This window comes from Somniosus microcephalus, chromosome 6 (genome assembly GCF_052327205.1).
Source record: "Somniosus microcephalus isolate GS21.2 chromosome 6, FLI_Smic_1.0, whole genome shotgun sequence".
Taxonomy (NCBI): domain Eukaryota; kingdom Metazoa; phylum Chordata; class Chondrichthyes; order Squaliformes; family Somniosidae; genus Somniosus; species Somniosus microcephalus.
The window spans coordinates 279,289,225-279,360,927 of record NC_140992.1 but is presented as its reverse complement, the minus strand read 5'-3'; the positions used below and the strand labels follow the sequence as shown (position 1 = coordinate 279,360,927).

At 52.0% G+C, this 71,703-nt stretch overlaps 1 protein-coding gene across 3 annotated transcripts; it reads left to right on the top strand.

Moving 5' to 3' along the window:
• Positions 1–23,637: 23,637 nt before the first annotated feature.
• Positions 23,638–67,512, top strand: cebpg (CCAAT enhancer binding protein gamma). 3 transcript variants are annotated; one of them, XM_085991903.1, is made up of 2 exons: positions 23,638–23,765; positions 64,133–67,512. In XM_085991903.1, the coding sequence occupies exon 2, from the start codon at positions 64,259–64,261 to the stop codon at positions 64,742–64,744; it is 486 nt and encodes a 161-aa protein (XP_085848029.1). In that variant the 5' UTR covers positions 23,638–23,765; positions 64,133–64,258; the 3' UTR covers positions 64,745–67,512. The 3 variants fall into 3 exon arrangements, with proteins under 3 accessions (XP_085848029.1, XP_085848028.1, XP_085848030.1); XM_085991902.1 differs by having other exon boundaries at positions 23,638–23,769; XM_085991904.1 differs by having other exon boundaries at positions 23,641–23,751.
• Positions 67,513–71,703: the final 4,191 nt, after the last annotated feature.

Below are 71,703 nucleotides of genomic sequence, written 5' to 3'. Positions count from 1 at the left end.
GTGATGGGTTGTAATGAGCCAAAATTTTCTCGGATGTGATTAAGTCTTTACATTTATGGAAGGCACGTTTACAGTCTTCGTTCCATTTCCAAATCACTCCTGTCTGTAGAAGATCATTAAGAGGGTGTAGAATAGTTGATAAGTTCGGTAAAATTTTATGATAGTAATTTATTAATCCCAGGAATGACCTTAATTGTGAAACATTTTCAGGTGCTGGGGCTTTTATAACTGCTTCAATTTTTTCAGGTGACTTATGCAACCCTTCCTTATTAATTATGTGGCCACAATATGATATCTGATTTTGGAAAAATTCGCACTTGGGGCGATTTGCTCATAGGCCCCGTTCTTTCAGCCTAGTGAGCACCTGCTCCAAATTGGCAAGGTGCTCGTTGTCGTTTTCTCCTGTTATAAGGATGTTGTCTAGGTAGCATTGAGTCCCCGGAATTCCTTGCAGGACTTGCTCCATAGCTCTTTGCCAGATAGCTGGAGCTGATGCTATTCCAAAAACCAGTCGATTGTACTGGTACAGGCCTTTGTGTGTGTTTATTGTGAGATACTTTTTAGAGGTCTCCTCAACCTCCATCTGTAGATATGCCTGTGCCAAGTCGATTTTTGTGAAACGTTTCCCTCCGGATAGTGAGGCGAAAATATCTTCTATCCTCGGAAGAGGATACTGTACCGTGTGAAGGACCGGGTTTACAGTCACCTTGAAGTCCCCACAGATGCGAATTTTTTTCTGTTCCTCAGAGTTATTTTTCAATGTTTTTTTCATGACTGGAACGATGGGTGTTGCCCATTCGCTCCAATCTATTTTGGATAATACTCCTGCCTTTTCCAAATTCTTCAGCTCTGCCTCGACTGCTGGACGTATTGCGTATGGCACCGGTCTTGCCTTAAAAAATTTTGGAATTGCTGTATCTTCCACTTTTATTGAGGCGGTGATGCCTTTCAAGGTTCCTAGTTTCTCTTGAAACACTTCTTTGGCGTTGGCCAAGATGTCTTTTAATCGTTCAGGTATGATGTCATCATTGTTTTTTTCCTTACTGGTCACCGTCAGTGCCTGAATGGAGTGCCAGTCTAAACGTATCTTCCTTATCCATTCACGTCCCAACAACGGTGGACCACCATCTTGTAGAATGTATAAATACAACTTTTGTATTTCTTTGCCGTTGTATACCACAGGCACCCTTATTTTACCTTTGGGGTAGTCTTTCTGCCCCGTATATGTTTTTAAGATAATGGATGTGTCTTTTAGAGGTATATGCGAAAATAGCCTCTCGTAATCTCGTCGATTTATTACGGTTAGAGCTGATCCTGTATCTAGCTCCATTTTAACTGGGGACCCTGCTATTGTGAGGGTAACCCAAATGGTTTGGTAATCCTCTTTGGCAAGTACATTATGTAACTTGAGACAGCTTAGTCTCTTGTTTCCGGAGTCGCTATCGCTATTCTGGTCTTCGGAGCTATTGTCCGTCATCATTTGTACCTTCCTGTACTTTTCTTTATTGATTTTTTGTTTTCTGTCAGTGGATTTATTTTGTCCAGATTGGCATACCCGTGCAATGTGTCCAATCTTACCACATTGCCTGCATGCTTTGCCCTTGAACCAGCAGTCCCTCTGGTTATGGGTGGATCTGCTGCAGCGATAACATCTTCCGAAATCCTGTGTCATTTTATGGGTGCTGAAGTCCTGTGTCTCTTGTTGTATCTCTGCAGCTCCTTTTGCTGCTGCTTCGTATGATACAGCCATACTGAAAGCTTTGTCCAATGTTAAATCTTTTTCAGAAAGCAGTCTTTTTTGTGTTCCTTCACTTAAGAGACCGCAAACAAATTTGTCTCGAAGATAATCCGATAGTCCTGCTCCGAATTGGCAGTACTTTGATAGCTTTCTTAATTCGGTTAGGTAATCAGCGTTACTTTCATTCTTGTGTTGATTTCTCTTGAAGAACTTGAATCGTTCCGCTATCAGCAGCGGTGTTGGGTTTAAATGCTCCGGCAGGGTATCAACAATTTCTTTAAAAGTCTTGTCCTTTGGTTTGGCTGGAGTGATTAAATTTCGTAACAGCCCGTATGTCTTCACGCCCATTAAGTTCAGAAGTACTGAAGCTTTTTTTTCATCTGTTATTCCATTCGCAGTGCAATAAACCTCTACTCTTTCCACGTATGTGGTCCAATCTTCTATTTCGCCATCAAAAGCCTCAATATTACCAGATTTAGGCATTTCAGAAAAGATATGGCGCTTCCCGCGCTTTCCCGCCGCTGCTACCGATAGCAACGCTGTTTTACTGTGGTTTCCGTTTATTCACTGTTGGAGACTCATTCCCGACGGAGGTCTAAACGCTGACCTACTTGCCGCGCTGGCCGTCTCTCGAGTGCACCCTCCCAGTCCGTTATTGCTTGCCTCCGATTTCGCTGCCTGTCTCAGCTGTAGAGCCCGCCGCTGGAGCTCCAGCCTGACGCCCAGGAAGGATTAGCGCAGTACCTGTCACCAGCTTGGCCAGCTGGTGAGACCACAGTTTCTCTTGCTTCCTTGAGTCTTCTGGACGCTGGAGGAATCGATGTCCTTGAGGTGCTGCCGAATTGCAGGTAAGTCCGTTTCCACTTCGTCGCCACTGTAGTGTCCGTGTGTAGATAAAGACACTGAAGACAGGAGTTGGTTCAGAGGTATTTACTAAGCAAGTCTGGGGGGGGTTTCTAAAGGATATACACAATACACAGGCTTATATAGCCCAAGTGGCAATTACCGGCATTACGCACACCTGGGGCTCTTAAAGGCACATACACCATAATTGCTCTTAAAGGCACATACACCACACTCTTCTTCTAAAAGTGTCACGGGATCTTATACGTCTCATCCGAAAGACGGCACCTCCGACAGTGCAGCACTCCCTCAGTACTGCCCCTCCGACAGTGCAGCGCTCCCTCAGTACTGTCCCTCCGACAGTGCGGCGCTCCCTCAGTACTGCCCCTCCGACAGTGCGGCGCTCCCTCAGTACTGTCCCTCCGACAGTGCGGCGCTCCCTCAGTACTGCCCCTCCGACAGTGCGGCACTCCCTCAGTACTGCCCCTCCGACAGTGCGGCACTCCCTCAGTACTGCCCCTCCGACAGTGCCGTGCTCCCTCAGTACTGACCCACCGACAGTGCGGCACTCCCTCAGTACTGCCCCTCCGACAGTGCAGCACTCCCTCATAGAATATAGTAGCAGTAGTAGGTCATTCGGCCCCTCTAGCCTGCTCCGCCATTCAATGCGATCATGGTTGATCATCCAAGTTCAGTACGCGGTCCCTGCTTTCTCCCCATACCCCTTGATCCCTTTAGCCTTAAGAAATATATCCAACTCCTTCTCGAATATATTCAATGAATTGGCCTCTACTGCCTTCTGTGGTAGAGAATTCCACAGGTTCACCACTCTCTGGGTAAAGAAATTCCTCCTCATTTCTGTCCTAAAAGGCCTACCCCTTATCCTTAGATTGTGACCCCTGGTTCTGGACTCCCCGACCATTGGGAACATCCTCCCTGCATCTAGTCTGTCCAGTCCTGCCAGAATTTTATAGGTTTCGATGAGATCCCCTCTCATTCTTCTAAACTCCAGCGAGTACAAGCCCAATCACCCCAATCTCTCCTCATACGTCATTCCTGCCATCCCAGGTATCAGCCTGGTGAATCTTCGCTGAACTCCTTCCATGGCAAGAATATCCTTCCTCAGATAAGGTGACCAAAACTGCACACAATACTCAAGATGTGGTCTCACCAAGGCCCTGTACAACTGCAGCAAGACATCCTTGTTCTTGTACTCAAACCCTCTTGCTATGAAGGCCAACATACCATTTGCCTTCTTAACCGCCTGCTGCACCTGCATGCTTACCTTCAGCGACTGGTGCACAAGGACACCCAGGTCTCGTTGCACTTCCCCTTCTCCCAATCTATTGCCATTCAGATAATAATCTGCCTTCCTGTTTTTGATACCAAAGTGGATAACCTCACATTTATCCACGTTATATTGCATCTGCCCAATCACCCAACCTGTCCAAATCATCCTGGAGTTTCTCGGCATCCTCCTCACAGCACACATGCCCACGCAGCTTTGTGTCGTCTGCAAATTTGCCCTCAGTACTGCCCCTCCGACAGTGCGGCGCTCCCTCAGTACTGCCCCTCCGACAGTGCGGCGCTCCCTCAGTACTGCCCCTCCGACAGTGCGGCGCTCCCTCAGTACTGCCCCTCCGACAGTGCGGCGCTCCCTCAGTACTGCCTCTCCGACAGTGCGGTGCTCCCTCAGTACTGCCCCTCCGACAGTGCGGTGCTCCCTCAGTACTGACCCTCCGACAGTGCGGCGCTCCCTCAGTACTGCCCCTCCGACAGTGCAGCGCTCTCTCAGTACTGACCCTCCGACAGTGCAGCGCTCCCTCAGTACTGACCCTCCGACAGTGCGGCGCTCCCTCAGTACTGCCCCTCCGACAGTGCAGCGCTCTCTCAGTACTGACCCTCCGACAGTGCAGCGCTCCCTCAGTACTGCCCCTCCGACAGTGCAGCGCTCCCTCAGTACTGCCCCTCCGACAGTGCGGCGCTCCCTCAGTACTGCCCCTCCCACAGTGCGGCGCTCCCTCAGTACTGCTACTCCGACAGTGCGGCGCTCCCTCAGTACTGCCCCTCCGACAGTGCGGCGCTCCCTCAGTACTGCCTCTCCGACAGTGCGGCGCTCCCTCAGTACTGCCCTTCCAACAGTGCGGCGCTCCCTCAGTACTGCCCCTCCGACAGTGCGGCACTCCCTCAGTACTGCCTCTCCGACAGTGCGGCGCTCCCTCAGTACTGCCCCTCCGACAGTGCAGCGCTCCCTCAGTACTGCCCCTCCGACAGTGCACCGCTCCTTCAGTACTGCCGCTCCGACAGTGCACCGCTCCCTCAGTACTGCCCCTCCGACAGCGCAGCGCTCCCTCAGTACTGCCCCTCCGACAGTGCGGCGCTCCCTCAGTACAGCCCCCCCGACAGTGCGGCGCTCCCTCAGTACAGCCCCCCCGACAGTGCAGCACTCCCTCAGTACCGCCCCTCCGACAGTGCGGCTCTCCCTCAGTACTGCCCCTCCGACAGTGCAGCACTCCCTCAGTACTGCCCCTCCGACAGTGCGGCGTTCCCTCTGTACTGCCCCTCCGACAGTGCGGCGCTCCCTCAGTACTGCCCCTCCGACAGTGCGGCGCTCCCTCAGTACTGACCCTCCGACAGTGCAGCGCTCCCTCAGTACTGCCCCTCCGACAGTGCAGCACTCCCTCAGTACTGCCCCTCCGACAGCGCGGCGCTCCCTCAGTACTGACCCTCCGACAGTGCGGCGCTCCCTCAGTACTGACCCTCCGACAGTGCGGCGCTCCCTCAGTACTGCCCCCCTCCGACAGTGCGGCGCTCCCTCAGTACTGACCCTCCGACAGTGCGGCGCTCCCTCAGTACTGACCCTCCGACAGTGCGGCGCTCCCTCAGTACTGACCCTCCGACAGCGCGGCGCTCCCTCAGTACTGACCCTCCGACAGTGCGGCGCTCCCTCAGTACTGACCCTCCGACAGTGCGGCGCTCCCTCAGTACTGCCCCCTCCGACAGTGCGGTGCTCCCTCAGTACTGACCCTCCGACAGTGCGGCGCTCCCTCAGTACTGACCCTCCGACAGTGCGGCGCTCCCTCAGTACTGCCCCCTCCGACAGTGCAGCGCTCCCTCAGTACTGACCCTCCGACAGTGCGGCGCTCCCTCAGTACTGCCCCTCCGACAGTGCGGCGCTCCCTCAGTACTGACCCTCCGACAGTGCGGCGCTCCCTCAGTACTGCCCCTCCGACAGTGCGGCGCTCCCTCAGTACTGCCCCCTCCGACAGTGCAGCGCTCCCTCAGTACTGACCCTCCGACAGTGCGGCGCTCCCTCAGTACTGCCCCTCCGACAGTGCGGCGCTCCCTCTGTACTGCCCCTCCGACAGTGCGGCGCTCCCTCAGTACTGCCCCTCCGACAGTGCGGCGCTCCCTCAGTACTGACCCTCCGACAGTGCGGCGCTCCCTCAGTACTGCCCCTCCGACAGTGCGGCGCTCCCTCAGTACTGCCCCCTCCGACAGTGCAGCGCTCCCTCAGTACTGACCCTCCGACAGTGCGGCGCTCCCTCAGTACTGCCCCTCCGACAGTGCGGCGCTCCCTCAGTACTGCCCCTCCGACAGTGCGGCGCTCCCTCAGTACTGACCCTCCGACAGTGCGGCGCTCCCTCAGTACTGACCCTCCGACAGTGCGGCGCTCCCTCAGTACTGCACTGGATTTTTGTGCTCAAGTCTCTGGAGTGGGACTTGAACCCACAACCTTCTGACTCAGAGGCGAGGGTGCTGCTCACTGAGTCACGGCTGACAGTGAAATTTGAGGAGCTTACGGAGATTGGCCGGGTCAGGAAGTGCAACAAAGTCTGAAATGCAGTGAGGTTCTCGTGCGTTCAGTACATTGAAGGAATTATAATTTCACAGAAGCAAAGGAAATATAATTACATCAGTGAATCTTGATACAGCACAGAGTGATGCCATTCGGCCCATCGTGCCTGTGCCGGCTCTTTGAAAGATTCTCTCCAATTAGTCCCACTCCCCCTGCTCTTTCCACAAAGCCCTGCAAATTTCTCCCTTTCAAGTATTTATCCAAGTCCCTATTGAAAGTTACTATTGAATTGGCTTCCACCGCCCTTTCAGCCAGCGTAAAAAAAATTCTCCTCATCTCCCTCTGGTTCTTTTGCCAATCACCTTAAATCTGTGTCCTCTGGTTACCAACCCTTCTACCACTGAAAACAGTTTCTCCTTATTTACTCTGTCAAAACCCCTCAAAATTTTAAACACCTCTATTAAATCGCCTCTTAACCTTCTCTGCTCTAAAGAGAATAGCCCCAGCCTCTCCAGTCTATCCACATAACGGAAGTCCCTCATCCCTGGAATCATTCCAGTAAATCTCCTCCGCACCCTCTTCAAGGCCTTGACATCCTTCCCAAAGTGCGGTGCCCAGAATTGGACACAATATCCAGCTGGGGCCGAACAGGGAACAGTGCAGAGAGGAGGGGGTGGACCCAGCAAGGAGGGGGCTGAGAGAGAGAGAGAGAGAGAGAGAGAGAGAGAGAGAGAGAGCGCGCAGTGCCCCTTGAACCCGACTCCCAGTGAGGGGGGGCAGAGAGAGAGAGCGCCCGGAGCCCCTTGAACCCGACTCCCAGCGAGGAGGGGGGGCAGAGAGAGAGAGAGAGAGAGCGCGCAGTGCCCCTTGAACCCGACTCCCAGTGAGGGGGGGCAGAGAGAGAGAGCGCCCGGAGCCCCTTGAACCCGACTCCCAGCGAGGAGGGGGGGGCAGAGAGAGAGAGAGAGAGAGCGCGCAGTGCCCCTTGAACCCAACTCCCAGTGAGGAGAGGGGGCAGAGAGAGAGAGAGAGAGAGCGCGCAGTGCCCCTTGAACCCAACTCCCAGTGAGGTGGGGGGGGCAGAGAGGAGGTTGAAGGGTAACAGTTGCCGCGATGCCCAGAGGCCCCTCGAACAAAGGTCTGTTTGCAACAAATACTCGATTTAATTGTTATCCACTTGTTCTGCTATTACTCTTATCTCTCTTCTGTCTCTAAACGCTCCACTCCTCTCACTCACAGATTTTCCTTTTAGTAAGCTTCTCCTCAGCGCTCTCGATGAATGCTTCATCCGATTCATTTCCTTACAGTGATCAGAACCCATCTGACAATCAGCGAGGCCAAAATAAATCACTCAAGTGAAGGTTTCGTAAATGCAAACATTAAAAAAATGTAAAATAAAACCACAGAGAGGTCTGTATATAAAAAAAGCAATTAGTGAGGAGGTTCTGCCGGTAGATTGGAAGCGGGCAGGTACAGTTACCCAGCAACAGGCTGGTGCCTCCAGCACTCAGCGATAACCATTTAATCAGCTCCTGTCCTGTGCTTTTCTATTGTATGTTTTATATATTATATATATATAACGTTTTTGTTAAGCTTGCAACACTTGGTCCAGTTTGATTGCTACATGTCCCTTTGTGCTCACTTTGACCGCAGAAGCTGAAATGAACAATTTAAGCTGTCGCCCCCAAACATGACCAGAGTTCTAGAATCATACAGGACAGGAGGCCATTTGGCCCATTGTGCCTGTGCCGGCTCTTTGGTCGAGCTCTCCAATCAGTCCCACTCCCCCCTGCTCTTTTCCCACAGCCCTGCACATTTTTCCCCTTCAAGTATTTCTCCAATTCCCTTTTGAAAGTTACTATTTAATCTGCTTCCACCGCCCTTTCAGGCAGCGCGCTCCAGATCACAACAACTCGCTGCGTAAAAGAAGTGTCTCCTCTCTGACACTATTGGCGCACTCGACTAGCCTGTCCATCAGCTTCTGCAACCGCCTGTTACTCCTACCGCAATCCCGGGCTCCCGTCCTGGGGAGAGAGACTTAAGTCGCGCTGGGGGTGGGGGCACTGGGGGGGTGGAGGAGGGGAGGGGGGGAGGGGAGGAGAGGAGGGGCGCGCGGGGGCGCGGGGGGAGGGGAGGAGAGGGGAGAGGGGGAGGGGGGGAGGGGGTGGGGAGGGGGAGGAGGGGGAGGGGAGAGGGGGGAGGGGGGGCATTCTTGTTCCTCCTGCCTTCACGAAACTCGAACCCAGAAATGTTTCTGTGCCGTCTCTGGAGCAGCCCTTTAATGACCGCTGGTTCGGCCACTCAATGCCGGATGCGCCCACGGCACACACTCCGCCCAAGTGTCCCTGAAAACTCGGGTCCGAACTACATCATAGGACCCCAATCGGCACAATCAGGCCTACTGCCTGAAACAGGCGGACGCTCTGGTTACCCCAAGAAAGGCTCCTTTAAAAAAGACCCCTTTGATCTCCCTTTCTAAACTTTTTATATTTCTCATAGTTGTCTTCTGCATTCCCCCCGCCCCCTCCCCACCCCCCCCCACACTATCTGCTCTACAATGTCTACATGGAACGGCGGTGTGATTGTATTTAGCCGTGTGCCTTATCCACTTTGTATTTCAATGACCCCCTTCCCGCCCCCGGGTTCACTCTCTGATCTGCCATTTTCCCTAACCCGATTAAATTGCTTTCATCCCACTGATTTCTCGATCCTAAACCTTTATCTTGGACTCCTCTTTCTCGGAGTCCGTTCTCAATGTGACCCTCATCAAGTCGCTGCCTCTATTTCTCAGGTGTTGTACCTTCAGCTCACTGCGCTTTGTGTGACCTTGATACCCAGGAGCAGATCTGCAGCCTTCCGGGTTGGACATACAATACACTGACTGAGGAAACGGTCCTCAATTATTTTTTTTAAATCATTCATTCCCGGGATGTGGGTGTTGTTGGCAAGGCTGGCATTTATTACCGATGAACTACTTGCCCCGAGGGGGTGACAGTGAGCTTTCTTTCGAACATACGAATTAGGAGCAGGAGTCGGCCACTCGGCCCCTCGAGCCTGCTCCGCCATTCAATAAGATCAGGACTGATCCGATTACTCCACATTCTCACCTACCCCCGATAACCTTTCACCCCCTTGCTTACCAAGAATCTATCTACCTCTGCCTTAAAAATATTCAAAAACTCTGCTTCCACCGCCCTCTGAGGAAGAGAGTTCCAAAGACCCATGACCCTCTGTTAGAAAAAAAGTCTCCTCATCTGTCTTAAATGGGCGACCTGTAAGATCTTAATGATCTCTGAGTTCTGACGAAGGGTCATCGACCTGAAACATTGACTCTGCTTCTCTCTCCACAGTTGCTGCCTGACCTGCTGAGTATTTCCAGCGTTTCCTGTTTTTATTTCAGATTTCCAGCATCCGCAGTGTTTTGCTTTTGTAAGAGTCAACCATGTTGGTGTGGGACTGGAGTCCAGTACAGGCCCAGGCCAGGTGAGGACGGCAGGTTTTCTTCCTTAAAGGACATCAGTGAACCAGTTGGGTTTTTACAAAAATCTGACAGCTTCATGGTCACTTTTACTGAATACTATAAACTGCATTTAAATTGGCCCAGACTGGATTTGGACTCATGTTCAAAGTAACTGGATTACTCGTCCAGTCATAGATCCACCACACCTGCTCCAGGAGCCCAGCCCCAGTCTAAGAACCCCTCCCAATCTGGACCATTTCAGTGATTATCAATCACATTGGAAGAGTTTTAAAGACTCCAAAATACAAGTTAAGGTGGTTTTGCAAAAAAAAAGCAAAGGTTTGAACTGCAGTTGATATTGTGTCACTCGCCAAGGCTTCTTCGGCAGCACCGCCCAAACCCGTGACCTCTTCCACCTAGAAGGACAAGGGCAGCAGGCGCATGGGAACACCACCACCTCCAAGTTCCCCTCCAAGTCACACACCATCCCAACTTGGAAATATATCGGCCGTTCCTTCATCATTGGTGGGGCAAAATCCAGGATCTCCCTCCCTAACAGCACTGTGGGAGCACCTTCACCACACGGACTGCAGCGGTTCAAGAAGGCGGCTCACCATCACCTTCTCGACGGCAACTCGGGATGGGCAATAAATGCTGGCTTTGCCAGTGACTGGATTACATTTAAAAAAAACTGCTCTTTTTCAAATAGTGGGGTCTTTAGCCTGAACTACAGAAGACAGGCACCTCTATCAGTGCAGCACTCCCTCTGTGCTGCAGTGGAGGATCAGTTGAGGTTAAGTCCTGGAGTGACAGTTGAATTTACGATCTCTTGACTCAGATGCAAGGGCTGATGCTCAGTACTCGAGGGTCAGAGGCACTGGGGTGGGGTAAGAGGAATTAAAATTAAAAAGGCATCTCCAATCACACCAGCTTCCCACTGCTGATACACAAGGGCACACAGAATGCTGGACATGGGATTTCCTTGATTCAACGGCAAGTTCTTATTAAACCTGCGGTGATAATGTCCCAATTATAAACCCTTCCCTGAGCGTGTTAGTGTGCTCTGATGACACAGAGTGCTGACAGATCAGTGGCTGTGTGAATAATAGGTGCCAGCTCAGACACTCAACCAGAAAAACAACTGTACAATTGAGCTGTTATATATTATAAATATTAGCAGTACCAGTGGGTGAATGAAAACTGTGATCCAATCTTCATGCAGACAGTGGTTGGAGTCTGGAATGCGTAGCCACAGGGAGTGGTTGGGACCGAGACCACTGTATCTTGCAAGGAAAGTTCATAGAATGATACGGGCACAGGAGGAGGCCATTTGGCCCATCGTGCCTGTGCCGGCTCTTTGAAAGAGCTCTCCAATTAGTCCCACTCTTTCCCCATAGCCCTGTAAATGTTTTCCCTTCAAGTATTTATCCAATTCCCTTTTGAAAGTTACTATTGAATCTGCTTCCCCCGCCCTTTCAGGCAGCGCGTTCCAGATCACAACAACTCGCTGCGTAAAAAAACAATTCTCATCTCCCCTCTGGCCTTTTTTGCCACCTTCCCTCTCCTTCCTTTCCCATTGTCCTCCCCTCCTAATCTCTTTATTGTTTTGCCGTCCATTTTTAAATTACACCTGTGAAGCATCTTGGAATTTTTCTTGTACATTAAAGGCTCTAGAAATGCAAGTTGTTGTTGTCCAACCAACCTCTGGATGTTCTCGTGCTCTGTGCATCTGCCCCAACTTACAGATACACCGCCTGTAACACCAAACCATCTCAATCCCCGTCCTTGCACTCACTCCCCACCCGAGCTCACACTCCCGGCCCTCGCTCACACTCCCCGCCCTCGCTCACACTCCCCGTCCTCGCTCACACTCCCGGCCCTCGCTCACACTCCCCGCCCTCGCTCACACTCCCCGTCCTCGCTCACACTCCCCGCCCTCGCTCTCACTCCCCGCCCTCGCTCACACTCCCCGTCCTCGCTCACACTCCCCGCCCTCGCTCACACTCCCCGCCCTCGCTCACACTCCCCGTTCTCGCTCACACTCCCCGCCCTCGCTCACACTCCCCGCCCTCGCTCACACTCCCCGCCCTCGCTCACACTCCCCGCCCTCGCTCACACTCCCCGCCCTCGCTATCACTCCCCCTCCTCGCTCACACTCCCCGCCCTCGCTCACACTCCCCGCCCTCGCTCACACTCCCCGCCCTCGCTCACACTCCCCGCCCTCGCTCTCACTCCCCCTCCTCGCTCACACTCCCCGCCCTCGCTCACAGTCCCCGCCCTCGCTCACACTCCCCGCCCTCGCTCACACTCCCCGTCGTCGCTCACACTCCCCACCCTCGCTCACACTCCCCGCCCTCGCTCACACTCCCCGCCCTCGCTCACACTCCCCGCCCTCTCTCACACTCCCCGCCCTCGCTCACACTCCCCGCCCTCGCTCACACTCCCCGCCCTCGCTCACACTCCCCGTCCTCGCTCACACTCCCCGCCCTCTCTCACACTCCCCGCCCTCGCTCACACTCCCCGCCCTCGCTCACACTCCCCGCCCTCGCTCACACGCCCCGTCCTCGCTCACACTCCCCGCCCTCGCTCACACTCCCCGCCCTCGCTCAGACTCCCCGCCCTCGCTCACACTCCCCGCCCTCGCTCACACTCCCCGCCCTCGCTCACACTCCCCGCCCTCGCTCGGACTCCCCGCCCTCGCTCACACTCCCCGCCCTCGCTCACACTCCCCGCCCTCGCTCACACTCCCCGCCCTCGCTCACACTCCCCGCCCTCGCTCACACTCCCCGCCCTCGCTCACACTCCCCGCCCTCGCTCACACTCCCCGCCCTCGCTCACACTCCCCGCCCTCGCTCACACTCCCCGCCCTCGCTCTCACTCCCCCTCCTCGCTCACACTCCCCACCCTCGCTCACACTCCCCGCCCTCGCTCACACTCCCCGCCCTCGCTCACACTCCCCGTCGTCGCTCACACTCCCCGCCCTCGCTCACACTCCCCGCCCTCGCTCACACTCCCCGTCCTCGCTCACACTCCCTGCCCTCGTTCACACTCCCCGCCCTCGCTCACACTCTCCGCCCTCGCTCACACTCCCCTCCCTCGCTCACACTCCCCGCCCTCGCTCACACTCCCCGCCCTCGCTCACACTCCCCGCCCTCGCTCACACTCCCCTCCCTCGCTCACACTCCCCGCCCTCGCTCACACTCCCCGCCCTCGCTCACACTCCCCGCCCTCGCTCACACTGCCCGCCCTCGCTCACACTCCCCGCCCCAGTCCTGCCCCCGTGGTTCATCCTGTAATAAAGAATGAAAAGAGAACTAATGGAGAGAAAAACACCCAACTACACTCCCTCTCCTCTGAGCACCACAGACAGAAAGACCAGCAAAAGAGAAAACAAGCAAAGAAACTAATCAACCAGCACACGATTGCGTTTAATTTCATTTATATAATTGTCATTTATATTTATACATAATTACATATAAATTTCTATACTGCAAATAATTATATATAATTACATTGACGTGTAACCCAATACAATTATATATAATTACTGTCACCTGAGCTACCCGTCTAATACCACAGGAACGTGCGTAGTTATGTATCAAATGTGCTGCAGCAATTCCCCCACCCGTCACCCCCCCACCTGTCACACCCCCACCCGTCACACCCCCACCCGTCACACCCCCACCCGTCACACCCCCACCCGTCACACCCCCACCCGTCACACCCCACCCGTCACACCCCCACCCGTCACACCCACACCCGTCACATCCCACCCGTCACACCCCCACCCGTCACACCCCACCCGTCACACCCCCACCCGTCACATCCCACCCGTCACACCCCCACCCGTCACACCCCACCCGTCACACCCCACCCGTCACAACCCCACCCGTCACATCCCACCCGTCACACCCCACGCGTCACCCCCCCACCCGTCACACCCCCACCCGTCACACCCCCACCCGTCACACCCCCACCCGTCACACCCCCACCCGTCACACCCCACCCGTCACACCCCCACCCGTCACACCCCCACCCGTCACACCCCACCCGTCACACCCCCACCCGTCACACCCCCACCCGTCACACCCCCACCCGTCACACCCCCACCCGTCACACCCACACCCGTCACATCCCACCCGTCACACCCCCACCCGTCACACCCCACCCGTCACACCCCCACCCGTCACATCCCACCCGTCACACCCCCACCCGTCACACCCCACCCGTCACACCCCACCCGTCACAACCCCACCCGTCACATCCCACCCGTCACACCCCACGCGTCACACCCCCACCCGTCACACCCCACCCGTCACACCCCCACCCATCACACCCCCACCCGTCACACCCCCACCCGTCACACCCCCACCCGTCACACCCCCACCCGTCACACCCCCACCCGTCACACCCCCACCCGTCACACCCCCACCCGTCACACCCCACCCGTCACACCCCCACCCGTCACACCCCCACCCGTCACACCCCCACCCGTCACACCCCCACCCGTCACACCCCCACCCGTCACACCCCACCCATCACACCCCCACCCGTCACACCCCACCCGTCACACCCCACCCGTCACACCCCCACCCGTCACACCCCACCCGTCACACCCCCACCCGTCACACCCCCACCCGTCACACACCACCCGTCACACCCACACCCGTCACACCCCCACCCGTCACACCCACACCCGTCACCCCCCACCTGTCACACCCCCACCCGTCACAACTCACCCGTCACACCCCCAGCCATCCCGCCTTATCACAGATGCATTGCAATGTTAAAGAGACAAAGCTAGCACCTCAATGTTGCTGTTGCTGACCTCCACCTGAAGTCCGCCAGCACTTTCCAATCTGCAAACATCCCTGACCGATCAACAATTAAACTCTGATTCACTTCAGCCTGTGTTTACTGAACAAGTGGACTTTGTGTCCTTAAACACAGAAACACTGATCGGAACTGACCCCACCATTGATTTGAAGAAAGCAGAGCTCTCTAGATTCAGGAATTGTGCATTTAGATTGGAAAATTGCAAATGTCACTCCATTATTTGAAAAGGGAGAAAGGGAGAAACCAGGAAACTACAGAGCTGTCAGTTTAACATCGGTTGTGGGGAGGTTACTGGAATCTCATCAGGGACTGAGTGGTTGAAGGCTCGGACAAGATCAGAGAGTCAGCATGGATTTGTGAAGGGTGGACCATGTCTGACTAATCTAGTTGAAGTTTTTGAGGAGGTCACTAGCCTGGTGGATAGGGGAGTGTCTACGGATGTTGTCTATATGGACTTCCAGAGACATTTGATCAGGTTCCGCACAAGAGAGTGGGGATAAAGAGTTCTTTTCCTGATTGGCGGGATGTGACTAGAGGGGTTCCCCGGGGATCTGTACTGGAGCCTCAGCTTTTCACCGTATTTATCGATTAATTGAATGAAGGAAGACAGAGTAGTATATGCAAGTTTACACAGTACAGGTGTCTTTTGATTGACAGCGTTACATCATTGGGTCTATTCTGCCCGTCTTATCCTGGATACTTTAGCTTTTGTATTTTAGATTACTCTCACGGGTGAGTTCTTAGCTCCTCACTCAACATCACTAAAACAGATTATCTGGTCATTTATCACATTGCTATTTGTGGGAGCTTGCTGTGTGCAAATGGTCTGCCACGTTTGCTACATTACAACAGTGACTCCACTTCCAAAAGTACTTCAGTGGCTGTAAAGCGCTTTGAGACATCCTGAGGTTGTGAAAGGCGCTGGAGAAATGCAAGTCGTTCTATTATACTAAGCTAGCTCCTCAGAAAGTAAAATATTAAACGTTTACCATCTCACTGCTGAATTATTTTACAATTAACCTATTTTTAGTTATTCTTTTCTTCCACCAGTTACAGGAGCTAAATGATCTTATCCATCGAGAGTTCCAAGCCCATTCTATCCTGTGAACTGTCCTTGCTCGTAAAAAACATAATCAACTTTTATTATTTATTAGGCTTGAATAACTGTCAGCTTCAACAGGGAGCTGCCCGTCATAGTCACAACTGAACCAATGGCTGAGTGCTGTTCATGTTTGAATGATTTGGCTTGGTTCCTTTCTCAAGCTAGTAGCCTTGCAGCCAACCAAACAAATCTTCACAACATTTGTGATCAGTTAAGAAAGACATGCATTTATATCTTCTTCGTAGGCAGTCCCTCGGAACCGAGGATGACTTGCTTCCACATTAAAAATGAGTTCTCAGGTGACTGATGAGTCCAATGCGGGACCTACAGTCTCTGTCACAGGTGGGGCAGACGGTGGTTGAAGGGGCAGGTGGGTGGGGTGCTTGGGTTGACGTGCGCTCCTTGCACCGCCTGCTCCCGGTGAAGAAACTCGAGCTGTTCAGCGCCTTCCCGGATGCTTCTCCTCCACTTTGTGCGGTCTTGGGCCAGGAATTCCCAGGTGTCGGTGGGGATGTTGCACTTTTTCAAGGAGGCTTTTAGGGTGTCCTTGAAGCGTTTCCTCTGCCCACCTGGGGCTCTCTTGCCGTGTCAGAGCTCCGAGTAGAGCGCTTATTTTGGGAATGCGGACGATATGGCCCATCCATCGGAGCTGATCGAGCGTGGTCAAAGCTTCGCTGCTGGGGATGTTGGCCTGAGCAAGAACACTGACGTTGGTGTGCCTATCCTGCCAATGGATTTGCAGGATCTTGCGGAGGCAGCGTTGGTGGTACCTCTCCAATGCTTTGGGGTGCCTGCTGTACATGGTCCATGTCTCTGAGGCATACAGCAGGGCGGGTATCACTGCTGCTCTGTAGACCATGAGCTTGGTGCTCGGTTTGAGGTCCTGGTCTTCAAGCACTCTCTTCCTCAGGCGACCAAAGGCTGCACTGGCACACTGAAGGCGGTGTTGGACTTCGTCGTCGACGTCTGCCCATGTTGACAGTAGGCTCCCGAGGTATGGAAAGTGGTCCACGTTGTCCAAGGCTTTGTCATGGATTTTGATAATCGGGGAGCAGTACTGTGTGGCGGGGGCAGGTTGGTAGAGGACCTGTGTCTTACGGATGTTTAGTGTAAGGCCCATGCTCTTGTATGCTTCGGTGAAGGTGTTGACGATGGTTTGGAGTTCGACCTCCGAGTGAGCGCAGACATCGTCTGCATACTGTAATTCGATGACAGAGGAAGGGATGACCTTGGATCTGGACTGGAGGCGATGGAGGTTGAACAGTTTCCCATTTGTTCTGTAAATTAGCTCCACTCCAGCGGGGAGCTTACTGAGAGTGAGATGGAACATTGCAGCAAGGAAGATCGAGAAGAGCGTTGGTGCGATGACACAGCCTTGCTTGACCCCAGTCTGTACGTGAATTGGGTCTTTACAGCCAATGAAGTACTTCTTGAAGTGTAGTCACTGTTGTAATGTAGGAAACGCAGCAGCCAATTTACGCACAGCAAGCTCCCACAGACAGCAATGTGATAATAACCAGATAACTCCCCTGCTCTTCTTTGAAATAGTACCATGGGATCTTTTATGTCCTCCTGAGAGGACAGACAGGGCCTCGGTTTAACGTCTCATCCGAAAGATAGCACCTCTGACAGTGCAGCACTCTCTCAGTACTAGTGCTGCACTGGGAGCGGCAGCCTGGATTTTTGTGCTCAAGTGTCTGGAGTGGGACTTGAACCCACAACCTTCTGACTCAGAGGCGAGGGTGCTGCCCACTGAGCCAGGGCTGACACTCCGTTAAGCTGGGTTCATGATTTTGAATTCAGCTGCTTTTATCATCAACTCCTTTAGTATTGTGACTGAATTGAAAGGACTAATAGCAAGTTAAAACTAGACAAGAATTCTTCATTTTAGTCAGAGATATATCCATTGTGAACATACCCTTCCTTCTATCTTTCCTTTTGCACCAGTGTGATTTCAGAGGGAGGGAAAGGCTGTTGGGGGCTGGCAGACTAAGATCACGTGTGTTTCCTCACCTCACTGATCTGGTGAGACCGCACCTGGAATACTGCGTACAGTTTTGGTGTCCATACTTAAGAAAGGACATACTTGCTCTCGAGTCAGTGCAAAGAAGGTTCACTCGGTTAATCCCGGGGATGAGGGGATGGACATATGAGGAGAGGTTGAGTAGATTGGGACTCTACTCATTGGAGTTCAGAAGAATGAGAGGCGATCTTATTGAAACATATAAGATTGTGAAGGGGTTGGATCGGGTGGATGCGGGGAGGATGTTCCCGATGATGGGTGAAACTAGAACTAGGGGGTATAGTCTTAGAATAAGGGGCTGCTCTTTCAAAACTGAGATGAGGAGGAACTACTTCACTCAGAGGGTGGTAGGTCCATGGAATATGCTGCCCCAAAAAGCTGTAGAAGCTACATCATTACATAAATTTAAAACAGAAATAGACAGTTTCCTAGAAGTAAAGGGAATTAAGGGTTACGGGGAGCGGGCAGGAATTTGGACATGAGTCTAGGTTCGGATCGGTCATGGCCCTGTGGGTAGCGGAGCGGGCCCAGGGGCCGTGTAGCCTGATCCTGCTCCTATTTCGTGTGTCTAATTCTGTTAGATTCAGGAGATGGTTCTGTGATAGTGGATTGGCGGTTAGGATCAGATCAGCCATGATCTTATTGAATGGCGGAGCAGGCTCGAGGGGCCGATTGGCCTACTCCTGCTCCTATTTCTTATGTTCTTATGTTATACATGCCAGAGGCTGATAGGCATCTGTGAGAGTTCAGCTCCATGTAATCTCTATCATCACAGTCACACGGTCCAAAGTTACTGACCAGAACGGCTAACAAAATAAAAGCAATTGCTGTTGTGAAAATGCATGTTAAGTATTATAATCAATCTGAATCTGCTTTCCCTTCTGCTTAATATCGCTTCCTAATAAGCTTAATTTGAAGTTTTCAGCCCAAGTCATATTGTCTCCCACTGTATTGTTAGTTGGAGATGCGGAATGTAGAGTCTTGTACTATTTCTAGAGAGCACGGCACTCAGGAAGCTCAACACCATCCAGGACCAAGCAGTCCGCTTGATCGGCACTTCAACCACTAGCCTAAACACCCACTCCCTCCACCACCGGTATACCACAACCACTGGATTCATCGCCTGATCTGGCTGGACCATGTAAACCACTATCGGATCCTGATCTCCTCGGCCAAAACCGCTCACTATTCCAGGATCATCCTGGAATATAAAGATAAACCCCGGCTTCACTTCTCCACCACAAACAGTCTTCTCAAACCCCTCTCCCGTCTGCTACACCCTCCCCTCCGACAAGTAAGAGGAGCTCATGGACCTCTTTGTCTCTAAGATTGAGACCATCCGTTCAGCTGCCTCTGCCACTTCCCTTCCTTCCCCTAGCCCACCGGACCAAACTTCCTCTAAGGTTCCCCTGCCCTAGCCCTGAACTCACATCTTTCTCCAGTTTCTCTCTGATCTCCCCTGATGCGCTCTCCGAGCTCATCTTGTCCGTGAGACCTACCTCCTACTCCCTTGACCCTATTCCCACTAAACTGTTGACCACCCAACTTCCTGTTCTGGCTCCCATGTTAGCTGACATTGTTAACGGTTCTCTCTCCTCAGGTACTGTTCCCCTCTCCCTCAAATCTGCCGCCATCACCCCTCTTCTCAAAAAACTCACACTTGACCCCTCCGTCCGTGCAAACTACTGCCCCATCTCAAACCCCCCTTTCCTCTCCAAAGTCCTTGAATGTGTTGTCGTCTCCCAAATCCGTGCCCATCTTTCCTGCAATTCCATATTTGTATCCCTCTAATCGGGTTTCCACCCCGCCACAGTATTGAAACGGCCCTTGAAGTTACAAATGACGTCCTATGTGACTGTGACCATGGTAAACTATTCCTCCTCATCCTTCTTAACCTGTCCGCAGCCTTTGAGACGGTTGACCACTCCATCCTTCTCCAACGCCTCTCTTCTGTCGCCAGCTGGGTGGGACTGCACTCGCCTGGTTCCATTCTTATCTATCCAGTTGTGGCCAGAGAATCACCTGCAACGGCTTCTCTTCCCGCTCCCGCATCGTTACCTCTGGTGTTCCCCAAGGATCTATCCTTGGCCCCCTCCTATTTCTCATCTACATGTTGCCCCTTGGTGACATCATCCGAAAACACAGCGTCAGTTTCCACATGTACGCTGACGGCACCCAGCTCTACCTCACCACCACTTCTCTCGACCCCTCCACGGTCTCTAAATTGTCAGACTGCTTGTCTGACATACAGTCCTGGATCAGCAGAAATTTTCTCCAATTAAATATTGGGAAGTCCAAAGCCATTGTTTTCAGTCCCTGCCACAAACTCCGTTCCCTAGTCACTGACTCCATCCCTCTCCCTAACATCTGTCTGAGGCTGAACCACACTGTTCGCAACCTTGGTGTCATATTTGACCCCAAGATGAGCTTCCGACCACATATCCACTCCATCACCAAGACCGCCTATTTGTACCTCTGTAACATCGCCCGTCTCCGCCCTTGCCTCAGCTCATCTGCTATTGAAACCCTCATCCATGCCTTTGTTACCTCTAGACTTGACTATTCCAACACACTCCTGGCTGGCCTCCCACATTCTACCCTACGTAAACCTGAGTTCATCCAAAACTCGGCTGCCCGTGTCCTAACTCGTACCAAATCCTGTTCACCCATCACCCCTGTGCCCGCTGACCTCTATTGGCTCCTGGTTAAGCAGCGCCTCGATTTCAAAATTCTCATCCTTGTTTTCAAATCTCTCCATGGCCTCTCCCCTCCCTATCTCTGTAATCTCCTTCAGCCCCACAACCCCCCAAGATGTCTACGCTCCTCTAATTCTGCCCTCTTGAGCATCCCTGATTATAATCACTCAACCATTGGCGGCCGTGCCTTCAGCTGACTGGGCCCCAAGCTCTGGAATTCCCTCCCTAAACCTCTCTGCCTCTCTACCCCTCTAGCCTCCTTTAAGACGCTCGTTAAAACCTGCCTCTTTCACCAAGTCTGTCCTACTATCTCCTGTGATTCGGTGTCAAATTATGATTCATAATGCTCCTGATAAGTGCCTTGGGAAGTTTCACTGCATTAAAAGTGCTATATAAATTCATGTTCTTGTTGTTGATGTACTGCAACAACTTGCCACGCCATCTCCCAAACCCCCGACCATTATTCATAATATATTTAACATCTTGCATTTGGTGTGTATCCTCATAGCCTTGTGTAACACTTACTTCCCTTGAACAATTTTCAGTCGCACTTAATCATAGTCAAATATATTCTAAACATGCCATGCTCCCATGGCTGACCGGGTCATTCTTCCTACAAAATTTGACTCCGAGCTTCAACTTCCACAAACCCATAAACTGCTACACTGAAGACTTGAGCCCATAATCCAGGCTGACACTCCAGGTGCAGTACTGAGGGAGCGCCGCACTGTAGGAGGGGCAGTACTGAGGGAGCGCCGCACTGTAGGAGGGGCAGTACTGAGGGAGCACCGCACTGTCGGAGGGACAGTACTGAGGGAGTGCCGTACTGTCGGAGGGGCAGTACTGAGGGAGCATCGCACTGTTGGAGAGTTAGTACTGAGGGAGCGCTCCACTGTTGGAGGGGCAGTACTGAGGGAGTGCCGCACTGTTGGAGGGGCAGTACTGAGGGAGTGCTGCACTGTCGGAGGGGCAGTACTGAGGGAGCGCCGCACTGTCAGAGGGGCAGTACTGAGGGAGCGCCGCACTGTCGGAGGGGCAGTACTGAGGGAGCGCCGCACTGTCGGAGGGGCAGTACTGAGGGAGTGCCGCACTGTCGGAGGGGCAGTACTGAGGGAGCGCCGCACTGTAGGAGGGGCAGTACTGAGGGAGCACCGCACTGTCGGAGGGACAGTACTGAGGGAGTGCCGTACTGTCAGAGGGGCAGTACTGAGGGAGCGTCGCACTGTTGGAGAGTTAGTACTGAGGGAGCGCTCCACTGTTGGAGGGGCAGTACTGAGGGAGTGCTGCACTGTTGGAGGGGCAGTACTGAGGGAGTGCTGCACTGTCGGAGGGGCGGTACTGAGGGAGCGCCGCACTGTCGGAGGGGCAGTACTGAGGGAGTGCCGCACTGTTGGAGGGGCAGTACTGAGGGAGCGCCGCACTGTCAGAGGGGCAGTACTGAGGGAGCGCCGCACTGTCGGAGGGGCAGTACTGAGGGAGCGCCGCACTGTCGGAGGGGCAGTACTGAGGGAGCGCCGCACTGTCGGAGGGGCAGTACTGAGGGAGTGCCGCACTGTCGGAGGGGCAGTACTGAGGGAGCGCCGCACTGTCAGAGGGGCAGTACTGAGGGAGCGCCGCACTGTCGGAGGGGCAGTACTGAGGGAGCGCCGCACTGTCGGAGGGGCAGTACTGAGGGAGCGTCGCACTGTTGGAGGGGCAGTACTGAGGGAGCGCCACACTGTCGGAGGGACAGGACTGAGGGAGCGCCACACTGTCGGAGGGGCAGTACTGAGGGAGTGCTGCACTGTCAGAGGTACTGGCTTTTGGATAAGACGTTAAAGCGAGGCCCTGTCTGCTCTGTCAGGTGGATGTAAAAGATCCCATGGCACTATTTTGAATAAGAGCAGGGGAGTTCTCCCCGGTGTCCTGAGGCCAATATTTATAATCATAATCATAATCAACTATATTGTCATTGTTAGTGCACAAGTGCAGTACAACGAAATGTAGGCTTGTGGCTCCCGAGAGTGTACATTTAGATTAAGACATTTAAAGATTCAACATACATTTGGCTTGTAATACATTAACATAAACATAACCATAATAAAGTGCATTGGCAGATGTGCAGGCTTTAGAGTTTATTTGTGGAGTTCAGTAGGATGACAGCCCTGGGAAAGAAGCTGTTCCTAAATCTGGTCATTCGGGTGCGAATGCATCTGTAGCGCCTCCTAGATGGCAGGAGGGCGAACAGACTGTGGCTGGGGTGGGTAGGGTCTTTGATGATGGACCGTGACCTCCGTAAACAGCGTTTCTGGTATATGTGCTCTATGGCCGGTAGCCGGGTGCCGGTAATGCGTTGGGCAGTTTTGACTACCCGTTGTAGGGCTTTCCGGTCATAGTAGCTACAGCTGCCATACCATACTGTGATACAGTTTGTCAGGATGCTCTCTATTGTGCAGCGATAAAAGTTAGAGAGGATCAGGGGTGACAGGTTACATCCCTTCAGCCTCCTTAGGAAATATAGGCGCTGCTGGGCCTTCTTCACCAGAGAGGAGGTATTGAGGGACCAGGAGAGGTCTCCCGTGATGTGGACTCCGAGGAACTTAAAGCTCAACCACCATCACTAAAACAGATGACCTGGCCATTATCACATTGCTGTTTGTGGGAGCTTGCTGTGCGCAAATTGGCTGCAGCATTTCCTACATTAGAACAGTGACCACACTGCAAAAATCAATGAATTGGCTGTAAAGGGTTTTGGGACTTGTGCAGGTTGTGAAAGGCGCTGTCGAAATGCGAGTCTTTATTTACACAAAGCCTTCACTTTGCGCCACACGTGTGAATTGTGTTACAGCAGGAATCAGGCCTGATCAATGTGACCTTCTGATTGGCTGCAGCAAGTACCCAATCAGCGAGGATGGGAATGGTTTCCATCCAATGAGCGCAGCCGAGGTGCACGTTGATTGGTTATCGCAGTTGTCAATTAGAAGGAAGGCGGGTCCAGCATGCGAGTCCTGCGCTGCAATTGGTGAACAAAGTTCTCAATGGGCGGACGGGCACCCAGGCGAGCGTTCCGATTGGTCAGTCGCCGACCGGATTACGTCACTTTTACGAAGCTGAGTTGTGATTGGCTGGTGTCGACGTCAATCAGCCAGGGGTTGCGTCATGCCTGGAATGGAAGCCTATCATTAGACAGCGGCGCGGGTGATGGACAGGGAGGCGGTGCCTGCGGCTCGCCGTTCGCCGACCGCCGTCTGAGGGAAAAAAAAATCAAAATAAAGGTCGGCGCCGAGAGGCAGGTAGGCCCGGGCCCGGGGAGGAGGGCGGCAGGACAGGCCGAGGCCCGAGGAGGGCGAGAGGCCGCGGAATTGGGCGGTGGGGCTGAGGCCCGGAGAGGGAGGCCGCCCGCCCGCCTGCCCGGGTGCCAGCGGAGGCGTGTCGCTGGGGAAGTTGATATTTGTGGGAGCGGGTCCGGAGCCGCCGTCAGTCTCCACCCCCACACACACACACACACACACACACACACACACACCCTCTCTCCCTCTCTCTCTGTCCCCCACCCCCCCCTCTCTCCCTCTCCCGGCCCAACCAGGGGACAGGCTATTCTGGATCCGGTACTGTGTAATGAGAAAGGGCTAATCAATAATCTTGTGGTAAAGGGGCCTTTAGAGACAAGTTCAGATTCAGATTCGATTTATTTGCCATATGTAACAAGTACAATGGAATGCTTGTTCCCCGTCGGGGCGCGTCAGCTATACATACAGCGCCGCGTTCAGAGTCAATACAATGGCTTCCCGTGGCAGTGGGAGCACGATGTCCCTCCGCCGCTCCGTCCTCCTCTTCACCGCGGCTTCCTCCTCACTGTTGCCGGCTCCACGTGTGGTGGCCTGCTTCTCCCGCTCTGGCCACCATGCCCGGCTCCCCCTCCTCCCATTCGGACTGCGAGTTACCCGAAATGGAGCTGCCGGCCGACGTGCTGCAGCGTGTCGTGAGTCTGCTGCTGCTGCTCGTTGCGCTGCGCTCCTCTGCCCGACTCGCCGAACACATCGTCGGGATGTGAATGCTCCAATTCGGCCTCCTCTTCACCGTCGCCGGCTCCACGGCCAGGGGCCTACTTCTCTCTCTTCACGGGCCGGCCTCTGGCCGCCATGCTCGGCTCCCCTCCTCCCAGTCGGAATTCCTTCCCGCTGAGGAGCTGCAGGCCGATGTGCTCCAGCGGGTCGGCTTGGCTGCTGCTCGCCGCGCTGCCTCTGCCCGACTCGCCGAGCACCTCGCTCCGCTTGCGGGAGCGAGCGGCGAGAGCTGGCCGCCCGAAAACGGGAGAGCGATCTCGGCACCGGCCGCTATCTGTACCATAATATGATTGCATTTTACATTAAGTTTGAGAGTGATGTAGTCCAATCTGAAACTAAGGTCTTCAATCGAAACAGAGGAAACTACAAGGGTATGAGGGACAAGTTGGCCATGGTAGATTGGGAGACTACACTGAAAGGTATGAAGGTGGACATACAATGGCTAACATTCAAGGAATTAATGCATAATTGGCAACAAACATATATTCCTCTAGGGCATACGATGGTATGAGGCGCAAGTTGGGTAGGTTTGATTGGGGAATGCTAAGGTTTGACGGTGGATAGGTAATGGCAAACATTTAAGATCGCATGGATGAACTACAGAATTTGTTCATCCCTGTTTGACATAAAAATAAAACAAAAAGAGTGACTCAACTGTGGCTAACAAGAGAAATTAAGGATAGCATAAGATCCAAGGAGAGGACATATAAATTGGCTAGAAAAAGAAGTAAACCTGAGGATTGGGAACAGTTTAGGATTCAGCAAAGGAGGACAAAGGGATTAATTAAGAGGGGGAAAATAGAGTATGAGAGTAAGCTTGCAGGGAACATTAAAAACTGACTATAAAAGCTTCTATACATGTGAGGAGAAAAAGATTGGTGAAGTCAAGCGAAGGTCCCTTGCCGTCAGAATCAGGGGAATTTATAATGGGGAACAAAGAAATGGAACACCAATTAAATACATACTTTGGTTCTGTCTTCACAAAGGAGGACACAAATAACCTCCCAGAGATGTCAGGGAACATGGGGTCTAATGAGAGGGAGGAACTGAATGAAATCAGTATTTGTAGGGAAATGGTGTTAGGGAAATTGACGGGATTGAAGGCGGATAAATCCCCAGGGCCTGATAATCTACATCCTGGGGTACTTAAGGAAGTGGCCCTAGAAATAGTAGATGCATTGCTGGTCATCTTCCAAAATTCTATAGACTCTGGAACAGTTCCCATGGATTGGAGGGTAGCTAATGTAACCCCACTATTCAAAAAAAGTGGTAGAGAGAAAATGCGGAATTATAGACCGGTAAGCCTGACGTCGGTAGTGGGAAAAATGCTAGAGTCCATTATAAAGGATGTAATAGCAGAGCACTTGGAAAAAAGTGACAGGATCGGACAAAGTCAACATGGATTTACAAAAGGTACATCGTGCTTGACTAATCTACTGGAATTTTTTGAGGATGTAACTGGTAGAATAGATGAGGGAGAACCAGTGGATGTGTATTTGGACTTTCAGAAGGCTTTCGATAAGGTCCCGCATAAGAGATTAGCGTGTAAAGTTAAGGCACATGGGATTGGGGGCAAGGTACTGACTTGGATAGAGAACTGGTTGGCAGACAGGAAGCAAAGAGTTGGAATAAATGGGTCTTTTTCCGAGTGGCAGGCAGTGACTGGTGGGGTACCGCAGGGATCGGTCCTAGGACTCCAGCTACTCACAATATATATTAATGATCTAGACGAGGGAACTAGATGTAATATCTCCAAGTTTGCAGACGACACAAAGCTGGGTGGGCGTGTGTGCTGTGAGGAGGATGACGAGAAACTCCAGTATGATTTGGACAGGTTGGGTGATTGGGCCGATGCATAGCAGATGCAATATAACGTGGATAAATGCGAGGTTATCCACTTTGGTGGCAAAAACAGGAAGGCAGATTATTATCTGAACGGCAATAGATTGGGAGAAGGGGAAGTGCAACGAGACCTGGGTGTCCTTGTGCACCAGTCGCTGAAGGTAAGCATGCAGGTGCAGCAGGCGGTTAAGAAGGCAAATGGTATGTTGGCCTTCATAGCGAGAGAATTCGAGTACAGGACCAAGGATGTCTTGCTGCAGTTGTACAGGGCCGAGGTGAGACCACACCTTGAGTATTGTGTGCAGCTTTGGTCGCCTTATCTGAGGAAGGATGTTCTTGCCATGGAGGGAGTGTGGTAAACCACTGTTTGTATTCCTGTTTGTATTCCACTGTGTACATGCCTGGACATGCCTCGGCTGACTCCTCCCACAGGTCCTAGTATAAAGGTGACTGCTCCCCAGCCCTTAGTATCCTGGACCGGTCGACCACTCGAGGCAGACCTCCATTCTGTTGTTAATAAAAGCCTTTAGTTACTCTTCTAACTCTCAGTCTTTTATGAGTAATTGATAGCGCATCAATTTTATTAACAACATTTTTATAATGGAGAAGATCCTCACACCAGCATGCCTGGACTTAGATCATCGGGAGGCGAACTCATCCACCAAGTTTACTCACTGGCTTAAGTGTTTCGAAAAATTCCTGACCGCCTCCGAAGCAATCAAATCGGACGAGGACAAACTGGATGTCCTGACCTCCAAAGTGAACCACCGAGTGTACTCGGTCATCCAAGACGCGACCTCGTACGCGGATGCTATCAAGCTCCTCAAGGACCAGTACACGCGCCCAGTGAACGAAGTGTACGCCAGGCACCTCCTGGGGAGTCGTAAACAACAACCTGGGGAATCGACCGTGGAATACCTTCAGGCACTGTCTGTGCTTGGCCGGGCCTGTGGTTGTAAGGATGTAAAGGCCGCCGTGTACACAGAGGAACTTATCCGGGACGCTTTTGTAGCGGGCCACAGATCCAATTACACACGACAGCGACTGTTGGAGCAGAGTAACCTCGACCTCAACAAGGCCTCTGAACTCGCACTATCGTTGGATGCAGCCTACCAGGGCATGGATGCCTACTCCTCTGCACCGTGGACGCCGCGGGGAATGACAGCCTGGGACACGGTAGGACCGCCTCATAGCGCCGTGCCACCCCAGCCACACCCCAACAACGGCCCAACTACCGCAGCAGTGTCCCAAGGCCAGACAGCAGTGCCCCAAGGCCAGAAATGCTACTTCTGTGGCCAGGCAAAACACCCCAGAGCGCGCTGCCCGGCGAAAAACGCGATCTGCTCGGGCTGCGGGAAGAAGGGACACTACGCTAGCGTCTGCAGGGCCAAAGCCACCCCGAACCCCAGCAGCGCCGCGTGTGGGCCATGCGGGCCGCCATTTTGGACCTCCCCGGCCGTGTGCGAATCACCGGTACAGCAGCCATTTTGGACGCCTCCAGCCACATGGGGATCATGGACGCCGCCATCTTGGACGACAGCCGGGACGCAGCAGGCCCCTGACACCGCCTCATCTGATACCCGCAGCGACACACCGACCCCTACGCTGGCATCCGTTACACTGGACCAAGCGAGACCGCACCAACTGGCCAGTTCCACAATGGACATTAAGGTAAATGGTCACGATACAATCTGCCTTTTTGACTCTGGGAGCACGGAGAGCTTCATCCACCCCGACACGGTGCGGCGTTGCTCTCTCCCAGTCCTGCCTGCGCAACAGCGGATTTCTATGGCCTCCGAGTCCCAGTCGGCGGACATCGGCGGCTACTGCGTGGTGACACTCGTAGTAGACGGGACCGTGTACGATCATTTTAAACTTCTGGTCCTGCCTGACCTCTGCGCTGCCGTCCTGCTGGGGTTAGATTTTCAGTGCCACCTTAAAAGTGTTACGATGGCGTACGGTGGACCCCTACCCCCACTCACAGTCCGCAGCCAGCAGCTTCCAAATTGCCCGCCGCGCACCAGGTGCAACCTCTCCACACTCAGAGTCACCCCCCCCACCACTGTTTGCTAACCTCACCCCCGACTGTAAGCCCATCGCCACAAAGAGCAGGCGATACAGTGCCGGGGACAGGGTTTTCATTAAAACCGAAGTGGAGCGGCTCCTGAAAGAAGGGATTATTGAGGGCAGCACCAGCCCCTGGCGAGCCCAGGTTGTGGTCGTTAAGACCAGCGAGAAGCAGCGCCTGGTCATCGACTACAGCCAGACAATAAATCGCTACACCCTGCTGGACGCCTACCCACTCCCCCGTATAGCTGATATGGTCAACCAGATCGCGCAGTACCGCGTCTTCTCGACCATTGACCTGAAATCAGCGTACCACCAGCTCCCCATCCGCCCTGAGGACCGCCAGTACACTGCCTTTGAGGCAAACGGCCGCCTCTATCACTTCCTTAGGGTTCCCTTTGGCGTCACCAACGGGGTCTCCATCTTCCAAAGGGAGATGGACCGGATGGTAGATCAAAATGCGTTGCAGGCCACTTTCCCATATCTGGACAATGTGACCATCTGCGGCCGTGACTTGCAGGACCATGACGCAAACCTCGAAAAATTCCTCCGCACCGCCCAACTCCTAAACCTGACATATAACAAGGAGAAGTGCATATTCCGCACAAACCGCCTCGCCATCCTTGGCTGTGTTGTGGAACACGGAGTCATCGGCCCCGACCCCGACCGGATGCGTCCCCTTATGGAACTTCCACTGCCCCACTGCCTCAAGGCCCTGAAGAGGTGCCTAGGGTTTTTCTCCTATTACGCCCAGTGGGTCCCCTACTATGCGGACAAGGCCCATCCGCTGATCAAGTCCACCTCTTTTCCCTTGACGGCAGAGGCCCGCTTAGCCTTCCACCGTATCAAGGAGGACATTGCCAAAGCCACCATGCACGCAGTGGACAAATCCATCCCTTTCCAGGTGGAAAGCGACGCGTCCGACTTTGCCCTGGCCGCTACCCTCAATCAGGCGGGGAGACCCGTGGCCTTCTTTTCACGAACCCTCCAAGGCCCGGAGACCAGACACTCCGCTGTTGAGAAGGAGGCCCAGGCGATTGTGGAGGCTGTGCGTCATTGGAGGCACTAACTGGCCGGAAAACGATTTACCCTGCTCACTGACAAGCGTTCAGTTGCTTTTATGTTTAACAACAAGCAGAGGGGCAAAATCAAAAATGACAAGATCTTGAGGTGGAGAATCGAACTTTCCACCTACAACTACGAAATCTTGTACCGGCCAGGGAAGCTAAATGAACCCCCGGATGCGCTATCGCGTGGCACCTGCGCCAGCGCGCAGATCGATAGACTACGGGTCCTCCACAATGACCTCTGCCACCCGGGGGTCACCAGGTTCTTCCACCTCATCAAGGCCCGCAACCTGCCTTACTCTATTGAGGAGGTCAGGACCATGACCAGGAACTGCCAAGTCTGCGCTGAGTGCAAACCACACTTTTATAGACCAGACAGGGCCCACCTGATAAAAGCCACTCGCCCCTTCGAGCGCCTGAGCGTTGATTTTAAAGGGCCTCTCCCCTCCTCCGACCGCAATGTGTACTTCCTCAATATTATTGATGAGTACTCCCGTTTCCCGTTCGCCTTCCCCTGCCCGGACATGACCAGTGCCACGGTCATTAAATGTCTGAACAACCTCTTCACCCTGTTCGGCTTCCCCAGCTATATCCATAGCGACCGGGGCTCATCGTTTATGAGCGACGAACTCCGTCAGTACCTGCTAACTAGGGGTATTGCCACAAGCAGGACCACCAGTTACAACCCCCGGGGGAACGGACAGGTGGAAAGAGAAAATGCGACAGTTTGGAAGGCCGTCCTGCTAGCCTTAAAGTCTAGGGGCCTTCCAACCTCCCGCTGGCAGGATGTGCTCCCCGATGCGCTCCACTCTATTCGGTCACTGCTCTGCACTGCCACTAACGCCACCCCTCATGAGAAAATGTTTGTCTTCCCAAGGAAGTCCACATCAGGGACATCGCTACCGCCATGGCTGACGTCCCCAGGGCCGGTCCTACTGAGAAGACACGTGAGGACCCATAAAACGGACCCCCTGGTCGAGAGGGTCGACCTCCTCCACGCCAACCCCCAGTATGCTTACATCGCATACCCGGACGGGCGGGAGGACACAGTCTCCATAAGAGACCTTGCACCCTCGGGGACCACAGTAACCCACTACCCACTACCACCCCCCCCCACGATCCGATATCCAGCCCCAGCAGACGGCAGGCCTGGGCCCCGCGACCCGCTCGACATCTACGAGGACGACACGCCTGTGCCACAGCCTACGCTGGACTCGACGCCGGAAGCTTCACTACCCCTGCCGTCGCCACGCCGATCACAGCGGCAGACAAGACCTCCGGAGAGACTCCAATACACTAACTTTTAATACACTTCACCCCGCTGGACTCAATTTTAAACAAGGGGTGAATGACCTACGAAGAGAGATTAAATAGTTTGGGCTTGTACTCACTGGAGTTTAGAAGATTGAGAGGTGATCTCATCGAAACATATAAAATTATGGCAGGCCTGGACAGGCTGAATTCAGAGAGAATGTTTCCAATGGCCGGGGAGCACAGAACCAGGGGCCACAGTCTAAAAATAGCGGGCAAATCATTTAAAACAGAGATGAGGAAGAATTTCTTCACTCAAAGAGTGGTGAGCCTGTGGAATTCCCTGCCACAGAGGGCTGCGAAGGCTAATTCAATAAATATTTTCAAGAGAGAATTGGATATATTTCTGACGGCTAAGGGGATTAAGGGTTACGGAGAAAAGGCGGGGACGGGGTACTGAACTGGTAAGATCAGCTATGATCTCAGACGAAGATCAGCCATGATCTCATTGAATGGCGGAGCAGGCTCGAAGGGCCGAATGGCCTACTCCTGTTCCTATCTCTATGTTTCTATTCCTGTTTGTATTCCACTGTGTACATGCCTGGACATGCCTCGGCTGACTCCTCCCACAGGTCCTAGTATAAAGGTGACTGCTCCCCAGCCCTTAGTATCCTGGACCGGTCGACCACTCGAGGCAGACCTCCATTCTGTTGTTAATAAAAGCCTTTAGTTACTCTTCTAACTCTCAGTCTTTTATGAGTAATTGATAGCGCATCAGGGAGTGCAGCGAAGATTCACCAGACTGATACCTGGGATGGCAGGAATGACGTATGAGGAGAGATTGGGTCAATTGGGCTTATGTTCGCTGGAGTTTAGAAGAATGAGAGGGGATCTCATTGAAACTTATAAAATTCTGACAGGACTAGACAGACTAGATGCATGAAGGATGTTCCCAATGGTGGGGGAGTCCAGAACCAGGGGTCACAGTCTAAGGATAAGGGGTAAGTCATTTAGGACAGAGATGAGGAGGAATTTCTTCACCCAGAGAGTGGTGAACCTGTGGAATTCTCTATCATAGAAGGCAGTTGAGACCAATTCATTAAATATATTCAAGAAGGAGTTAGATAGATTTCTTAAGGCTAAAGGGATCAAGGGGTATGGGGAGAAGGCAGGGACAGGGTACTGAATTTGGATGATCAGCCATGATCGCATTAAATGGCGGAGCAGGCTCGAGGGGCCGAATGGCCTTCTCCTGCTCCTATCTTCTATGTTTCTGTAAAAACCCAAAAGGAAAAGTGATCCAACCATGGCTAACAAAAGAAATTAAAGCTAGTATTAAATCAAAGGAGGAAGCTTATAAAGTTGCCAGAAAAAGCGGTCAGCCTGAGGAATGGGATCTTTTTAGAAATCAGCAAAGGGGGACCAAGAAATTGATAAAGAAAGGGAAAATGGAATATGAGCACAAACTAGCGAAAAATATAAAAACGGATTGTAAAAGCTTCTATAGGTATGTGAAAAGGAAAAGACTGGCAAAGGTAAATGTAGGTCCTTTACAGTCAGAGACGGAAGAATTTATAATGGGGAATGAGGAAATGGCTGAGAAATTAAATAAATACTTTGTTTCTGTCTTCACGGAGGAAGACACAAAAAACCTCCCAGAAATATGAGAAAACCAAGGGTGTGACGAGAATGAGGAACTTAAAGAAATTATTATTAGTAAAGAAACAGTACTAGCAAAATTAATGGGACTAAAAGTCGATAAATCCCAAGGACCGGATGACCTACATCCTAGGGTTTTGAAAGAGGTGGCCATTGGGATAGTGGACACATTGGTTGTCATCTTACAAAATTCCATAGATTCTGGAACGGTTCCTGCAGATTGGAGGATAGCAAATGCAACCCCGCTATTTAAGAAAGGAGGGAGAGAGAAAACAGGGAACTACAGACCTGTTAACCTCACATCAGTAGTTGGAAAAATGCTGGAATCTATTCTAAAGGATGCAATAACTTGGCACTTAGAAACTAATAGTAAGATTGGGCAGAGTCGACATGGATTTATGAAAGGGAAATCCTGTTTGACAAACCTATTGGAGTTCTTTGAGGATGTAACTAGTGGAGTAGACAAAGGGGAACTGGTAGATGTGGTGTATTTGGATTTTCAGAAGGCCTTCGATAAGGTCCCACACAAGAGGTTGGTGAACAAAATTAGGGCACATGGAATTGGGGGTAATATACTAGCATGGATTGAGAATTGGTTAACAGACAGAAAACAAAGAGTAGGGATAAATGGGTCTTTTTCAGGATGGCAGGCTGTGACTAGTGGGGTACCGCAAGGATCGGTGCTTGGACCCCAGCTATTCACAATCTATATCAATGATTTGGATGAGGGGACTAAATGTAACATTTCCAAATTTGCTGATGATACAAAGCTAGGTGGCAGTGCCAGTTGCGAAGAGGATGTGAAGAGGCTTCAAGGGGATCTCGACAGGCTCAGTGAGTGGGCGCGAACATGGCAGATGGAATATAATGTGGATAAATGTGAAGTTATCCACTTTGGTAGAAAAAACAGAAAAGCAGAGTATTTCCTAAATGGTGAAAGATTGGGGAATGCAGATGCTCAAAGGGACCTGGGTGTCCTTGTACATGAGTCACTGAAAGTGAATGTGCAGGTGCAGCAAGCCATTAGGAAGGCAAATGGTATGCTGGCCTTCATTACAAGAGGATTTGAGTACAGGAGTAAAGGAGTCTTACTCCAATTATATAGGACCTTGGTGAGACCACACCTGGAGTACTGTGTACAATGTTGGTCTCCTTACCTAAGGAAGGATATACTTGCCATAGAGGGAGTGCAACGAAGGTTCACGAGATTAATTCCTGGGATGGCGGGACTGTCGTATGAGAAGAGATTGAGTAAACTAGGCCTGTATTCTCTTGAATTCAGAAGAATCAGAGGGGATCTCATTGAAGCATACAAAATTATTACAGGGCTTGATAGGATGGCTGCTGGGAGAATGTTTCTCTTGGCTGGGGAATCTAGAACCATGAGCCTCAGGATAAAGGGTAGGCCATTCAGGACTGAGATGAGAATCTCTCTCTCTCTCTCTCTCACCCACCCCCCCCTCACTCAGCATAATGCTACCTGAAGCTCAGTCCCAGCACCTGGGCTAAGTTACCCATGGAATGATGTAATGACACTGGCTCCCTTACCCTGAAGCCATTGTTGTCGGTACAGTACCCACCACCAACACCATCTCTCTCCCTGCCAACTGTCTGAGGCTGAACCACGCTGTTCACAGCCTTGGTGTCATATTTGACCCCAACCTGAGCTTCCGGCCACATATTCTCGCCATCACTAAGACCGCCTGCTTCCACCTCCGTAACATCGCCCGACTCCGCCCCTGCCTCAGCTCATCTGCTGCTGAAACCCTCATTCAGGCCTTTGTTACCTCTAGTCTTGATTATTCCAACGGTCCCCTGCCTGGCCTGAAATCTTCCACCCTCCGTACATTTGAGCTTTTCCAAACCCAGCTGCCCAGTGTCCTAACTCTCACCCAGTCCCCTTCACCCATCACCCACTGTGCTCACTGACCCGTGTCCTAACTCTCACCCAGTCCCGTTCACCCATCACCCCCTGTGCTCACTGCCCCGTGTCCTGACTCTCACCTAGTCCCGTTCACCCACCACCCCCTGTGCTCACTGCCTCGTGTCCTAACTCTCACCCAGTCCCGTTCACCCATCACCCCCTGTGCTCACTGCCCCGTGTCCTAACTCACACCCAGTCCCGTTCACCGATCACCCCCTGTGCTCACTGCCCCGTGTCCTAACTCACACCCAGTCCCGTTCACCCATCACCCCCTGTGCCCACTGCCCCGTGTCCTAACTCTCACCCAGTCCCGTTCACCCATTACCCCCTGTGCTCACTGCCCCGTGTCCTAACTCACACCCAGTCCCGTTCACCCATCACCCCCTGTGCTCACTGCCCCGTGTCCTAACTCTCACCCAGTCGCGTTCACCCATCACCCCCTGTGCTCACTGCCCCGTGTCCTAACTCACACCCAGTCCCGTTCACCCATCACCCCCTGTGCTCACTGCCCCGTGTCCTAACTCACACCCAGTCCCGTTCACCCATCACCCCCTGTGCTCACTGCCCCGTGTCCTAACTCTCACCCAGTCCCGTTCACCCATCACCCCCTGTGCTCACTGCCCCGTGTCCTAACTCACACCCAATCCCGTTCACCCATCACCCCCTGTCCTCACTGCCCCGTGTCTGAACTCGCACCCAGTCCCGTTCACCCATCACCCCCTGTGCTCACTGCCCCGTGTCCTAACTCGCACCCAGACCCGTTCACCCATCACCCCCTGTGCTCACTGCCCCGTGTCCTAACTCGCACCCAGTCCCGTTCACCCATCACCCCCTGTGCTCACTGCCCCGTGTCCTAACTGGCACCCAGTCCCGTTCACCCATCACCCCCTGTGCTCACTGCCCCGTGTCCTAACTCGCACCCAGTCCCGTTCACCCATCACCCCCTGTGCTCGCTGCCCCGTGTCCTAACTCGCACCCAGTCCCGTTCACCCATCACCCCCTGTGCTCACTGCCCTGTGTTCTAACTCACACCCAGTCCCGTTCACCCAACACCCCCTGTGCTCACTGCCCCGTGTCCTAACTCGCACCCAGTCCCGTTCACCCATCACCCCCTGTGCTCACTGGCCCGTGTCCTAACTCACACCCAGTCCCGTTCACCCATCACCCCCTGTGCTCACTGCCCCGTGTCCTAACTCACACCCAGTCCCCTTCACCCATCACCCCCTGTGCTCGCTGCCCCGTGTCCTAACTCACACCCAGTCCCGTTCACCCATCACCCCCTGTGCTCACTGCCCCGTGTCCTAACTCACACCCAGTCCCGTTCACCCATCACCCCCTGTGCTCACTGCCCCGTGTCCTAACTCGCACCCAGTCCCGTTCACCCATCACCCCCTGTGCTCACTGCCCCGTGTCCTAACTCACACCCAGTCCCGTTCACCCATCACCCCCTGTGCTCACTGCCCCGTGTCCTAACTCGCACCAAGTCCCGTTCACCCATCACCCCCTGTGCTCACTGCCCCGTGTCCTAACTCGCACCCAGTCCCGTTCACCCATCATCCCCTGTGCTCACTGCCCCGTGTCCTAACTCACACCCAGTCCCGTTCACCCATCACCCCCTGTGCTCACTGCCCCGTGTCCTAACTCAAACCCAGTCCCGTTCACCCATCACCCCCTGTGCTCACTGCCCCGTGTCCTAACTCGCACCCAGACCCGTTCACCCATCACCCCCTGTGCTCACTGCCCCGTGTCCTAACTCGCACCCAGTCCCGTTCACCCATCACCCCCTGTGCTCACTGCCCCGTGTCTGAACTTGCACCCAGTCCCGTTCACCCATCACCCCCTGTGCTCGCTGCCCCGTGTCCTAACTCACACCCAGTCCCGTTCACCCAACACCCGCTGTGCTCACTGCCCCGTGTCCTAACTCGCACCCAGTCCCGTTCACCCATCACCCCCTGTGCTCACTGCCCCGTGTCCTAACTCGCACCCAGTCCCGTTCACCCATCACCCCCTGTGCTCGCTGACCTACATTAGCTCCCGGTCCGGCAACGCCTTGATTTTAAAATTCTCATCCTTGTTTTCAAATCCCCCCCTAGCCTCGACCCTTCCCATCTCTGTAATCTCCTCCAGCCCGACAACCCTCTGAGATCTCTGCGCTCCTCTAATTCTGCCCTCTTCTACTTCTCCCACTCCCTTTGCCCCACCATTGGCGGCCGTGCCTTCAGCTGCCTGAGCCCTAAGCTCTGGAATTCCCTCCCTAAACCTCTCCGCCTTTAAAATTTACGTCTTTGAACAAGCTGTTACTACCTGTTCTAATATCTCCATCATCGGCTCGCTGAACGTTTTGTCTGATCACGCTTCCACGGAGCACCTTGTGATTTTTTAATGTTAAAGGCAGTATATAAATGCACGTTGTTGTTGATGGCAAAATTGTAGTTTCTGTGCCTTTGGATTCGCAAACCAGGCTTGAAGTGTGGTCAGTGCAAAGAGAACCAGGCCTCTGCTCGCCTGTGGCCTGGAAACAGCCGTGCATTTTGCCTCTCCAAAGGACACCTTGAGGTGTATAACACCAGGCACAGAGCTTCGAATCGAGCTCCACTCGGGAGATTTTGAAGGGTTCACGAGGTTAGACTGAGGGCCCGGCACATCGCCCACGGCCAGTGTCCCATTCCGTATTGTTGCAGCATATTCTAATAAAATAGATAAGCACATGAGGGAGAAAGGACTCGAAGGATAAGTTGATGGGGTGAGATGAAGAAGGGTGGGAGGAGGCTGGTGTTGATGGGGTGAGATGAAGAAGGGTGGGAGGAGGCTGGTGTTGATGGGGTGAGATGAAGAGGGGTGGGAGGAGGCTGGTGTTGATGGGGTGAGATGAAGAGGGGTGGGAGGAGGCTGGTGTTGATGGGGTGAGATGAAGAGGGGTGGGAGGAGGCTGGTGTTGATGGGGTGAGATGAAGAAGGGTGGGAGGAGGCTGGTGTTGATGGGGTGAGATGAAGAGGGGTGGGAGGAGGCTGGTGTTGATGGGGTGAGATGAAGAGGGGTGGGAGGAGGCTGGTGTTGATGGGGTGAGATGAAGAGGGGTGGGAGGAGGCTGGTGTTGATGGGGTGAGATGAAGAAGGGTGGGAGGAGGCTGGTGTTGATGGGGTGAGATGAAGAGGGGTGGGAGGAGGCTGGTGTTGATGGGGTGAGATGAAGAGGGGTGGGAGGAGGCTGGTGTTGATGGGGTGAGATGAAGAGGGGTGGGAGGGGGCTGGTGTTGATGGGGTGAGATGAAGAAGGGTGGGAGGAGGCTGGTGTTGATGGGGTGAGATGAAGAAGGGTGGGAGGAGGCTGGTGTTGATGGGGTGAGATGAAGAGGGGTGGGAGGAGGCTGGTGTTGATGGGGTGAGATGAAGAGGGGTGGGAGGAGGCTGGTGTTGATGGGGTGAGATGAAGAAGGGTGGGAGGAGGCTGGTGTTGACGGGGTGAGATGAAGAGGGGTGGGAGGAGGCTGGTGTTGATGGGGTGAGATGAAGAGGGGTGGGAGGAGGCTGGTGTTGATGGGGTGAGATGAAGAGGGGTGGGAGGAGGCTGGTGTTGATGGGGTGAGATGAAGAGGGGTGGGAGGAGGCTGGTGTTGATGGGGTGAGATGAAGAGCGGTGGGAGGAGGCTGGTGTTGATGGGGTGAGATGAAGAGGGGTGGGAGGAGGCTGGTGTGGATGGGGTGAGATGGAGAGGGGTGGGAGGAGGCTGGTGTGGAGCATGAACTCCGGCCCGGACTGGTTGGGCCGAATGTCTGTGGTGTAAAAGTCTATGTAATAAAATCAATTTCTGCATTGATGGCACTGTTTTCCTTTGGATCTTTAGGAAGTTAGGAGAGTGATCCTCATCATTGTGTGGAATAGCCAGCGAGAGAGCGAGGTGCACTATGTACGCGGAGAGACAGTATAGGTAACACACTCGCTATAAGCATAGAAAGAAAAAGGGTGCAGTCAGCAGACATTATACCCAGAGACTGAGGGTATAGTCAGCGTGCATTATGCAGACACAGCTGCTTGAGTGTTCGAGAGATTAAAACATGTTTGATTCACATGGCGGTCAATAAGGGACTATAGAAGTTCATGGTGAATGCATGGAATGAGGAAGTAAGTGGATAAGTTAACTTAAAACATTTTGTTTTTTAAAAACACATGTTTTATAAATAGGGTCACAGACCATGACAGTGTCAGCTTCTCTGGGCCAGATGGTCGTGGGTTCACAGCCCCACTCCAGAGACTTGAGCACCTAATCCAGGCTGACACTCCAGTGCAGTGCTGAGAGAGCTGCACTGGCAGGAGGTGCCATATAACCATGGCCCTGGATGCCCTCTCGGGTGGACGTACAAGATTCTCTCTCACTGTTTGAAGAAAATCAGGGAGTTGGAAGGATGTCAAAGAGAAGGTGCATGGATATTTATTAAAAATTATATTAAGGATCATGGTTTTGGTAGATTATATATAGAATAACAGATACCCGGGAGTGAGTTACAGGCTGGAATCTAATCGGGGGGTTTATATATAGAATAACAGATACCTGGGAGTAAGTTACAGGCTGGAATCTAATCGAGGGGTTTGGGGGGTTTATATATAGAACAACAGATACCCGGGAGTGAGTTACAGGCTGGAATCTAATCGAGGGGTTCGGGGGGTTTATATATAGAACAACAGATACCCGGGAGTGAGTTACAGGCTGGAATCTAATCGAGGGGTTCGGGGGGTTTATATATAGAACAACAGATACCCGGGAGTGAGTTACAGGCTGGAATCTAATCGAGGGGTTCGGGGGGTTTATATATAGAATAACAGATACCCGGGAGTGAGTTACAGGCTGGAATCTAATCGAGGGGTTCGGGGGGTTTATATATAGAACAACAGATACCCGGGGGTGAGTTACAGGCTGGAATCTAATCGAGGGGTTCGGGGGGTTTATATATAGAACAACAGATACCCGGGAGTGAGTTACAGGCTGGAATCTAATCGAGGGGTTCAGGGGGTTTATTTATATATAGAATAACAGATACCCGGAGTGAGTTACAGGCTGGAATCTAATCGAGGGGTTCGGGGGGTTTATATATAGAATAACAGATACCTGGGAGCGAGTTACAGACTGGAATCTAATTGAGGGGTTCAGGGGGCTTATATATAGAATAACAGATACCCGGGAGTGAGTTACAGGCTGGAATCTAATCGAGGGGTTCGGGGCGTTTATTTATATATAGAATAACAGATACCCGGGAGTGAGTTACAGGCTGGAATCTAATCGAGGGGTTCGGGGGTGAAACTTTATTGCTGTGGTTTACAAGCTAATCTGAGCCGGAGATGATTCGATGGTGGTGTCAGTCCTTGCTGTCTCTAGTTTTCCCTATGGTTGTGGCTGATGTTGAGCCGCAGTGCTGCCCAATCCATTGGAGCCTGACGTATACGCTGACAAACTCTGACTAATTGGGGCCCAGATTTATTGAGCGATCAACAGTTGATTAGAGGAACAGTTCAGTCTACGTATCTAACACAGCGAGCAAGGGTATATGGTCATGATTCAAGACTGCCGTGTGTTTGGGAAGTTGACATGACGTTGAGAGTGATGTTACTGCGATTATTTTTTGAACTTGTGCTGAGAGTAGATCGGAAGCCTTGAAGTGACTGGCTGTAAACTCCGTGTGTGGAGAGGTGGGCGGTGGGTATTTGGGATTATCTGGGAACTGGGAGTGCCCTTCGTATCCTTGCTGCCAGAAACAATTGCTAGTTGTTGCATCATTACTGGATGTAAAGTGAGGAAGTGAGATGTGTGCTGATAGTGGATACCTGGCAGAGGTTAGAGGACAGTAACATTATCAGTCAGTCATCGTGCTCACCCTGCTTATTTAGTGTTAATACACCAGGGGTAAATTCACACACTTTAATATTGTGTGCTACTCAGCATTGCTCACACCACCAGTGACACAGGTACAACCAGCAATTCTCCCCCCTTTTTGAGGTCTGTTTGGCTCGGTTTGTAGCGCTCCCACCTCTGGAACAGGAGGATGTGGGCTCCAGCCCCACCCCAGAACTTGAGCTCCTAACCGCGAGTGGAGGGAGTACTGTCTCTATCATACTCTGATAGGGTGAGACTTAAACTGGATATTATTCCTGTTACTCGGACGATAATCGGGCTGGTATCCTGAGCAGTTCGGCCTGTGTACGTCATCCAACTGGGTCTTGTGTTGTTCCTGGAGTGGCGCTGCCACGTTTTAGTCTTGCGTCGATCAGAACTATTTTTTTTAAAAAGCAGTGTAGTTTGTTTATAGTTTTTGCTTAAATTTGGATTGTGTCCGGATAGGATATTTTGAGCTCGGGTTAAACGTTGGTGGTTTCAGAGCAGCTACTGTTGAGTCTAATTTGAAGTGATTTTAGGGGAGTTGAGAACTTTTTTCACCCAGAGGGTGGTGGGAGTCTCACTCCGAGACATTTAAAAAGTACTTGGATATGCACTTGAAGTGCTGTAACCCACAGGGCTACGGACCGAGAGCTGGAAAGTGGGATTAGGCTGGAGAGCTCTGTCGGCCGGCACAGACACGATGGGCCGAATGGCCTCCTGTGCCGTAAATTTCTGTGATTCTATAATTGAGAATATTGCACAAGAAATGTAATATAATGGCCCAGAAATTCGGGTCCCAACGGGTGAGTACGCACGGGGTACTCACCCGTGGACCCGATGGAAGTGCCGGTTTCTTGCATGCACTGTGCGTGCGCGGGAAACCGGCGCTTCTGTTCCTCCGAACGAAGGGGTTCAGAGGTGGAACGCGTGCGCGCGGGAGTCTGCGCGTGCGATTTGAACTTGCGTGTTTTTTTTAACAGGTTTTTCCGTGAGGGTAAGTCTTTAGATTTTAGAAATGTAAAAACCATTTTAAAAGGTAAGTGCTCAATTTATTAAAATTAAAACATTTTTTCCACAGGTTTATTATTTTTAAATACTTTAAAGCAAGGTAAGTTTATTTTTAGCCCCGTTTTTTTATAACATTATTTTTTCAAAAATTTAAATTATTGTTTAAAATAGTTATTTAATGTAATTTATAGTTTATTTAAAAAGTGTGATTTAAAAAAAAAAAAAAATTATTTGAAGGTTTACTGTTATTTTGGGGCCCGTATATTCATAAGTTTAGACAGGTCTTCCTGTCAATCTTATGAATGGGCTTTTCCCTCCTCTGATTGGCTGCCCATGGCTCACGTGATCCCAGGGGACGCATTGCACTAACTACGCCCCTGGGACACACAAGCACAGCGCGCCGGGAGTTGGAGCAGGCCCCGGAGCGGAATTCCACGGGAGCCCAGAGCTCAACTGCCGGCGCGCAAGGTAAGTGCAGGTCGGGGGCTTGCACCCGCGGGAAGCCCCCGACCCGAATTTCTGGGCCATTGTACTGTACTAAAGTGTCTTAGGTTTAGTGTGATTCTCCCCCCCTCCCCCCACCTTATTGATTCCAAAACTGCCATTTATAAGCTCAAAATACTCACTCTGAATGCAACTCGAGTTTAAAAGCACAAGTCTATAATTGAACTGGTTTGAGGTTTTCAATTTAAATAGATAAATATAGAATGGAATTGTCAGTGCTTTATGCTGGCAGCACTGGCTATCTTTAGGACACTGGGTACTGGGAGTGAGTTACAGGCTGTGGCCTAACCAAAGGACTCAAATTACATCATAAACTGCCCGAATAACACCGAGCATTTTATAATCAGAACACCAGGTCGAGGTTGCAGCCTTGTAACCACTCCTGTCTGTGCTTTTTTTACACTGGGAGCTGGCATTGTTTCGGGTGTTTGGTATCTGCAAGTCTTTCGGGCATGTCGTCTGTTCACTGTGATGGTGTGTTGACATCGGCGCTGAAGGATAAATGACCTAATCATTCCTATCTGTCTGCATGACGCTCGTGCAACTCCAGCAATGATTTACCCTTGCTCCCTTGCAGCATCACTGGAGTACCTCAGGGGTCCAACCATGGCCCTTCATAAGAACGTTAGGAGCAGGAGTCGGCCATACGGCTTGCTGTACCTGTCCTGCCTCTTCCTGTCTGCAGCTTCCATATGTACCCAGCTCTATCGCTCCACCATTTCTCTTAACCACCTCTCTGCCATCAGGTAACGATGAATCACAATTTCCTTCAGCTGAACATCAGACCGGCTGAAGCAGTCATTCTCGTCCTTGCTATAAACTCTGCTCCCTTGATGCCACCCCTCTCCCCAGCTAAGGCTGAACAGAACTATTTGCAGCCTGGTGTAGTTTTGACCCTGCACTGAGCTGAATGCCCCACATCCTCTCTCTCCAAGTCTGCCCGTGGGGCAGTGCCCTCCCCCTCTGCTGCCCGAACTCTTATCCATGCCCAGAATCGGTTAGCGCGACGCTTTCCTTGCTGGCCTACCATCATCCACCCATACTAATAGAAGTACAGTAAATGGGTATGATGTAATTACCATTACAGAGACATGGTTGCAGGGCAATCAAAGCTGGGAACTGAATGTTCCAGGGTACTCGACATTTAGGAAGGACAGACAAAAAGGAAAAGGAGGTGGCGTAGCGCTGTTAATAAGGGATGAGATCGGTACGGAAGTGATAAAAGATCTTGGCTTGGCAGATCGTGATGTAGAACTGGAATCAGTTTGGGTGGAGCTAAGAAACAGCAAAGGGCAGAAAACATTGGTGGGAGTTGTGTATAGGCCACCAAACAGTAATAATGGTAATGTAGGGCACAGTATCAATCAAGAGATTAGAAGTGCATGTATAACAAGGGCAATACGGTAATCATGGGGGACTTTAATCTACATATTGACTGGGCAAATCAAATTACCACTAATGGTGTGGAGGACGAATTCTTGGAATGTATGCGAGATGGTTTCCTGGATCAGTATGTGGAGGAACCAACCAGGGAACAGGCTATTCTGGATCTGGTACTGTGTAATGAGAAAGGGCTAATCAAGAATCTTGTGGTAAAGGGACAAGTGACCATAATATGATTGAATTTTACATTAAGTTTGAGAGTGATGTAGTCCAATCTGAAACTACAGTCTTCAATCTAAACAGAGGAAACTACAAGGGTATGAGGGACAAGCTGGACATGGTAGATTGGGAGACTACACTAAAAGGTATGAAGGTGGACATACAATGGCTAACATTCAAGGAAATAATGCATCATTTGCAACAAACATATAGGGCATAAAAACCCAAAAGGAAAAGTGATCCAACCATGGCTAACAAAAGAAATTAAAGCTAGTATTAAGTCAAAGGAGGAAGCTTATAAAGTTGCCAGAAAAAGCGGTCAGCCTTGTGTATGTAATATGTGTGCTACTTTGAACCTATGGACAGGACTGCACTACTTGTAGGGCGTAGTGATACGCAGTACCACTCCTGGCCATAGGGGTATAAATAGTACTGTGGGTACTGATCTCCCCTCAGTTCCCGCCTGTGGGCATGAAGTAAAGACCTACGTATAGTCCCTACCTCCAACCAGTAAAGACCTGTTTGAGTTATACGTTTAAGTCTTTGTGTTAATTGTTCAATACAATACACATACTTAACACTGGCGACGAGTCAGGTTCTTACCCTGCGGCAGTTGAAGAGAGGTTTCAAACATCACCACCCCACTAGAAGCGACAGGCTTTAGGACTCTGAAGCCTCCATCAGCGACTGAGCACTGGAGTGCAGCAGCCGTCCTGACAGCTTCCAGCGACTGACAGAAGTCTTTCTGCAGTTTCCTTGTTCAACCTAGGTGGTGGGGTAAGCCGTGCAGCGTTGGCTGCAAAGACAGGGCTGGGGAAGTTGGAGAAGATAAGGGCGATCGCAATCCCTGATAAGAGCCGCGGTGAAACGCGCGAGCGGGTAAGCCAGAGCCCGGGAGGGAGCGAGCAAGAGCCGCGCGAGCGGGTGAGCCAGAGGCCGGGAGCCGCTTCAAGTGCGAGGCGCAGCGCGGGCCAGCGATCGGGACCAAAGATAAGGGCCGCACTCGGACTGAAAGGCGCGGCGGCTGCAGAAGCTCAAGGTGCGAGAGCCGCGGTGCACAGCGCGGGCTATCGATCGCGGCGAAGATAAGGGCCGCACTCGGGGGCTGAAGGGAGACGGCGTCGGGGGACGGGTGAAGACCGCCAAGTGCGGGAAAACCGCCATTTTGTGGGCGGAGGACGACGGCAAGAGCGGGAAGCCGCCATCTTTGATAACAAGTAAACAAAATAAAATCTGAGAAATTGCAAATCTACAATGCCTAAACACGGGAATATTAGCACCTTTGATAGTGACCTCGAAGATTGGGCCATATATGTTGAAAGAGTAGAAAATTATTGTAAGGCCAATAAAATTCGTGACCAAGATAAAGCTCTAACATTATTAAATTTAATGGGTGCGAAGACATACGGGCAATTGAAACACCTGTTATCACCAGATGAACCGGCGGATAAGACGTTCGATGAGATTGTTACTGTCCTGAAAGATCATCTAAACCTCACGCCGCTGATGCTAGCGGAACGATTTAAATTTTACGACAGAAGGCAGCTACAGCATGAAAGCAATGCTGAATATTTGCTGGAATTGCGTAAATTAGCGAAATATTGCCAGTTTGGAACGGGACTGACAGATGCACTACGAGACAAATTTGTGTGTGGTTTATTTAAACAGGATACACAAAAGCGACTGCTCGAGGAGAATGAGCTGACGTTTGAGAAGGCGGTCACTATGGCAGCAGCACACGAAGCCGCAGCGAGAGGCACGGCAGTAATGCAGCTACAGTCACCGGAGCTCAGTGCACACAAATTGGGTGTGAGTTCTGGCAAATGTTATCGTTGTGGAAAGACAACGCATGATCAGAACCAGTGTTGGTTTAAAAACCAAGAATGTAGAACTTGTGGTAGGCTTGGACATATAGCTAGAGTATGCAGGTCAGGGAAGAAGACCAGCAACAAGAAGTCACCGCAAGGAAAATACGCAAAGGTACACAAGGTGACCGAACAGGAGTCCGATTCAGACGCTAGCAGTAATGAACTGGCTAGCTTAAGCTGTAATGAACTGGCTAGCTTAAGAGTACTCAACGCTGGTAAGGGTGCAGACCTCCAGACAATTTGGGTCACTCTTCAGATAGAAGGAGTCCAAGTAAAACTGGAATTGGACACTGGATCGGCATTGACGGTCATAAATAAGAAAGATTACGGAAAGTTATTCCAACATATTCCCCTACAGGATACGGGGATTATATTGAAAACATACACGGGGCAAAGAGTGTACCCCATCGGGAAAATAGAGGTTGCAGTGGTCCACAAGGGCGAAGACAGTCAAATAATGGACTTATATGTGATATCTGAAGGAGGTTCTCCACTACTAGGACGGGAGTGGATTAGGAAAATGAATATGGACTGGCATTTCCTACAAACAATAACGAGTGAGAACTCGGTGAAGATAGTCGGCCCAGACTCTGGAACGGATGATGGTAAGCCCAACCCATGTGCAAAAGACAAAGTTTCAGCACAGAATTCCACTGAGCAACAACAACATAGTTTAACTGTGGATTCTGAGTCTGGCAAGTCTACTGATGTGCCCATTTCTGAGGGACACCGGGCTCGAACTCAACTCCATTTCAAACTACAACAGCAATTAGAACAAATGCTTCGCCGTTTTGAGCAAGAGTTGAATGCAACGAAAGAGTTCTTTGATATAGAGTTGGAGAATCTGGAAAGACAACAGAAGCAGCTGATGGAGAAAATGGAGCAGGAGCACACAAAACGTCTGATGCCAGAGGAGTTAACGGTCAGCCAACTCCTGCATATGCTGAAGGACAGGACTCTGAAATGGGAAAAACTTGAACACGAACTTCAATATTCAAACGAAAGGGGTTCGGAGCTCTCAAAGGTTATTGGAAGAGCTGAGGTGGCAACACAGACTGAGATGACTGCAACAGAGCAGCCCTTGGATGCCAAAAGTACGCTGACTCACGTCAACGTAGAACAACAGACCGCTGAAACAGCTGCTCCGGTAGAGGGATTGAATAGTCCGATCAATCAATCTCCAAAAGAAGTTGAAGTAGTAAAATCTCAAATGAGGTCATTAGTAAACGACTTGCTGAAAGCCCAGAAAAAGCTGGGTGAAGAGGTACACATGAAGAAGCCTCTTCAGGAAAGATGTCTGGACTTGGAACAAAAGCTGGCTAACGCCCAGCTGGGTATGGAGGAAATAGAAGACCCTCTCGCTGGCCTAGATCAGGACGACACCGAATATTACTATGTCCTGTCCTGCCCAACTTGTAACTTCGACTCCCACCATACAGAAATCATGGAGGAGCACCGAAAGTCTACGGAACATGGGGAGAAGGTGGCTCTACTACGGAAAAAGGAGGAAGAGAAGGAGGAACTGCGCATGCAGCTGGCAGCTGACAGTGGAGCCCAGAGAGTCTCCAAGAAGCAGAAAAGGAAAAGTCGAAACAGAAGATGACCCATCTGAACCATTATTACCTCTACCAAATCACACACGTCCCTCCGAACGGAGCCAATTCAGTTCGGAAGTTCAAACTGTTAAATCCATGGAAGGACTATTGGATGAGTCACTCCAGCAACGTGAACCGACTACACCACAGAGATTGAATCTGTGAACTGTTTTCCGCAGAGACTGAATCTGTGATCTGTTTTGACATGAAGTTATCTATGTTATTCTGTTATGTAAACCTGAAGTTATATATGTCTATATGTTATTACGTTATGTTAAATGGGGAGATGACTGTAAAGCTAGGAAGGGAGGAATGTTGTGTATGTAATATGTGTGCTACTTTGAACCTATGGACAGGACTGCACTACTTGTAGGGCGTAGTGATACGCAGTACCACTCCTGGCCATAGGGGTATAAATAGTACTGTGGGTACTGATCTCCCCTCAGTTCCCGCCTGTGGGCATGAAGTAAAGACCTACGTATAGTCCCTACCTCCAACCAGTAAAGACCTGTTTGAGTTATACGTTTAAGTCTTTGTGTTAATTGTTCAATACAATACACATACTTAACGAGCCTGAGGATTGGGATCTTTTTAGAAATCAGCAAAGGGGGACCAAGAAATTGATAAAGGGAAAATGGAATATGAGCACAAACTAGCAAAAAATATAAAAACGGATTGTAAAAGCTTCTATAGGTATGTGAAAAGGAAAAGACTGGCGAAGGTAAATGTAGGTCCTTTACAGTCAGAGACGGGAGAATTTATAATAGGGAATGAGGAAATGGCAGAGAAATTAAATGAATACTTTGTTTGTCTTCACGGAGGAAGACACAAAAAACCTCCCAGAAATATGAGAATCCCAAGGGTGTGACGAGAACGAGGAACTTAAAGAAATTATTATTAGTAAAGAAACAGTACTAGCAAAATTAATGGGACTAAAAGTCGACAAATTCCAAGGACCGGATGACCTACATCCTAGGGTTTTGAAAGAGGTGGCCACTGGGATAGTGGACGCATTGGTTGTCGCCTTCCAAAATTCTATAGATTCTGGACCGGTTCCTGCAGATTGGAGGATAGCAAATGCAACCCCGCTATTTAAGAAAGGAGGGAGAGAGAAAACGGGGAACTACAGACCTGTTAGCCTCACATCAGTAGTTGGGAAAATGCTGGAATCTATTATAAAGGATGCAATAACTGGGCACTTAGAAACTAATAGTAAGATTGGGCAGAGTCAACATGGATTTATGAAAGGGAAATCCTGTTTGACAAACCTATTGGAGTTCTTTGAGGATGTAACTAGTGGAGTAGACAAAGGGGAACCGGTAGATGTGGTGTATCTGGATTTTCAGAAGGCCTTCGATAAGGTCCCACACAAGAGGTTGGTGAACAAAATTAGGGCACATGGAATTGGGGGTAATATACTAGCATGGATTGAGAATTGGTTAACAGACAGAAAACAAAGAGTAGGGATAAACGGGTCTTTTTCAGGATGGCAGGCTGTGACTAGTGGGGTACCGCAAGGATCAGTGTTTGGGCCCCAGCTATTCACAATCTACATCAATGATTTGGATGAGGGGACTAAATGTAACATTTCCAAATTTGCTGATGATACAAAGCTAGGTGGCAGTGCCAGTTGCGAAGAGGATGTGAAGAGGCTTCAAGTGGATCTCGACAGACTCAGTGAGTGGGCGAGAACATGGCAGATGGAATATAATGTGGATAAATGTGAAGTTATACACTTTGGTAGAAAAAACAGAAAGGCAGAGTATTTCCGAAATGGTGAAAGATTGGGGAATGCAGTTGCTCAAAGGGACCTGGGTGTCCTTGTACATGAGTCACTGAAAGTGAATGTGCAGGTGCAGCAAGCCATTAGGAAGGCAAATGGTATGCTGGCCTTCATTACAAGAGGATTTGAGTACAGGAGTAAAGGAGTCTTACTCCAATTATATAGGGCCTTGGTGAGACCACACCTGGAGTACTGTGTACAATTTTGGTCTCCTTACCTAAGGGAGGATATACTTGCCATAGAGGGAGTGCAATGAAGGTTCACGAGATTGATTCCTGGGATGGCGGGACTGTCGTATGAGAAGAGATTGAGTAAACTAGGCCTGCATTGTCTTGAATTCAGAAGAATGAGAGGGGATCTCATTGAAGCGTACAAAATTATTACAGGGCGTGATAGGATGGATGCTGGGAGAATGTTTCCCTTGGCTGGGGAGTCTAGAACCAGGGGCCACAGCCTCAGGATAAAGGGTCGGCCATTGAGGACTGAGATGAGAAGAAATTTCTTCACACAGAGGGTGGTGAATCTTTGGAATTCTCTACCCCAGAGGGCTGTGGAGGCTCAGTCATTGGGTATATTCAAAACAGAAGTCGATAGATTTCTGACTAGTAAAGGCATCAAGGGATATGGCGATAGGGCCGGTGAATGGAGTTGAGGCAGAAGATCAGCCATGATCTCATTGAATGGCGGAGCAGGCTCGAGGGGCCGAATGGCCGACTCCTGCTCCTATTTCTTATGTTCTTACGTCCAGAAGTGTGAAATTATTCATTTTGGTTGGAAGAGCGAGCAGAAGCAATATATACTAAATGGTACAATTTGAAAGGGGGCGCAGGACCCAAGAGACCTGGGGGTGTACGTACACAAGTCCTTGATGGTGGCAGGACAAGTCGAGAAGGCTGTTTTAAAAAAAAAAAAAACATACAGGAAGGATCCTGGGCTTTATTAATAGAGGCAGAGAGTGCAGAAGCAAGGGAGTGATGCTAAAGCTGTATAAACCACTGGTTCGGCCCCAGCTGGAGTACTGTGTCCAATTCTGGGCACCGCACTTTAGGAAGGATGTCAAGGCCTGGGAGAGGGTGAAGAGATTTACTAGAATGGTACCAGGAATGGGGGACTTCAGTTATAGGGAGAAGCTGGGATTGTTCTCCTTGGAGAAGATAAGGTTAAGGGAAGATTTACAGGAAACTTTTTTATCCGGGACCGACGTGGTGCCGGTTCATCAAAAATTCCGGATAACCGCGAGCTATAGTAAAAGATACGGAGAACTGACAGCTCCGTATAAAGCAACAAACCCTATTGCTTAGCAACAGCTTCAGAACAATGTCCACAAGTTGCAAGCGTCTCTGTAGCTTAGCAACAGCTGCAGCCAAACCCTTGCCTTCCTGCATTTGTTGCTGTGCAAGTAATAAAAGTTACCTGAACCGACTCCTGAATTTTGCCGGTTAACTGACATTTCTGGTTATTTAGGTGCTGGTAAATCGAAAGTTTCCTGTAATCGAGGTGTTCAAACTCTTGAATGTTTTTGATCGAGTAAATAAGGAGAAACTGTTTCCACTGGCAGGAGGGTCGATAACCAGAGGACACGGATTTAAGGTGATTGGCAAAAGAACCAGAGGGGAGATGAGGAAACATTTTTTAACAGACAGCTTCATGGTCACTTTTACTGATCCCAGCTTTTTAAAAACTGAATTCAAATTCTCAAACTGCCAGAGCGAGACTGGAACTCACATTCTCCCGATTATTAATCTAGGCCTTTGGATTATTAGTCCAGTAATGTAACCACTACACTACCATACCTGATGCACTAGGCATCCCAGTAATATGAGACAGGCCAGACGGACCAGTGGGCCTTTGCTCCTATGCTCTAGTCTTCAAGTCCCTCCATGTTTTGTACCTTCCCACTCCCGCACCTTTCAGCCCCCTGACTGGCTTCCTGTGAGTCTACCCCACTCTGTGTCCAGCATTGGTGGCGGAGCCTTCAGCTGCCATGGCCCAACTCTCTGGCACTCCCTCCCTCGACCCAGCCACCTTTCTTCCATTCCTCCTTTTTAAAACCTCCTCAAAATCCACCTTTTTTTGCCCCAGCACCCATCACCCTTCCTAAGCTATCTCCCATGGCCCAGCCGCTGTGCTCATTATTCCTTTGTGAAACACCTTGAGGCAACTTTTATGTCAAAGGCTGTTGTTCTAAATACAAGTTGAACGAGGTATGTTGTGACTGATTGTTACAAGTTTCTCAAAGTGAAGTAATTGCAGTTGCTGCCACCTCGGCACTGCTCGTTGGCTATTGCCTTTCCCGAGGCTGGCATTGTGGATGTTTCAAACTGAAGAAGGCACTTTGCAAACTCCCTGCTATGATTCATCTCCCTCCTACTTTCCAGCTGATGCCTTAGCTCAGTGAGAGTATAAAGAGAACAGCTGCTTAGAAACTGTAATATTGTTATGTTTTAGGAACTGCCTTTATATTGGCAGCATTGACTTCTGAGGGTTGATTTTTGCCTACTCGTGGAGCCGCCTATTTGAAATTCTGGGCGCACTGTATTGCTGCCACTTGTCAGACTGTAATCGGTGTTTGTGTGCATCCCTGGCAAATACTGGTTCAATTTTTAACGTTAGCAGAGTTGAGGTGTCGGGCAGCGTTTCGCTGCTGCTTAACAAAAAAGATTAGTATGAAAGTTTTCAGTTTTCTGTGCATTCGGTGGGAATCTGAAGCAGTCTGAGCTCGTGTGTTCACGCAGTCTCACTGCCCTACGAGCAATCGCGGGCCTCCGATTGGGTGGACCTGAGCACACAAGGTGCCAGCTTCTCTCCCCAGTCCGTGCCGTTAGCTTCTCCGGGCCACAGTGCGCGGAGGGGCGTTACAGTTGGTCTCGGTTCCCCTGCTGTAGCAAGGGGACAAATCAGACCGTGTTCCTGCTCCTGATTACGATCCAGTGACCCCCGCTAGAAAATCCACCTGTGTGGGCATGGGCGAGAATGGGACAGGTCTTGGCTGAGGCCCCCATGGTTGAACAGCCAGTAGCATTCATTGCCTCGGCTTGCACTTGAATAGTCACCACTCGGGTGAAGAGCTATAAGCCCCCCCATCCGTATCCTCAGACACCCCCTCAACCTCACCATCTCTCCAGGCCGCCCTGAACTACCACTAACCAAACTGACCTCTGTTAGCACGGTCAGCCTCCTCCAATCGCACTCTGACCACCTGCCCCTGGGGAGTGGGGGGACTTCCCACAAGTTCACTCTCAAAACTCCCTGTCCTCTGGCCCGCCTTAGACCGTCACACTTCTTGTTGAACTCAAACTATTCCATTGCTTCATGATTTTTAACCCTCCTCACAAATCGACCACCACCGTCTCCCCCTGGTAGAGACCCCATCTCCACTCCCTCACGTCCGACACCTGCGAGCTCAGCCGTGTCTAATCAGCTGACAGATTTGGTTCTACCATGTTGAGCCCATTCTCCTCCTCGGCCAAAAGCATCTGCAACTTCAGGATCACCCTGCAGGGCAAGATCAGTCCCTGGCTCTCCCTTACAACGAGCTGCCTTCTAGCCCGTCCTTCTGGCCTCAGTAGACTAGACTCTGATTGTGGCTGTTGTAGTCTCTGAGCTGTAGCGACTGTCCCTGGGTGTTTCAGACTGGTCCCTATTTCATTGAAATAAAAACAGAAAATGCTGGAAATACTCAGCAGGTCAGGGCAGCATCTGTGGAGAGAGAAACAGAGTTCACGTTTCAGGTCGATGACCTTTCGTCAGAACTGGAAAAACTTTGTCAGAACCTATTTCAATGAAGCTGATTTCGTTGCCTACTAGGATGTACAGGAAACTCTCTTTTAACTGGCACCTAAATATCCGGAAATCTCTCTTAACCGGCAAAATTCAGGAGTAGGTTCAGGTATGTTTTACTATATATTAGTGGCCGTGTAACCGGGGCTCCTGCACCTGTGGCCGTGTAACTGGGGTTCCTGGATCTGTGGCCGTGTAACCGGGGCTCCTGCACCCGTGGCCGTGTAACCGGGGCTCCTGCACCCGTGGCCGTGTAACCGGGGCTCCTGCACCCGTGGCCGTGTAACCGGGGCTCCTGCACCCGTGGCCGTGTAACCGGGGCTCCTGCACCCGTGGCCGTGTAACCGGGGCTCCTGCACCCGTGGCCGTGTAACCGGGGCTCCTGCACCCGTGGCCGTGTAACCGGGGCTCCTGCACCCGTGGCCGTGTAACCGGGGCTCCTGCACCCGTGGCCGTGTAACCGGGGCTCCTGCACCCGTGGCCGTGTAACCGGGGCTCCTGCACCCGTGGCCGGGGCTCCTGCACCCGTGGCCGTGTGGCCGGGGCTCCTGCACCCGTGGCCGTGTGGCCGGGGCTCCTGCACCCGTGGCCGTGTGGCCGGGGCTCCTGCACCCGTGGCCGTGTGGCCGGGGCTCCTGCACCCGTGGCCGTGTGGCCGGGGCTCCTGCACCCGTGGCCGTGTGGCCGGGGCTCCTGCACGTGTGGCCGGGGCTCCTGTGGCCGTGTGGCCGGGGCTCCTGTGGCCGTGTGGCCGGGGCTCCTGCACCCGTGGCCGTGTGGCCGGGGCTCCTGCACCCGTGGCCGTGTGGCCGGGGCTCCTGCACCCGTGGCCGTGTGGCCGGGGCTCCTGCACCCGTGGCCGTGTGGCCGGGGCTCCTGCACGTGTGGCCGGGGCTCCTGCACCCGTGGCCGTGTGGCCGGGGCTCCTGCACCCGTGGCCGTGTGGCCGGGGCTCGTGGCCGTGTGGCCGGGGCTCCTGCACCCGTGGCCGTGTGGCCGGGGCTCCTGCACCCGTGGCCGTGTGGCCGGGGCTCCTGCACCCGTGGCCGTGGCTCCTGCACCCGTGGCTCCTGCACCCGTGGCCGGGGCTCCTGCACCCGTGGCCGGGGCTCCTGCACCCGTGGCCGGGGCTCCTGCACCCGTGGCCGGGGCTCCTGCACCCGTGGCCGGGGCTCCTGCACCCGTGGCCGTGTGGCCGGGGCTCCTGCACCCGTGGCCGTGGCTCCTGCACCCATGGCCGTGCGGCCGGGGCCGGGGCTCCCGCACCCGCGGCCGTGTATGGGGCTCTCGTACCTTGGTAAGTATACCTCTCTGTAATCCGGACTTTTTGATCAACCGGCACCACGCTGGTCCCGTCGATGCCGGATAAAAAAGAGTTTCCTGTACAGAGGACAATAACTCCTCTCTGTGTTGCACACTGGCCGGGTGGAGCAGAGTCCAGTGTATGTACCCAGCATGGTTTTTCACATGGTATTATCCAAAAACTGCAGTACAGCTGAATTGTTTACTCCACGAGTTACTGGGTCATGAGGGAGTTGTCATTCTCACGAGTGTCCTGATATAAATCCTGTTTCTTGGTTCCCGGGGAAGTTCAGTAACTTTCATGATACAAGTTTTCTTCAGGTCAGTATCTGAGCTCAGAACTGTGAAAGATTCAGGCTTTTCTGCTTCGTTTAGCAAAACATTCCTAAGGTGTGTGCGCGCGTGTTGACCTGCGGTACCTGGAGATTGTACGGTAGAATTTATGTTGCGAGCTGTTCATTTTAAAATGCATTAGTTATGTGAGTCAAACTAGAGAGATGTGAAATTTTACTTAATGAGCGGCAGTTAAATCTCACTGTCTGCAAAGGCTGGTGACTATTTCCGAATTTTAGAAGTTTTTTAAAGTTTCCAAGTATGTGCGGCAGCTGGTAAGTTTTTAAACTTGGCTTCCTATTGGGTGAGTGCAGTGAGTGCAACAGTGTAAGATTACCTTGTGCAGGTGGTCCTCTGCCCCGAGCTCTGGGGTTTTTTGCAGATCTGAAACCGAAACCAGTTGACATCAATGCGCTCTCTAGATGATTGACATTTAAAGTTGTTGTGATCTGGAATGTGCTGCCTCAAAGGGCGGTGGAAGCAGATTCAGTAAAACTTTCCAAAGGGGAATTGGAGAAAATACTTGCAGGGCTACGGGGAAAGAGCAAGGGGGAGTGGGACTAATTGTGTAGCTCTTTGAAAGTGCCGGCACAGGCACGATGGGCCGAATGGCCTCCTCCTGTGCGGTATCATTCTGTGATTTTATAAACAGTCTCCTCGGGAGTGGTTACTGTCAGGAGAGCCTCTTCTCATGAGCTAACATTGACGACTGGCTTTGAAACAAGTGTTTTGCTGTTGAAAAGCATTGATGGAAGGGGTGAGGCCTCGAGCGGGATTCACTTCTACTCTTCTCCGATGTGACATCCTGCGACTACTTTGATGGACCAACAAGGGTGAGGCTGGGTTGTCCCAGGGCCACCAAACAAGAATCAGCACCACTAATACAGGAAAGAAACACATGGCCCAATCAAACTAACAAACTCAACAGAAGCAGATAAAGTCCTGACAAAAGCAAATGGAACCTGGGCCACGGGCCACTGGGTGTTAGAGGCAGAAACGGCTCTCCCTGTTGTCACTGGGATTTCAGTGAAACATAACCGTGGGAGTGCGATGTGTTCGCACCCTGTCCACTTGAACTGTGGAAAAAATACCCAGCAGTATGATGCTAGACTAAAGCAGAAAATCCTGGAAACACTCAGCATTTCAGGCAGCTTCTGTGGAGAGAGAAACAGAGTTAACGTTTCAGGTTGATGACCCTTTGTCAGATCTAGTATGATTCTAGATCCTGCCCTTCGAAACGTAGGTTGTGTCCAGAGAGTATTTTGAGCTGTATAACTGTAGAGTGAAGTACTGGTGTTGGCCAATCGCTGGTGGTGAGAACAGTTTGAGATTTCTATATATAATAGATTACTTCATGGGTATGAGTGTCCAACCAGTTTGGTTCCCTTGTCGTGACATTAAGACGTGGCTGAGTGCACTGGACACAGCAATGACCGTGTTGCTGGTGATCTGTGCAAAGTGCTCCCCTAGCCAAGTTGTTCCAATTCCACTGTGGCGTTGGCATCTGTCTGACAATGTGGAAGATTACCCAGGTATGTCCTAGCCATAAAGAACAGGATAAATATAACATGGCCAATTATCGCCCAATCAACCTCCTCCCAATCATCAGGAAAGTGAGGGAAGGAGACATCAGTGAGGAAATCGAGCAATACCTTCTCGGCTCAGATTCCACCAGAACCACTCTCCTCCAGACTGGATCCAGAGATTGACCCAAGATGTGACTCTGTCTGCTCGTGACATCAAGGCAGCATTTGACAGAGTATGGCATCAAGGAGCACGAACAAAACTGAGGTTGATGTGGGTCAAAGGGAAATCCCTCCAATGGTTGGAGACATACCTGACGCAAAGCATGATTGTTGATCAGTCATCACACTCCCGGGGCATTGCCGCAGGAGTTCCTGAGGGAGATGCCCACGGCCCAACCATCTTCAGCTGCTTCATTAATGACCTTCCGTCTGTCATAATGTCAGGAGTGGGGCTGTTGGCTCACGATTCCACAGCGTTCAGCTCCATTCACAACTCCTCCGATAATGAGGGTGCCATGGCAACCTACAGGGGACCTGGATAATATCCAGACTTAGACTGACGTGGGAAATACATCATCGGTTACAACCGCTAGAAGAGTAGGAAGGCAGACTGGATGGACATGCTGTGTTTTCCCGTCTTTAGATTGTCCGTGTTTCTATAAATTTTCAAAGTGGTGATGGAGAGGTGGGCACTGGGCTGTAGTGTACGGTGTACCCGGGGAGAGGTGGGCACTGGGCTGTAGTGTACGGTGTACCTGGGGAGAGGCGGGCACTGGGCCGTAGTGTACGGTGTACCCGGGGAGAGGTGGGCACTGGGCTGCAGTGTACGGTGTACCCGGGGAGAGGTGGGCACTGGGCTGCAGTGTACGGTGTACCCGGGGAGAGGTGGGAACTGGGCTGCAGTGTACGGTGTACCCGGGGAGAGGTGGGCACTGGGCTGCAGTGTACGGTGTACCCGGGGAGAGGTGGGCACTGGGCTGCAGTGTACGGTGTACCCGGGGAGAGGTGGGCACTGGGCTGCAGTGTACGGTGTACCCGGGGAGAGGTGGGCACTGGGCTGCAGTGTACGGTGTACCCGGGGAGAGGTGGGCACTGGGCTGCAGTGTACGGTGTACCCGGGGAGAGGTGGGCACTGGGCTGTAGTGTACGGTGTACCCGGGGAGAGGTGGGCACTGGGCTGCAGTGTACGGTGTACCCGGGGAGAGGTGGGCACTGGGCCGTAGTGTACGGTGTACCCGGGGAGAGGTGGGCACTGGGCTGTAGTGTACGGTGTACCCGGGGAGAGGTGGGCACTGGGCTGCAGTGTACGGTGTACCCGGGGAGAGGTGGGCACTGGGCCGCAGTGTACGGTGTACCCGGGGAGAGGTGGGCACTGGGCCGTAGTGTACGGTGTACCCGTGGAGAGGTGGGCACTGGGCTGCAGTGTACGGTGTACCCGGGGAGAGGTGGGCACTGGGCCGTAGTGTACGGTGTACCCGGGGAGAGGTGGGCACTGGGCCGTAGTGTACGGTGTACCCGGGGAGAGGTGGGCACTGGGCTGCAGTGTACGGTGTACCCGGGGAGAGGTGGGCACTGGGCTGCACTGTCGGAGGGGCTGTGCTGAGGGAGTGCTGCAGGTGCTGTCTTTCGGATGAGACATTAAACCGAGGCCCCGCCTGTCCCCTCAGGTGGACGTACAATATCCCACGGCCACCATTCGAAGAGCAGCGAAGTTATCCCCAGTGTTCTGGCCAATATTTATCCCTCAATCAACATCACTAAAAACAGATTAACTGATCATTTATCTCGTTGCTGTTGTTGAGATCTTGCGCTCTCTCTGTGGCTCGGTGTCAAATTCTGTCTGAGAATCGCTCCTGTGAAGCGCCTTGGGACGTTTTACTACGTTAAAGGCGCTATATAAATCCACATTGTTGTTCCCGTTTTCAAACAGAAAGTGGAATACTGTAGTTGCAAGAATGGGTTTATTTTTATTAAATGCACAGGGCTCTTGAGAGTAATTCCCAATTAACAGTACTTGTTTTGTGCATTGGTTTGAATGCGCTGCAGGAAAAAGGATCTCGGGCCAATATATTAGTCTGCTGCTGCCAAGCACTTTTTTATATTGGTTTTGTGCCGTACGAGTAAAATTCTCATCCTTGTTTTCAAATCCCTCCATGGCCTCGCCCCTCTCTCTGTGTTATGTCCTCCAGCACCACAACCCTCCGAGATCTCTGCACTCTTCCAATTCTGGCCTCCTGTGTATCCCCGATTTTCATCGCTCTGCGATTGGCCGCCTTGCCTTCAGCTGCCTGGGCCCCAAGCTCTGGAACTACCTCTCTACCTCTCCTTTAAAAAGAAAGACTTGCGTTTATCTCGCACCTTTCACAACCTCGGGATGCCCCACCGCGCTTTACAGCAAATGAAGTAATGTAGCAAACATGGCAGGCAATTTGTGCTTCCACAAACAGCAATGTGATATTGAACAGATAATCTGTTTTTGTGATGCAGTACTGTCCCTCCGACACAGCCGCGCTCCCTCAGTACTGTCCCTCCGACACAGCCGCGCTCCCTCAGTACTGTCCCTCCGACACAGCCGCGCTCCCTCAGTACTGCCCCTCCGACACAGCCGCGCTCCCTCAGTACTGCCCCTCCGACAGTGCGGCGCTCCCTCAGTACTGCCCCTCCGACACAGCCGTGCTCCCTCAGTACTGCTCCTCCGACACAGCCTCGCTCCCTCAGTACTGCCCCTCCGACAGTGCGGCGCTCCCTCAGTACTGCCCCTCCGACAGTGCGGCGCTCCCTCAGTACTGCCCCTCCGACACAGCCGCGCTCCCTCAGTACTGCCCCTCCGACAGTGCCGCGCTCCCTCAGTACTGCCCCTCCGACAGTGCGGCGCTCCCTCAGTACTGCCCCTCCGACAGTGCGGCGCTCCCTCAGTACTGCCCCTCCGACAGTGCGGCGCTCCCTCAGTACTGCCCCTCCGACAGTGCGGCGCTCCCTCAGTACTGCCCCTCCGACAGTGCGGCGCTCCCTCAGTACTGCCCCTCCGACAGTGCGGCGCTCCCTCAGTACTGCCCCTCCGACAGTGCGGCGCTCCCTCAGTACTGCCCCTCCGACAGTGCGGCGCTCCCTCAGTAGTGCGGCGCTCCCTCAGTACTGCCCCTCCGACAGTGCCGCTCTCCCTCAGTACTGCCCCTCCGACAGTGCGGCGCTCCCTCAGTACTGCCCCTCCGACAGTGCGGCGCTGACTGGGTGCGAGTTAGGACACGGGGCAGTGAGCACAGGGGGCGATGGGTGAACGGGACTGGGTGCGAGTTAGGACACGGGGCAGTGAGCACAGGGGGCGAGGGGTGAACGGGACTGGGTGTGAATTAGGACACGGGGCAGTGAGCACGGGGTAATGGGTGAACGGGACTGGGTGTGTGTTAGGACACGGGGCAGGGGGCGATGGGTGAACGGGACTGGGTGTGAGTTAGGACACGGGGCAGTGAGCACGGGGCGATGGGTGAACGGGACTGGGTGTGTGTTAGGACACGGGGCAGGGGGCGATGGGTGAACGGGACTGGGTGTGAGTTAGGACACGGGGCAGTGAGCACAGGGGGTGATGGGTGAACGGGACTGGGTGTGAGTTAGGACACGGGGCAGTGAGCACAGGGGGTGATGGGTGAACGGGACTGGGTGAGAGTTAGGACACGGGGCAGTGAGCACGGGGTGATGGGTGAACGGGACTGGGTGCGAGTTAGGACACGGGGCAGTGAGCACGGGGTGATTGGTGAACGGGACTGGGTGTGAGTTAGGACACGGGGCAGTGAACACGGGGTGATGGGTGAACGGGACTGGGTGTGAGTTAGGACACGGGGCAGTGAGCACAGGGGGTGATGGGTGAACGGGACTTGGTGCGAGTTAGGACACGGGGCAGTGAGCACAGGGGGTGATGGGTGAACGGGACTGGGTGTGAGTTAGGACACGGGGCAGTGAGCACAGGGGGTGATGGGTGAACGGGACTGGGTGTGAGTTAGGACACGGGGCAGTGAGCACAGGGGGTGATGGGTGAACGGGACTGGGTGTGAGTTAGGACACGGGGCAGCTGGGTTTTGGATCAGCTCAAGTTTACTGAGGGTGGAAGATAGGCGGCCAGCCATGAATGTGTTGGAATAGTCGAGTCTGGAGATAACAAAGGCCTGGATGAAGGTTTCAGCAGCAGATGAGCTGAGGCAGGGGTGGAGACAGGCGATGTTACGGAGGTGGAAATAGGCGGTCTTAGTGATGCTGCGGATATGTGGTCGGAAGCTGAGCTGAGGGTCAAATAGGACACGGGGATAATGTCAGCTGGAGTATGTTTGATGCAGTAACATGTCACAAGCTCTACAGGAATACGGCTGTCTTCTCAACCCTGAGATTTCTCCGGGTCGTGCCAGGGATTTTGATCAAGTGGAACGTGTGTGTGAAGTACTTGCTGCTCATCCCTTTTCCAATTTCCCTTTTGCTCTGCAGTCACTAAGTATTCAGGTCTGGGCATGAAACAGTATCAAAGCTGCGTGACTCCTTTCCAACAGGAGAATGTGCTGCCAACAGAGCCCCAGAGAACAGCAGCCAAGCTTAAACTGAAATATTGCTTTTCTTAAATTGATTTTTCATCTTCCCTTTTCTGCCAATTTTCTCTTTCCCACCCCCCCCTCATTTCCCAAAGGCGCTGACTCCTTGCGTTCTGACTGAGCGTTCTATGGGTATGCTGTGCAGGAAGTAGCAGCGATGACCTCCTACAACACTGTTAAATGCCAAAAAGGCCTTGTGCGATGTTGACAATACTGCGCTGGGTCTTTTGCCTTTAACGCGCTCAGTGAGAATTCTGGAGCCTCACGTTCTGCTTGAGCTGCCCAGGTGGGGTGGAATCGAGGGATAACTCAAACAACAACTTCTATAACCCCTTTAATGTCAAAACATCCCAAGGCACTACACAGAAGCATTATCAGACAAAAAATGGACACCGAGCCAATTGGGGAGATGTTAGGACAGGTGACCAGATTTTAAGGAGCGTCTTAAAGGAGGAGAGAGAGGCGGAGAGATGCCGAGGTATAGGGAGATAATTCCAGAGCTTCGGGCCCATGCTATTATTGAGAAACCAGGTGAGTGGCCAAGACCCACGGTGCCGCACCACGAGGAGGAGAGAAGGCGAGATCGGCAGTCATTAGGTGGCGCCTAACTTGGGGTTTAATAGCCTGCGGAGTGGGGGAGGAAAGGAACCCTGAGGGAAGGGAGCAATTTGAGGTGCTGGTGGGAAGGAATGAGTTTGAGAATTGATTTCAACCTAGTGAGGTTTTACGTAGGTGGTGGACTCGGAGCTCAGCGGATCGACAGAGTAAAGTTCAGAATTAACCAAAAAAAAACCAAGCATAACACAGTATAAATTGTGCCTTCTGAACACAGGCGTGACCGATACCAGTTGGATGTTATACAGTCAACATAAAGATAACAGCTGGTTAACAGTGAAGGACAGGCAAATGAGTAAATACTAGGTTTAAAGAAAAAAGAAAGACTTGCATTTATATAGCGCCTTTCTCGACCTCAGGACGTCCCAAAGTGCTTTACAGCCAATGAAGTACTTTTTGAAGTGTAGTCACTGTTGTAATGTGGGAAACGCGGAAGCCAATTTGTCACAGCAGGCTCCCACAAACAGCAATGTGATAAATGACCAGAGAATCTGTTTTAGGTATTGGTTCTGGGATAAATATTGGCCAGGACACCGGGGATAACGCCCCTGCTCTTCCAATTGTGCCGTGGGATCCTTTGCATCCACCTGAGAGAGCAGACGGGGCCTCGGTTTAAAGTCTCATCTGAAAGACGGCACCTCCGACAGTGCAGCACTCCCTCAGTACTGCACTGGACTTTCCGCCTGGATTATGGGCTCGGGTCTCTGGAGTGGGACTTGAACCCACGACCTTCTGACTCGGGAACGAGAGTGCGACCCACTGAGCCACGGTTTGAACCCTAATCTGGACAGCGTTAATTAATCTCAGCCAGGGTAGAGGTCCGGGCAGTAAACTTGGCCGTAGAAACACTTGGTTAGTCAAGGGAAAACTCCTCCAGATCGCTAACCGTGGCTAATGGTAGGAGTGAATGGGGTAGGTGGCTGTTGCTGTAATTTCTTGCCCCTCCCCTCCCAGTCAAATAGCCTGCAAGACCAAGGCTGGCGTGAAGCACCAGACAATGTTTGTGTAATCGCACCGCAGTGAGGGGCCTGGGACCCTCCGTGTCCCCCCCCACCCAGTGAGGGGCCTGGGACCCTCCGTGTCCCCCCCCCCCCCCCCAGTGAGGGGCCTGGGACCCTCCGTGTCCCCCCCCCACCCAGTGAGGGGCCTGGGACCCTCCGTGTCCCCCCCCACCCAGTGAGGGGCCTGGGACACTCCGTCTCCCCCCCCCCCCCAGTGAGGGGCCTGGGACACTCCGTCTCCCCCCCCCCCCAGTGAGGGGCCCGGGACCCTCCGTCTCCTGTGAGGGGCCTGGGACCGTTCCCCCCCCCCCCCCCCAGTGAGGGGCCCGGGACCCTCCGTCCCCCCCCAGTGAGGGGCCCGGGACCCTCCGTCTCCTGTGAGGGGCCCGGGACCCTCCGTCCCCCCCAGTGAGGGGCCCGGGACCCTCCGTCCCCCCCCAGTGAGGGGCCCGGGACCCTCCGTCTCCAGTGAGGGGTGGTACTGCGGTTTGTTTGTGTGTTTTGGTAACTCCGCCGTGCCCGCCCACTCCAGACGGGTAAGTGTTGGGGAGGAGGCTCTGTTGCCATTTCATGCCCGAACCTGACTCTATCGGAGCAGCGATCTTGTTCCCAGTCTGCGGTTTGGGTGCTTTGTTTTGATTTATTGAAGATATTCATTCCTGAATATTGAAAAACAGTCGTGGAAACTTTTTTTTAATGATAAGTGAAGGGGGGGGAGAACTGTAAAACTGCTGGGGTAGTTTGAGAAGTTGCATTGCTTGCAGGCAGCGCCACTTACACAGGACACTGGTCTGGAGCACTACCTGCTCTCTGCACCAATAATCAAACCCAAAACCAGTGCCTGGGGCAGTAATCTTCGATCGGAGAGATGTTGGAGTCACCTTTAACAGGCCAAACTGCCTCACAGCACAGCTGCTCACTGCCTGAGTAAACACACACTGGAGCTAGTTAGTGCAGCGGGTGGTGACTGTAACATTACTGTACCGACTAACATTACACACACTCCAGTAACTGGGCAAAGTTTGCGTCTGAATCGGCAGCAAGGGGCGGCCTTGGCAATGTTTTTAAAATTAAGTATATGGTTAAGAAAAGCTTTAAATTTTCTACTGTGAAGGAGAAACCTCGCAGTTTTCCTGGCCATTTCTTCCCGGTGCCTTCCCACAGATTACCAGATTTATTCAACAACAACTACTTGTATTTATATAGCGCCTTTAACGTAGTAAAACGTTCCCAGGAACTTCACAGGAATATTGTAAGACTAAAAAAATTTGACACCGAGCCACATGATAAATTAGGGCAGGTGACCAAAAGCTTGGTCAAAGAGGTAGGTTTTAAGGAGCGTCTTAAAGGAGGAAAGAGAGGTAGCGAGGCGGAGAGGTTTAGGCAGGGAATTCCAGAGCTTGGGGCCTCGGCAGCTGAAGGCACGGCCGCCAATGGTGGAGTGATTATAATCAGGGATGCTCAAGAGGGCAGAATTAGAGGATATCTCGGGGGTTGTGGGGCTGAAGGAGATTACAGAGATAGGGAGGGGCGAGGACATGAGATTTGAAAACAAGGATGAGAATTTTGAAATCGAGGTGCTGCTTAATCAGGAGCCAATGTAGGTCAGCGAGCACAGTGGGTGATGGGCGAACGGGACTTGGTGCGAGTTAGGACACGGGCAGCTGGGTTTTGGATGACCTCAAGTTTACGTAGGGTGGAATGTGGGAGGCCAGCCAGGAGTGCGTTGGAATAGTCGAGTCTAGAGGTAACAAAGGCATGGATGAGGGTTTCAGCAGCGGATGAGCTGAGGCAGGGGCGGAGACGGGCAATGATAGAGGTGGAAATAGGCGGTCTTAGTTATGCTGCGGATATGTGGTCGGAAGCTCATTTCAGGGTTAAATATGACACCAAGGTTGCGAACAGTGTGGTTCAGCCTCAGACAAATGTTAGGGAGAGGGATGGAGTCAGTGGCTCGGGAACGGAGTTTGTGGCGGGGACCGAAAACAATGACTTCGGTCTTCTCAATATATAATTGGAGAAAATTTCTGCTCATCCAGAACTGGGTGACGATTTAGAGACTGTGGAGGGGTCGAGAGAAGGCTCAGCTAGAGGCCCATTTTTGGCTTTTATAATGCAGTCTTGCTAAACACACCAGACTGAGGATGCGAATGCTAGCATCTCTGTCTGTGTCTGACCCCCTCCCCTCCATCTGCACCCCTGTCCCTGTCCCACCCAGTACCTGCAATCCAGTACCAGTGATGTCCAAACAGCACTTTTAGCAACTTTAATTGAATAACCTGTCCCAAAGCTCTTCAGAGGAGATACCTCGATATAAAGCACGATCTGTAAAGGTGATGCCTGCGCCGGAGGCCCAGTCTCCATTTTGAGTGTTGTTGGTTTCTGTGCAGTCTTTTATCGTCTGTTCTTGTTTGTAGGTTGTGAGGATCTGTGCGTATCACAGTTCAGCTCCTGGGCCAGGTTTCTTCCACTGTTGGAGGAGTCGGCACTTCACCAGCCTGACGTGAAGAGAATCCAAACCATCAAGGGGGCCGCTGACACAAATGAGCACACGGTCTGTCATTTCCACTCACCCCAGAGAGAGCGCAGGTCAGAATGGAGTGAGCCGAGTGCAGCTCCAGACCAGCGGCAGCAGCGGCGGCGGTGTCGGTGTACAGCAAGTCCCGCAGCTCCATCTGCTCAGCCCCTCGGGGCCCGGCACGGCCATGGCGCCCAGCAAACCGAGCAAGAAGAACGCGGGCCACAGCAAGGAGAGCGAGGAGTACCGGCTGCGGCGGGAACGCAACAACATGGCGGTGCGGAAGAGCCGGTTAAAGAGCAAGCAGAAAGCTCAGGACACTCAGCAGCGAGTCGAGGAGCTGAAGGAGGAGAACGAGCGTCTGGAAGCAAAAATCAAACTGCTCAGCAAGGAGCTGAGCGTCTTAAAGGATTTGTTTCTTGAGCACGCGCATAGTTTCTCAGATAACGGGCACCCTCCCTTCACTGAAAACACTGGTTCTGGGCAGGAGTCTAACAACATGGAGCAGTAGGCAGCTCCGAGGGCTGACGGATGTCAGCCAGAGAAATTATATGGAAAGGGGTTTTGCTTTGAATTGTCTATTTTAATTTAAACATTTTTTTAAATGCATATATTTCTGCGGTTGGGAAGAGATCGTGTCCAGTGGGTGTTCGTGTCTGGGAACAATTCAGGTCTCCAAGCACTCTGAAAGCAGCAGTTTGCAGAATGGACTGTATATAAACTAGCCGCACACACAGACGGTAAACCACGCCCGACACTCGGACAGCACCAGCGCTGGTTAAACCACGCCCGGCACGCGGACAGCACCAGCGCTGGTTAAACCACGCCCGGCACTCGGACAGCACCAGCGCTGGTTAAACCGGCACGCGGACAGCACCAGCGCTGGTTAAACCACGCCCGGCACTCGGACAGCACCAGCGCTGGTTAAACCACGCCCGCCACACTCGGACAGCACCAGCGCTGGTTAAACCACGCCCGCCACACTCGGACAGCACCAGCGCTGGTTAAACCACGCCCGCCACACTCGGACAGCACCAGCGCTGGTTAAACCACGCCCGCCACACTCGGACAGCACCAGCGCTGGTTAAATGCAGGATCACTCTGGAGACTTGCTGCTACGTATCTTTCCCCATCCCCTGCGTTCCTCTGTTGTAGTCGAGGTATGATGGTGTGTACAAGCCTGTGGGTTTCCAGCTTTGTGCTGGGAAGTCTGCAATTTCACCCCATTCATTTTATTGGGTAGGTAACTTGTGATCTGGAGCGGGCAGAAGCAGAATGGTCTGACGCTGAGTACTGGGCTACTGATTTCAGAACGGGCAGTTAGGCTGATTAATGAAATACTGAGCAGGCCAGGCAAAATCCGAAGCAGAGAAGGCACGTTAGCATTATGGGTCGTCCTTTCATCACAAGCTGCACTTCTCTTGACCTAACGCAGAGGGGGTCTCGGTCTGAAGGGTCTTGCCTGAAACACGAGCCTATAGAGTCATAACAGCACAGAAGGAGGCCGTTCGGCCCATCGAGTCTGTGCCGGCTCTCTGCAGAGCAATCCAGTCAGTCCCATTCCCCCGCTCTATCCCCGTAGCCCTGCAAGTTTATTTCCCTCAAGTGCCTATCCAGTCTCCCCTCGAAAACATTGAGTCTCAGTTGCCGACAGCTCTCACTGGCTCTTTGTGGGTTTTTTAAAATTTCAGATTGCCAGCACTTGCCGTTTTGAGTTTGCTGGGAGCAGGAGTGCCGCGGTTCTGTTCCTGGGATAGTAATCCCGAGGGCGCCAGTTCAAATCCCACCATGGCAGTCTGAGAATTTGAAAACCGTTTATGAAAAAAAAGTTGCAAATAAAAAGCTGGTATCAGTAAAAGTGAAATGATTTAGAACCAGTATGCACTGTTTTAATATCGCCTCTTCATTGGGGCTGTGCGGAATCGCTCTGCTTTCCTGCAGAGCCCAGTGTTTCCGAGTCTGGCGCTAACAGCAGCTTCTAGTAACCGCCTCCAGCGCACAGCAGCCCGCCTGCCTGTCGCGTTCCGCTGACTCCATTCTTTTTGTCCCCGGGTGTCTCGGCCTCCCTTTCTTACCCACCTCGCCCTCCCCTTTGTCGCCCTGCTCTGTGAGCCATCGTCTGGCAGTGACAGCAATAAGTGAGAAGCCATCTGATGGGCCCCTGAATCACAAGCATGCAGCAGCGTGGAACTCCACCAGTCGAACTGCCCGAGTCTCCCTGCCCCTGGCCCGGTTACTGTACTCCCACCGCTTGATGGTAGCCTGTTCCCAGACAGCTATTACTTGTATAAAGCACCATTTATAAAGCTCTTTGCACACTTCACTTTATCCGTACCCACTCAGTGATGTCCGCATTGCCCAGACTGCACCAGAGACAGGGTCCAGACACTTCTTCCTCCTCCACATCCTCCCTCACTCACACCTACTGGGTGACCCTCACTAACAGAACCTGCACGGATGTGTCTCGGGCAGGTTCCTAAGCACTTCATATGCACAGGGTGATTTACGTTATTCTCAATTGGGCACAGCAAGATCCCACAAACAGCAGTGAGGTGAACGAGCTGTTTTGGTTGAGTGATAGCAGGAGAGTTCCCCACTCTTCTGTGAACAGTGCCGCAGGATCTTTAACATCCACCTCTGAAAGTGGCCACCACACGTCTTGCAGCACCCCCTCCGCCAGCCTAGACACTGTGTTCAGGCTTTGAGTGGGACTTGACCCCACACCTTGCTGACTCCGAGCTGCCTGTGCTGTCTGACACTTGTTTGAATAAATATTTTCTGATTCCCCCTCCCCAGGGTTGTCACTAGGATTCCGGGAGACTGTAACAGATAGGGGCAATTTTCATTCTCTTCTCACTTGAGCATCCAAAAGTACAATTGGAGATTTTGCCATTACAAATGTGGGTTGTGTTTGGAGAGAGTGTTTTGAGCTGTATAACAGGAGGGCGAATCACTGTTGGGCTCTCGGTGTAGTCTTGACAACTCGATGAGTACAAGAGTGAGGAAGTGATGCTTGAGATGGTCAGACCCCATCTGGGGTTCTGCTTTCATCTGTATCATGTCACCAGTTTAAACAGAATGGGTCTGAATACACTTAATAAGCCTAGTGACAACATTGACCCCAGGTGTAACCCCGTGGGTAAGAAGATAAACACTAACCGGCCCGGGCACGGGAATTTTAACCCTTCTGAGGATGGTGAGATTATTTGGGGGAGTGTGAATGGTAAGGGGAGGGCGGTCTGATGGGGGGATTATTTGGGAGAGTGTGAATGGTGAGGGGAGGGTGGTCTGATGGGGGGATTATTTGGGAGAGTGTGAATGGTGAGGGGAGGGCGGTCTGATGGGGGATTATTTGGGAGAGTGTGAATGGTGAGGGGAGGGTGGTCTGATGGGGGGGATTATTTGGGAGAGTGTGAATGGTGAGGGGAGGGCGGTCTGATGGGGGATTATTTGGGGGAGTGTGAATGGTGAGGGGGGAGCGGTCTGATGGGGGATTATTTGGGAGAGTGTGAATGGTGAGGGGGGAGCGGTCTGATGGGGGATTATTTGGGAGTGTGAATGGTGAGAGGGGAGCGGTCTGATGGGGGGATTATTTGGGAGTGTGAATGGTGAGGGGAGGGCGGTCTGATGGGGGATTATTTGGGGGAGTGTGAATGGTGAGGGGCGAGCGGTCTGATGGGGGATTATTTGGGGGAGTGTGAATGGTGAGGGGCGAGCGGTCTGATGGGGGGATTATTTGGGGGAGTGTGAATGGTGAGGGGCGAGCGGTCTGATGGGGGGATTATTTGGGGGAGTGTGAATGGTGAGGGGAGAGCGGTCTGATTGGGGGGATTATTTGGGAGTGTGAATGGTGAGGGGGGAGCGGTCTGATTGGGGGGATTATTTGGGGGAGTGTGAATGGTGAGGGGAGAGCGGTCTGATGGGGGATTATTTGGGGGAGTGTGAATGGTGAGGGGAGCGGTCTGATGGGGGATTATTTGGGGGAGTGTGAATGGTGAGGGGCGAGCGGTCTGATGGGGGGATTATTTGGGAGTGTGAATGGTGAGGGGGGAGCGGTCTGATTGGGGGGATTATTTGGGGGAGTGTGAATGGTGAGGGGAGAGCGGTCTGATGGGGGATTATTTGGGAGAGTGTGAATGGTGAGGGGAGGGCGGTCTGATGGGGGATTATTTGGGAGAGTGTGAATGGTGAGGGGGGAGCGGTCTGATGGGGGATTATTTGGGAGTGTGAATGGTGAGGGGAGCGGTCTGATGGGGGATTATTTGGGAGTGTGAATGGTGAGGGGAGGGCGGTCTGATGGGGGATTATTTGGGGGAGTGTGAATGGTGAGGGGAGAGCGGTCTGATGGGGGATTATTTGGGGGAGTGTGAATGGTGAGGGGCGCTCGCGGTCGGATGGGGGATTATTTGGGAGAGTGTGAATGGTGAGGGGCGCGCGGTCGGATGGCTCAGTTACTGAGCCACATTGCTCAGTGCAGCATGAATCCACACAGACCAGAAGGCTCCAGCTTTGATTTCTGGTCCCTGCTGATGTCAGCAGGCTGGAGTTGACCTCAGTGCCCTAGTTTTAAGCGGGGGGGGGGGGGGGGAAACATCGACTTGGCGGAGGTGCAGAGTCCCCTCGGACCCAGTAGGAGCGAGGGCTATTCCCGCCAGAAATCTGCCCAATCTGCTTTTTGTAAAAAAAAAAATCAGTTTAGAAACTGAGAGCGACGGATTTTTTTGGGATGTTTATGAAGCAAAGGCCAGTGGAGACTCGAAGGGTTAAAATACTCTGCTCTTGCCGCACATGCTACAGGACTTTTATGCAACCATGTTTTCCCTCCAGATGAGATTGAACAAAAGACTTACTGAGATTGGCAGTGAAAGTACTGCAGCTTGGAGTTTATTTTTCAAAGTCCAGTTTTATAAATGAACGCATTTTGCCCGATAGTATAGAGTTGAGTTTTGTAACGTGTAGATGAAATGTGTGTGTATGGGGTCCTGTGATAAAACGATGCTATATTATCAAATTGTTCTTTTTCCCTTGAAAAGAGGTGCGAATCGGTCTATTTTCTGCTGTGTTTGAAGGGGGACCTTGCGATGGTTGTTGAGAAATGGCATTTTGTGAAGCGAATTGTTGAAGGAGTATTGTACATTTTATAAATGTCCTGTACCAACCCGGATTACTGATGGTTTGGGGTCAGTCAGGGGCTGAGCAGAGCCCAGCATTGACAAAATAACTCAACCTGACCAAGGAGCAGAATTGGCCGACGATTGCCGAGTGAAGGAGCACCTGACGTTTGTTTAAATCGTGACTGAAGTGCAGCGAAACCTGTATAAACAGGCACTCCCCCAAAAACAGACACTTCATGATAACCAAAAACTTCTCCACAATGTCCAGCCCTCTCGACTGTCCAATTCTGGCTGGTTCCTTTTCGACAGACGACATTTTTCTCTGTTCTACTTCCTCTTTTGCCATCATGTCCTGAAAAGTATCTCTCTGATTTCTGGTCCGACAGATTCTGTCCCCTTCATCCCCACACAGGAGCCGCCTCAATTATGGCAAAACTGCACAAAAAATAATTGAATACAACGTTCTTTCTCAAATGCCCCCTCCCCTGGTGAGGAGTTTTGGTATCCTTCACTATTTCATGAAGTCAGGAAGTGCTCCTCTTAAAGTGGGTTGTTTTAAACCTTGTGTTAGAACCAAATGCTTTGCTGTGTAAATGCCTCATAGAAAGAATCCGAAATGTTAATGTGCGATATCAAATACCGGAATGAAATGCTCAGGAGACTTAGTGTTGAAAGATTTAAATCTCTTTACAGTTCTATTTTATACACTGTGTGCTGGTTAAAGCGAATACTGCAGTCTTCAGTTATAAGAATGGAGATTAAAATATTAATTCTTCCACAAGTGCGTCTCTGATATTGTTTGCAGTGTGGTTGTCCTAACGCAATGCTAGGATCCAGTGGAAGACACAAAGTAGCGGGGTCTGGACCAGTGATCAGGCCACTTCCAACAGTATATACAACAACTTGCATTTATATAGCGCCTTTAATGTAGTAAAACATCCCAAGACGCTTCACAGGAGCGATTTGACACCGAGCCACGTGCGATATTAGGGCAGATGACCAAAAGCTTGGTCAAAGAGGTAGGTTTTAAGGAGAGTCTTAAAGGAGGAAAGAGAGCTGGAGAGGTTTAGGGAGGGAATTCCAGAGCTTAGGGCCTCGGCAGCTGAAGGCACGGCCGCCAATGGTGGAGCGATGAAAATCGGGGATACGCACGAGGCCAGAATTGGAGGAGCGCAGAGATCACGAAGGGTTGTAGGCCTGGAGGAGGTTACAGAGATAGGAGGGGGGGGGGGGGGGCGGGGTGAGGCCATGGAGGGATTTGAAAATAAGGATGAGAATTTTAAAATCGAGGCATTGCCAGATGTAGCTGAGCGAGCACAGGGGTGATATGTGAATGGCACTTGGTGCGAGTTAGGACACGGGCAGTCGAGTTTTGAATAAGCTCAAGTTCAGAGGGTAAAGGTGGGAGGCCAGCCAGGAGTGTGTTGGAATAGGCGAGTCTGGAGGTAGTAGGTTTAGTGGGAGTGTACAGGCCTGGGAGATCACTGTCTGAGCAAGACTCCACCCGTGCTCGAATCAGAGTTGGTGAAAAAAATCAGCCATGGTGGGGTGAAATCTTGGCGCTCTCCTATTCCCCAGTTCGGCTCACTGTTGGGGACTGTACCCAAATTATTTAATCACCCGGGATGTGGGCAAGGCAGCATCTATTGCCCATCCTGAGTTACCCTGAGGGGAAAGAGTTAACCCCAGAGTCTGGAACTGGAGTCACGTGTAGGCTAGACGGGGTAGAGTGGGTAGATTACCTTCACCGAAGGACATTAGTGAACCAGTTGGGTTTTTAACCACAATCCAGCAGCTTCGTGGTTATTTTACCTGATAACGTTCCACAAATGACCAGATTACGGAACTTTTTAAAATTCATTCATGGGATGTGTGCGTCGCTGGCAAGGCCGGCATTTATTGTCCATCCCTAATTGCCCTTGAGAAGGTGGTGGTGGGCCACCTGCTTGAACCGCTGCAGTCCGTGTGGATACTTCTCTGTAGCGGTTTGGTACAACGGAGTGTCTCGCTTGGCCATTTCAGAGGGCAGTTAAGAGTCAACCACATTGCTGTGGGTCTGGAGTCACATATAGACCAGACAATCCGGTAGTTTCATGGTCACCAGTACTGATACTAGCTTTTTATTCCAGATTTATTTAATTAACTGAATTTAAACTCTGGTGGGATTTGAGTTCATGACCTCTGGCTCACTAATCAGGTTTGATCGGCACTGCACCACCATTCAGAGATAAGACTCCCCCGCTGCACGAGTCCTATCGAGGGTTCTGGTGTATTTGACCCTAGGTAGGAGAGATGGCAGAATGAGAAACCTCCTGAGATGCGAGCCTTTACCCGATGGGTTAATTTACAATGCAAT

Coding starts and splice junctions, on each gene's coding strand:
- cebpg (XM_085991903.1), top strand. CDS start 64,259: ATGAGCACACGGTCTGTCATTTCCACTCACCCCAGAGAGAGCGCAGGT.